Source organism: Emys orbicularis, chromosome 10 (genome assembly GCF_028017835.1).
Source record: "Emys orbicularis isolate rEmyOrb1 chromosome 10, rEmyOrb1.hap1, whole genome shotgun sequence".
Classification (NCBI taxonomy): domain Eukaryota; kingdom Metazoa; phylum Chordata; order Testudines; family Emydidae; genus Emys; species Emys orbicularis.
In genome coordinates, this window is record NC_088692.1 from 23,963,597 (window position 1) to 24,018,986 (window position 55,390).

At 41.8% G+C, this 55,390-nt stretch overlaps 2 protein-coding genes across 2 annotated transcripts; one reads left to right on the forward strand and one right to left on the reverse strand.

Annotated features, from left to right (window-relative positions):
- The first annotated feature begins 1,542 nt into the window (after positions 1-1,542).
- Positions 1,543-23,834, forward strand: TVP23A (trans-golgi network vesicle protein 23 homolog A). Its single transcript, XM_065412167.1, has 7 exons — positions 1,543-1,623; positions 1,840-1,919; positions 13,389-13,533; positions 15,296-15,385; positions 20,545-20,673; positions 22,717-22,845; positions 23,733-23,834. Exons 1-7 carry the CDS (start codon positions 1,543-1,545, stop codon positions 23,793-23,795), a joined length of 717 nt encoding a protein of 238 aa, XP_065268239.1. The 3' UTR covers positions 23,796-23,834.
- A 5,191-nt stretch (positions 23,835-29,025) lies between these two features.
- Positions 29,026-53,805, reverse strand: NUBP1 (NUBP iron-sulfur cluster assembly factor 1, cytosolic). The gene is given in 8 exon segments (XM_065412003.1): positions 29,026-29,090; positions 29,687-29,772; positions 30,628-30,735; positions 32,296-32,405; positions 36,309-36,361; positions 36,364-36,462; positions 39,634-39,724; positions 53,671-53,805. Coding segments are annotated over 8 exon segments (747 nt in total).
- Positions 53,806-55,390: the final 1,585 nt, after the last annotated feature.

A 55,390-nucleotide genomic window follows, 5' to 3' on the forward strand; every position in this document is an offset into this window, starting at 1 on the left:
GCACAGTGATAAATTACGCTTTAGCGTGATTGTCTAGTGACTGTAATTAATCATATCTAATATGCTATAGATATTAACCCTTTTTTGATCCTTCATCCAACCATTATCAAATTAAAATATTTTACCCACTGGTCTCAGAAAGCCCCTAAATTTCTGTCACATTTCCCTCCTTATCTTTTTCTCATAACAATAAGTTATTAAAGTTGCTAAAATGTTAAGTGTAGCTTAGCTGTGTCATTTCATACTTTCATTATGTAGTGTAGCTGAGCTACACTACATAAACTGTAGTTAGGCATATCAAACAAAAAAGCAGGTGATTATTAAAATAACCCTCAGATAAATCCTGCTTCAGTTATACAAGTATTTAGCCAATAATAGAATTACACAAGTAATTCATTGTTTTCAATGGGACTATTCACATATTCACATGGGAAAAGAGAGCAAGATTTAAATAAAACAAAAACACACTGTGTACTTTCCCCTAGTATGTTGGAAATCTCATTTTAGTAGTCTGAACAGCACTTTTGATCACCTCATTGCCATGAAAAAGTGTATTTTTAAATTGTAAAAAAAAAAAAAAACAATTGTTTTACAATGCTTATAAGTGTGTATATACACCCCCACACACATATATAATTCTATAGGATATACAATGTTTATAAGCTGCCAGCTACCAGTAATAAGGAAACAGAATGCACTCAGTACAAAAGTAATAAATTAAAATCAGTTTAATGGGCTTTCAGGCTTGGATTACAAGGGTTTTTTTTTTTATATAGAAGCTTCATTCTATTCTATTAAATCTTTTGCCATTTTCTCCCCACTTGTGGGTTTTGTCTTCAACAACAGAACCTAAGAGCTACTTCCTAGACTGGATGTGTTTTCAAAACCAATGTTTGTTGTCACTGAGACTCAAACAAAGGTTCTTTTCTTGAAAAACCTATACAAAAAGTGAGAGAATAAAGGAGCTCACTAAAATAAAAAGGTATTTGAACTGGTTTTTGTTTTAATCAACTTAACTTTTTTGTATTTTGGTTTAATAAAGGCAGAAGAGGTTCTGGTTTGCCAGCAAACAGAAACAAATTTGAGAGCAAGAGGCTGTATCTGAATTAGGTTGCTTTGTTTCTTAATTAAAAAAAATACTGAAGGTAAATGGAAAGCAAACAAGTAGGTGAGTGGTGAAGGGGAGAACAGTCTCTGCTATGGGATTGGATTTTGTACAGCCCCGTGCTCAATGCACCACCAGTAGGGCCCCCCTGCAATATAACTAATCATCTAAAAAGCCCATCCACCCTTCCCAGCACCTTCTCCACCAACTAGCCCAGACCCCTACCCACACCTCTAATAGCCTAATCCCCTATTATTTCCCCTCTCCCCCCGCCTCGGGCCGGACTCTTTTCACTGTGACACCCGCTTCTCTCCCCGCCTCCCGCTCCTTAGCAACCGGTCGCGCCTGGCCCGCGAGGCCGAGCCCGCTGCCGCCCGGGCCGGACTAGGTCCGGGGGGACTGCGGAGCATCCGGCTCGGCTCGGCGCGGACGGCAGGATGAAACAGGTGGGCCCTGGCGCCCAGTCCTTGCGCCTCAGCCAACGGAAGGCGAGCGGGGAGGGCAGGGCCTGGGTGGAGGTGCGGTGTCAGTAGGTGAATGGGAAGTGGTCGTAGGGTGGGGGCGGTGGCTGAGGGCAGAGGGAAAGGGGAGATAGGCTGGGGGGAATTGGGGTGTTGGGGGAGGTGTTGGGGGGCAGAGGGAAGGTGGTGATAGGCTGGGGGAAGTTGGAGTGTCAGTGAGCAATTGTCTCCTTCTCCATTGATGTCTGGATGTTGGGGGGTTTCTCTCTCCAGCCGTTAGTGGATGACACTGAGGATGTGTCTCTTGACTTTGGGAATGAAGAGGAACTGGCGTTAAGGAAAGCAAAAATCAGGTAAGTACTTTAGAAATTTAGTGTAAATTACATGATTATTCCCTTAAATGCCATATCTTAAAAGCAGGAATCTGTGGGAAAGGCACTGGTTATACTGATAGACAAGCAGAACAGGAAAATACTCCTCAATGTGCATGAAAACCAGCTGTCTGTCTTTCCTCCTTGACAAACTGCCGCCCAGGAATTGTTCATGCCTTGAGTCAGGATCCAAGCATCGCTTTGCCAGTTCTTAAGCCTCTTCAAAATTGCATGTATCACCCAGAAAATATGCATCCTCTCTTTGCTGTGGACAGCATGTTAGCCTTTAAAAATCCAGCTCAAAAGAACATTTTCTTCTTCCATAAATTTTTTTTGTATGAAATGATCTTGTTGAAAACAAAAGGTTCCTATTCAGGACACTGTTCCAGCCCAGAGGGAAGGCAGACATCATTTACTGGCACCTTCTCTTCATCTAGTTGTAAAATGCCATTTGCAGTACAACTGTCACCTAGTGGGGGAGAACAGCTTGTCATGCCAGATGACCAGACTTTCCTTTGTCATGTAATTTGAGCTGGTCTTGTAAATTTAGCTGTTAGGTCAATAGGTCTTTTCCAAATCTATCTGATCCATCCTTTTGGAGCAAAGTAGGTTTGTTTTCCCACGGTATCCTAGTGCTGTGTCCATTCTTTATTTAGATGTCACAATACATGGAGATTTCATTACTTTAGTTAGGAGACTGTTCCACAGTCTATTAGAGCAATGCCAAGGTTTTTATTATGCCAACAGGATTAGAAGTATACACAGTACTGATGAACTGATAATCTTGTGCTTTGATTTGTATTACCTTCCCCTCACACAGCAGGTGTTGCTATTGCTTATTTGCATCAATGGGAGAAGCAAAGTGATCAATGTGTCCTAATCCATCTACTTTCTTTAGTATTATTTCAATAGGGATCAACCTCTCTTCTCAATATGGCAATAAAAATTTGTCTCATTTGCAAAAAAATCTGTTTTAAATTACAGAAATGTGATTCCTTAAGCTATTCCCATGGAAGCTTATTTTTATATTTCTGAAAATGTGTGTGTAAAGGAAAGAGGATGGAAAACATCAAGGATCTAGTCAAACTTCAGTTGTTGTGATTCAGAGTATCAGAATAATATGCACGCCTCCTCCTTGATTTAACTTCCCCTTTACTACTGCTTCACGTAGTTTGAACTCAAAATGGTGCTTATACAAACAGTTACCCGTAGTAGCCTGTGCATTTCTGGTTCACTGATGGTGTATCAGGCAGTGTTGGGCAGTGAGATAGAATGCCTTTAAATACTGAAGGGCACTGGTGTCCCAAAGAATGAAAGAGTAGCCAGTGCACTAAGGCTATGTCTGTACTAGAGATCTTACAGCGGCACAGCTGTACCAATGCAGCTGTGCTGCTATAAGATTTCCCGTGTAGCTGCTCTGTGCCAATAGGCGTGAGCTCTCCCGCCGGCATAATTAAACCACCCCCAACGATCATGGTAGCTATGTTGGTGGGAGAGTGTTGCCTGCCGACATAGCGTTGGCTACACTGGCGCTTCTGTTGGTGAAACTTATGTCACTCAGAGGGGTGTTTTTTCCCCACACCCCTGAGTGACATAAGTTATACCTACAAAAGTGCTAGGGTAGACAGCCTCTTTGCTGTCTCTTTAGTTTCTTTCTCTTACTTATACCCCCAAAGTTAACTGCCCTATCCCCAGTCGTTTAGAAATATAGGCTGGAAGGGATCTTGAGAAGTCATCAAGTCCAGCCTATTGCCATAGGGCAGGACCCAATCCAGTGGTTCTCAATCTATTTACCATTGTGAGCCGCAATGCAGCTCTGTGTGTGTTATGTGGGCCGCCTCCACACAATATATATACACTATCTGTATGGCCCTGAGGATGTCACATGGGCCGCAGCCATGTGCTGATCAGGCTGCGGGTCGAGAACCACTGCAATAAACCTAGACCAACCCTGTTTTTAAAAACCTCCAATGATGGTGATTTCACAACCTCCCTTGGAAGAGTATGCCAGAGTTTCTTATAGTTAGAAAGATTTTCCTAATCTCTAACCTAAATCTCCCTTGCTGCAGATTAAGCCCTCTACTTCTTGTCCTACCTTCAGTGGACATGGAGAACAGTTGAGCACCATCCTCTTTATAACAGCCCTTAACATGCTTGAGGAAAGTTAGCAGGCCCTCCTCCCCCCCCAGTCTTTTTTCCTCAAGACTAAACATACCCAGTTCTTTTAACCTTTCCTCATAGGTTTTCTAAACCTTTTATCATTTTTGTTGCTCTCCTCTGAACTCCAATTTGTCCACATCTTTCCTCAAGATTGTTGACCAGAATGGAACGCAACTGAGGGAGGCCTCACTAGTGCTGAATAGAGCAGGGCAATTATCTCCAGTGTCTGACATATACAACACTGCTGTTAATACATCCCAGAATATTAGCCTTTTTTGCAGCTGTATCACATTGTTGATTCATATTCAATTAGTGATCCAGTATAACCCTCAGATAAGTTTCAGCAAGACTACCACCTAACTAGTTAGTCTCCATTTTCTAGCTGTGCATTTGATTTTTCCTTCCTAAATGAAGAACTTTACACTTGTCTTTATTGAAATTCATTTTGTTGAAATCAGACTAATTCTCCAGTTTGTCAAGGTCATTTTGAATGCGAATCCTCTCTTCCAGAGTGCTTACAACCCCTCCCAGTTTGGTGTAATTTGTTAATATAAGCATTCTCATTTGTAACGTATAGGCACACTCTCCACTCCATTATCCAATCATTAATGAAAATATTGATTAGTACTGGATCCAGGACTGACCTCTGCAGGACTCCACTAGATATACCCTTCTGGTTTGACAGAGAACCATTGATGATTACTCGTAGAGTATGGTCTTTCATCCAGTTGTGCACCCACCTTATAATCATTTCATTTATAGTCCAGCAGCTACTTTCAAAAACTAAATGTGGAGTGTTAAACAGGTCACATTTAAGTTTTGAAGGGAGAGAATTGAAAGGGCAGACTAGCGGACAGGGAAAGTGTCCGTTTGCTTTATTTTTTGTTTTTGTTTTTCTGTTTAGCAATTTTTTTTTTTCTTTTCAGATGAGCAAGTAATGGTGGCTCAAGTTTGCTTACTTGATGGCATCAGATACAACCACAGCTCTAGGAATAGTCCAATTGTTAGCATGTATTTCCTCTGCTGGGTGCACAGCCGCAGAGTACCTCAGCAGTAGATATGAGATAGCGGAGTGGAGACTGAGGAAAAACTCTTTTCGTATAATCCTGAGATTTGAAATTTTCATTAATAGGCAAAAGATAATTACTTTGACAATACCTCACAGCTCCCCTAAAGGATACTTTCATGCTTGAGATTTTTTTTTTTGCTATACCACATTTACTACTCACTCCAGCATTTTTGTTCTGATGAAAATGTACCAGACACAAAATCAGCTTTGCCTGCTCTTACCTTGATGGAACGGACTGAATTTATTCAATAAAAAAAAAAAAAAAAAGCAGCCTATCCACTACAGACAAAATCAATTGTGCAAGACTTTGCTATAATTAACTTTAAAAAGTGCATTTGTAGGATGAGTAAGTGGCTACTCTGAATGTTGCAAAGTTTTAGGAAGGTATTTTTCTCAAAATATTCTTACAAACAATTGTGGCAAATTGATTAAGAACAGATTAAACACATCATACTTGTAAATAAAGAAGTAAAGTCCAGATCCAATGCATATTGAAGTCAGTGGAACAACTTCTACTGGCTTCAAAATGGGTGTTGGATGGGATCTCAAGGTAATACAAAATCTAAAAGAATTGGCTCTTAGATTGTATTTTCTAACCTATCATTTTTTCCAGAGGTTTTTAAATAATTCCTTGAAAGCTGAAAATGAAATTTTCATGGGAACAAATTATTTAACTCCATTTAAAGTGAGGTGGAGTTGCTCATAAGTGCTTTAAATGCTTACAAAATGTTCCTTAAGAGAAGGGCTCCTTTATTTAAAGAAAAGGGGCAGAGGAGTAGATCAGTCGGTTAGGTTTTTAGTACAATTCTAAGACTAGGGTCAGATAAAAATAGAGCAAGATTTGAGCCTTTCAACCTTGACATTGTTTTTAATTAAATGATTTCACTTCCTCCTTTAAACATCTGTAGCATTTTTTTACTGTTAATCTCAAATTAGACTCTTTACAGACACACTAATTCTAGTAACATTGTCTCCATTTCAATTTGATAAATAAAACTCATTTTGCATGACTTATTCAGTCATGTCTTTGACCACTGCTTGTAGGTTATACCCTTCTCCCCCAATTTCTGTTTGTCTAGTCCTAGGGCTAGTCTACACTACCCGCCCGGATCGGCGGGTAGAAATCGATCTCTCGGGGATCGATTTATCGCGTCTCATCTAGACGGATAAATCGATCCCCGAATCGACGCGCGTACTCCCACCTCGTCAGGAGGAGTAAGCGCTGTCGACTGGGGAGCCGCGGCGGTCGATTTGTTGCCGTCCTCACAGCGGGGTAAGTCGAATAGGATACGTCGAATTCAGCTACGCTATTCGCGTAGCTGAATTTGCATATCTTAAATCGATCCCTCCCCCTAGTGTAGACCTAGCCCTAGATTGAACTCCTCAGGCAGGGACTATGCAGGGACTTTTGTTCAAAAAGCACATAGCATAGGAGTTACACCAAATAAAAAAAAATAAAAATCTATCTATCTTGTCTCGCCATTGTATCCACGCTTCTCAGTGTTGATGGAGGTAATTACTTCCCTTTACTAGTTCCTTCTCCTCTTCACATTTACTCCTGGTTTTCTCCTCTACATTCTCTTGTGCTCACTTACATTCCGCCCCCCTCATCCCAGTTCCAGACACCAGAGAGCTGTGCATGAATTACACAACTTCAGTTTAGAAACAGGAAACAGAATTACTTAAAACAAGCAGAACCATCATATGCATAAACCAAAGCAAGTCCATGATTTTATCCTCCTTTCTACTTACTCCCACATTTGTCATGCCGGGTTTTAAATTTATGTCCCAATCTTATGCTCTAATCTATGTGAGCAGACCACCATCAGTGGAGCTCTGTGTAGATACAAGGGTCTGCCTGCCTAGACCGAAACACAGGATTGGGGCCTTAGACTGTAAGCTATTTGAGCTAGGAAATGTATTGTCTGCAAAGAGCAATGCATACCTAACACATAGCAATGATGCTATATAATAGTTTTCTGAAAATGAAGTCTTTTATTCATAAATCAAGTACAGCAGCAGGCAATGTAAGTTTCCCCATGCCATCCAATCAATGCATCCTAGCCTCAAGATACCATCTTTGAAGTGACCTGCAAAGGAACATTTTGCTTCTTTGTAATTTGTAAAGAATGCCTGTGATTTGAGGTTATTTTCTGCTGGTTTCATCTTAGCAATAAAAGGAATGTGAGGTCTGTCTTGTTCTGCTGTAGTTCTTAGTTAGCAGACCAAGAACATTTGGTAGGCCATTAAATTAAGAGGTAGTTCTGTTAATCCTTAACAAGAGCTTTCAACTTTAAGGTATTTGAATTTGATCTTTAACAAGAGAAAATTTAACATTCTGAAGAGAAAATATTTCCCTTTTCAATCTGATTTCATTTCCTAGATAGGCGTCAACCTACTTTTAGTTTAGTTTTTCATTTCACTACAGTCTTTCCTGTTTTTCTTGGAAGACTGAATCTGAACTTCTAAATAAAAAGTAAAAAACAAATCACCAAAAACCTTTTGAGCCCTGCCTTAAATAAAAAAAGTAAATACCCATTTTTTCCTTTTACAGGCCACTATCAAAGAGCGCAAGAATTAAGTATCCCTGCTTACTGTTTACTAAGGGCTTGTCTATTCACTTTTTACATCTATTTAACTAGATTGGTGCAGTTGCCTAGTGTGGATGCAATTATACCATATCAAGGTGTAAAACACAAGCATATAATTTTTCAGTAAAGCTAATCCAATAAACGCCTTTATATCAGTATAACTATATTCACACTAGGGAAATGCACCAAATGTAACTAAATTGATTTTTCTACCAGTTTAGTAAAATGGTTCAAAAATTGAGTGTAGACAAGCCCTAAGACTGCCTTCTTTGATGGCCACTGTCCACTGAGAATTGAACTGAAATTGCCAACTTAACTTATAAGCAATCATTCAGCTATAAGTCCCCGATTCTGCATGGTGTAGTTCACAGGCAGACTGTAGTGCCCATGTGGAGCCCAATGTATGCATACAAATGCAGGATCAGAGGGTGAGATGGTAAGTTTTGGTTACTTTTGCTCAGTACTGGCTTTGAATGCGTGAACTAGAGCTAAAGGGTCATTACATTTTAAATGTCTCCTGAACCATCCTAGGTCACTTAGTTCTCTGCCTCTAATACCAAACTATAGCAATCATCTTAGAAAAAAATCATGATGCTGTTTCTTTGAACTGCATGTTAGTTAATATGAATTGGCTTTTTTGTTTACTAATTACATTGGCCTCTTCTGACTGTCCTTGTATATCTAGAGAGTTTTTAGGAAGGGCTGTTTCCAGTTGCAGAAATAATATTGAATTAAGTATAGATAAATACCATTTACCTGTGAATGGATTTTGGAAGGTATACATTTCGCTTTGTTCAAAAGGGACACAGGTGTTCTGGCTTAATGTTTTACCTGCTTTATAACACAGTTCTGCTTGGGAATATTCTGTCAAAAATCTTATTTAGACAGTAGGAACTAGAAACTGTCAATTGCAGCTCTGAAGCAGAGAGTGAACAAGTCAACAAATCTATTCCCAGAGTTTTTTTTCTGGTGCATAAATGAGGAAGTAAATTACTGTACCAGATTAATTTAAAGGTCCTTTGGCATAAACAGAAATGGACTACATTGAAATACAACAACATGGAATTCTTTAAGCTTCTGAGAGGTTATTCTAAACAATGGGGTGCAAGTTATTACATACATACATATGCACAAAACAGAAGAGCCTGGAACCCTAGCTCTGTGAGTAGGTTCTTGACTGATTAAATCCTGCAGGCCAACCACTTAGTCAATAGTATTTGCTATCAGCATGACTTATATATCAACTAAGATGCGTAAACACACTTCAATCACTGTTTCCCAAGTAGAAAAGGGTGTCAAAGCCATAAGCTAGTGAAGAATATGCTGAAGTCATTGAATAAAATATTACACTTTTGCTCAGCATTGTCTGAGATGGCAGTACAAGATTGACAGGGATACCATGGTGGGAGCTTCAGAAAAAGCAGAAGGCCATCAGTCAGCCAAACATGCAGTTTGTTTTGGTTTATCGTAATCCTACCTTCCTATTTTTTTAACCACAGGTTTCCATGGTGAAAACTAAACCTAATTGCCCTTTCAACTAATTATGCCACTTATCTTTATGATTTACATTCTGAACTTCCCACAAAGAGGAAGCCAAGTGTAGGTGTCGGATATAAAAAAACCACCCAATATTTAGAGAGAGAGACAGGACACATTAATTTGCGAATAAGTTAGAAAGCTGTAGAGCACGTCTCATAGTCTGTAGAGAGGCAGCATTTCATGGCATCAATTCCTCCTCAAAGTCCACTGCCTTCTTGCCAAAACTCCTGCAAATATGGTGCAAAAATAAAAAAAATCCCCAATTTTAACAATTGTAATGGGACCTATACTCTGGGGAAGTGAGGCCACGATTAACTTGTGTGACAAAGTTCCTCCTCTGCCTTGGTGGGTTCTGCATTTTTTGGCGGAATTGTTCACCTCACAGGTTCACTGCAGCCCTCAGTTTGGCCGCTTCTGATAGAGGCTCAAACCTGCCGTTCGCTCAGCTAACCTCATCACGGGCCAGCATTGGGGAAATGGAGAACAATCCCTGCAGTCTCTGTGTCCCACCTTGTGGGTCAGGGACAGGCCAGATCCCTTTCCAAATTAGACCTTCCCTTCTGGTGTTTCTCACAGACCAGGTCAACTCCTCCTGTGTCCGATCAGGAGTTTGGGGGAACCCAGGCCCACCCTCTACACCGGGTTCCAGCCCAGGGCCCTGAGGATAGCAGCTGTCTACAATGTCCCCTGTATCAGCTGCGTGACAGCTACAACTCCTTAGCCTACTTCCCCATGGCCTTCCCCCAGCACCTTCTTTATCCTGACTGCAGGATCTTCCTCCGGAAGCCTGATCACGCTTGTACTCTTCAGTCCTCCAGCAGCACATCTTCTCACTCCCTTCACCTCGCATGTCCCCTTACTAACTGATGGGAGGTCCTTTTTAAACCAGGTGTCCTGATTAGCCATAATTGATTCTAGTAAGTTCTTAATTGGCTCCAGGTGTCTTAATTAGCTTGCCTGTCTTAACTGGTTCTAGCAGGTTCCTGATTGCTCTAGGGCAGCCCCTGCTCTGGTCACTCAGGGAACAGAAAACTATTCATCCAGTAGCCAGTATATTTGCCAGTCTGACCTGCGGGAAAATTCCTTCCCAATCTCACACAGGGTGATCAGTTAGACTCTAAGCATGTGAGCAAGAACCAGCCAGCCAAGCACCTGAGAGAGAGAATGCCTGATGTCACCTTAGAGCCCTGTCCCATCTCCAGCCGTGGTCATCCTTGCTGCTTCAAAGGATGCTTCTTCCAGTGAACACCTATCCAAGTCTGGGATCAGAACATTTCTAAGTCCTGGTAGCACTATTAACACCTTAATGTCCCTCAACATTAGTACAGCTAATACATTTCAGCAACTGGTCTATTCTGGCAGCCGTTACCCACCACTTGTCTGCCTGGTTTTGCTCCATCACTAACGTTTATCAGCACAGTGCACCTTTTATGTGAAGCTTTGCCTTGTGTAACCTCTCCTTGCTACTTACCACAGCAGAGTAATAGTCACTTGCCTTTCTGGTCCATTTCATTAATGTCATAGGTCTTCCCAGACATCCTGGCAATGACTATATAGCTCAAACGCCCTACATTTCCCCATATTGATTTGCTGTTAAAATCAGAAAGTGTGAAACATACATTCCTCATTATCCCTACTGGAGTGAAGTTGACACACATTACAGATCTGCAGTAGCAATTCAGTACTCCCAGTTTTGACAATTTCCAATATAATCATGTCTTTTTACACAGAAACTGCTCAGAGGAAGTAAAAAAAAAAAAAAAAAAAGCTTTCATCTAAAATTTCATATGCTTAGTTGTAAACCAGAGAATGGTTTTTGGAAAGTTTGAAGTTAGTGTGGGTACGAACAGAAGAATGATTAAATATCAACTCATCTGTTTACCTGGATTTGTTCCCTGTGTCATTATTGCTTTTTTAATAAAGTGAGTTTCTCTCTTTTGTGAACACTGCATTGCCAGTTGGTTCTGGAGGAATGAAGTATTCTATTCTGCCAGGGGTCGGCAACGTTCGGCACGCGGCTCGCCAGGGTAAGCACCCTGGCGGGCCGGGCCACTTTTATTTACCTGCTGACGCGGCAGGTTCGGCCGATCGTGGCCCCCACTGGCCGCGGTTCGCCGTCCCGGGCCAATGGGGGCGGCGAGAAGCCGCGGCCAGCACATCGCTTGCCTGCGCCGCTTCTCGCCGCCCCCATTGGCCCGGGACGGCGAACCGCGGCTAGTGGGGGCCGCGATCGGCCGAACCTGCCGCGTCAGCAGGTAAATAAAACTGGCCCGGCCCGCCAGGGTGCTTACCCTGGCGAGCCGCGTGCCGAACGTTGCCGACCCCTGCATTAGGCTTTACACTTACTTTTTTGCAGTCTTTTACTTTAGTCAGAGTTAATTCATTTAAATGTTAACATCTACAAAACTTCTAGCATGTCAGCTCATTTCTGGAAGTAATCATTTTGGATAGGACCCATTCCATAAGTTTCACCTTCACCTCTGGATAATATATCACCAGCGAGGTATTTTGATCTGTTAATATTACTGTATCTTGCTGCTTAAGTCTTGTAAAAACTTGGCTATACTAATTAATGGCAGCTTTATAGGGACAATTCCAACATTTTATATGCAGGCAACATTGTGAATTTTATGTTGGAGACCCAACACTGGGTCTACTGCTCACGCTTCCTGCTACCTGTCACATTTAAGCGTCGGCTATGTCTTATTCATTTTAAAAAATAACTTTCTTTAGAGGATCAATAAAGATATACAGCAGGGGTACTCAAGCTGAGGGTCAGGAGGTTATTACATGGTGGGGTCGTGAGCTATCAGCCTCCACCCCAAACCCCGCTTTGCCTCCAGTATTTATAATGGTGTTAATATATATAAAAACGTGCTTATAATTTATAAGGGGGGGGGGTCACACTCAGAGGCTTGCTATATGAAAGGGTCACCAGTACAAAAGTTTGAGAACCAGTGCTATACAGTATTTTTGCTATACCTTGCATAATAGCATTAATGATTAAAATGGGAAAATGGACTAATTATTGATTAACAAATTAACTGCCTTATTCAGAAGGTGAATTGTGTTTTTCCATCACAGGGGGTGATAGTTGAATTCCTAAAATGGAAGTGCCTCCAAAATTAATTGGCAAGCTAACACTGAAATCTGTATATGTGCTAATTAAGTATTAGTCTGCTACCTTGCAGATGGACGCTGCAAGATAAAACATTCCTCAATAAAACAGCTTTCCTGCTGAACGGGACAGATGCAAGTTCACCTTCTTTCCGAAGGGACAAGATTAGTTTAAGTGGCTGGGCCTTTGCTTGTATCAGCTGAACAGGTCCAACTAACCATTGGAACTGTAAATTGGGCTCAAGGTCACATACTTCATAGCTTGTGTAGGCCAAGCTTATTGTATACACCAGGGGCTCCTTGCATTCCTTCATTCTCTCCCACAAGCGCCTTCTGTGCCACACTCCTATCCCCTTCTGTTTCAGGGTTCCCCTGAAACTCTTCCCTGCCACCCCCATTTCCACCTTTCCCCCATGCCAGGGGCTATGTATCTCCATCCCCCACCCCACCAGGGGTTTCGTGTGCCCACCCCCCCTATTCCTGGGTACAATCCTCTTTCCCAGGTCCTCCAATCTCCCCCGCCACCAGGGGTTCAGTTCCCAATTAACCCCCCACCTGTACCAGGGTGCCCCATTCTCCCCCTTCTGCCAGGGGCTAAGTGCACCCTCTTTCCCATACCAAGGTCCCCCTAGTCCCTCCCAGGGTTGTGTGTGCCCCTATTCTCACCAATATGCCAGGGGACTGCCTACAACAAATGATGAAGAAACTAGATTTTTTTTGTTCTAAATTGGGGGAAGAAGGAGTGTTTATAGGTAATAGGCAGCACAATCTTCTTTTTAGTCTTATGCTGAAACTTAGCTAATGGGAAAACCATGATTGCTTTGTTGAATAAGGGATCTACATCCTACCACACACATTTAAGTAGATATCAAATGTTTTTCAACAACATTTCATAAACATTAAATTGCAACATTGGTAAATATTGTAATATGTTTTGTCTCTTAAGTTAGTAAGTGTTCTGGATTGTTTCTCTAGGCATCCCCTGGCTACCTTTTTTCACCTGTTTTTCCGAGTGAGTGCTATTGTTACCTACTTGCTCTGTGACTGGTTCAGCAAAAGCTTTGTTGCCTGTTTTGTCACTATTCTTCTCCTTCTGTCCTTTGACTTTTGGTCTGTTAAGGTAAGAACATTCTGAACGAGTAATGAAGTTTAGAAATATTCTGTTTATTTCTTTATTTTGATTTTTCTTAATGACAAATACAGTGAAAAATAACCATCAGATAATTCTGTACTGCTCTTCCTTTATTAAACTTGCTGAGCAGCTTTGTTTTAACTAGATGGAAGCAGCATTTACATATTTTAGTACAAATATTAAGGAAGTTACCTCACCTATGGTAGTCTTGTTTATGCTTTGCCTTTGGAATCAGGTAAGGTAGTGTTCTATGCCTTAGTGATCTTTACATTCAATTTAAAGAGCAGTATTCATCGATGAACTCCAAAAAGGATGATAGCTATAATACCAGGGCCTTTGAGATTGAGAAGCTTTTGATGTAAGAGGGGAAAATCATTAACATAATTTTTCATTTATACATCTTTTAAAAAGCCTGGAGTCTAGGCACCCTGAAAGTGTAAAGAGATACCATAAATTTGTAATAACTTCAGAATATAACCCCATAGCTTTAATGCAGTTCTAAACCACTTAATAATGGAGAAAATGCAAAGGATCAGAGAGGAGGACTAAGGCACTGATTTTACAATCAAATCCGTGTGGGTAGACTCTTGTGCCTGCGTGGAACCCTCACAGAAACCAGTGGGGCTCTTCATAGATACCAAGGATCACTGAAGTCCTGATCCTACAGTTTGAACTGCAGAAGACAGCAATATTGCCACTAATGTGGTGGGCCTTCTGAATTTGACCCCATCTTGTAGAAAAGTCTAGTGATACTGACAGGAAAATCTGTCACTACTCACTAGTTATTTGAAAAGCAATTTTAAAATGAAGACAAACTGGAAAAAACAAACTTTTAATCTTGTTCTGCCTGGTCATGATGTCTTAGAAAGCTTTGGACTACTTAAAGAAAACAAAGAGTTTATTTAAATTTTTTGTCAAACCGATAAAAATTGATCTATGTTAAATCTAGGATTTTTTTGGGGCAGGGCTGGGTGTGTGTGTGTCTGGGCAAGAAAAGAAGCCTAGAAGTGAGAAAAAGTTACCTGAGCTATAAAGCCTTTGGATGTCCCTACCTACATATGTGGCTTTCCATTTTACTTCAAAAGTGACTGAATAAACATTGTTCCTGTATTATACTAAATTTAGATTATTTTGAGATTTTGGGGAGGGCCTTTGGATGCATTAAAATGGGCAGTTGAATATATATGTTAACCTTGCATTCAAAAAAAGTCTTAGAATGAAGGGAAAAGGGAGAGAAATGGAACAAGGACTGTGTGTTAGTTTATAGATGTATGTTGATATAATGAAAAATTTGTACAGTAATCATTCATATGTAAAGATTAGTGTCTTACTTGTTTGTTTGTGAATCTTTGTTACTTGCTTGTTTATAATGAATGTTCCTCTTTTCTGTCTGTTCTATACCCTTTTGGATTTCCCCTCTTACATTCACAGTGTGACTGAGTGTTCCCCAGATGAACTTCACTATCTGAATAACTCCTCTTGTAATCGACTTGGGAGAGACATTTTCCCATTGAAATAAAATTGCATTGTATTAATGCTTATATTAGAACAGTATTATAAGGCTCTATAGTTTATTGGCCTGTCACCATACACCCCTAAAAAATTTGGCATAACTCTCAAAACTTTAAACAGTTGACAAAAAGGATCTAGTCTTTCAGAGTCGTGTTTGTGAATTAAAAAAAAATAAATCTTGGTCTAATGTGAATTACCTAGTTGATTTATGGAAATAACTGACTACCTCTATCTCTAGAATGTAACTGGAAGACTCTTAGTTGGCTTACGTTGGTGGAACCAGATTGATGAAGATGGAAAAAGCCACTGGGTTTTTGAAGCAAAAAAGGTACTTTTAAAGTAAGAACTGTAGTAAAACATTATCCATGTTACAATATATAATGATAAACAGCTGATAAGTAGCGCTGATACACTATTAAGTGCAGTTAATTCTGGAATTTTAGTGTTGTGTAAAGGATATTTTTATCCAGATTTTACAGCTCTTGGGATAAATTTACAGAGCAATATTAAAGGAATTGAGAGCACATTTGAGAGTTTTTTCATAGCACTAAACTTTTGTCATGCTACAGTTTCAACACTTTGACCTTGGCGACAACAACAGGTCCTGGCTTTATGACAAATTTATATAATTTTATTGCTTGTAGAGTTACAATTTTTATTTCCTGGAGAGAGAACATTATGTGTTAGCTTGGTGTTCTATTTGCCCACTCCTGTTACTGATGGCAGTTCTGCTCTGATACTCAAGAATTGTGCTGGAAATGAAGGTTATCTATCTATAACCAGAGTTCTTTGAGATGGACTCTGTATATTAACATTCCTGGGTGCAGCTCAGACAGTGGAATCTTTTCATAGCAGTGCCCATTAGAGTGCTCATGTATCCCTCCTACCTCTTCCCCTTGCATTCCTGAATATTCTGAGGGCAAGGTTATAAAAAGGCATATGGTACCTTTTGCTACTTCAGTTCCTTTCACCACTTTCTCAGACTCAAGATTCTATTAAGATTCCAAGGAAGAGGAGAAAGTGGGTGGGGAGTGTCCATCTCGGAGGACAGGTAAGTAAGAGGATACTCAAAGAAATAAAGGTTACTATTCCATTTATGGAGTACTGCTTGCCAAACTATCATATAAGTGGGAAGGTAGGACTTTGAGTGCTAACTGAAGCCAAAGCCAGGTAGCAGTGTTTTGTAAATGTACGTATAGAACTCCAAGTAGCAGCCTTTTAGAAATGCAATTGTAACATGGCTAAGGTATGTTATGGAAGTGGTGTGTGACCTATTGCCAACAAGAGATAGAATGGATGCTTTCCTCAGTTTGACAAATGTGAAAGTTGGATACCACCTTGGGAACGAATCTAGGGCTATGGCTACACTGGCGCTTTACAGCGCTGCAACTTTCTGAAAAAACACCCCCCTGAGCGCAGCAAGTTACAGCGCTGTAAAGCGCCAGTGTAAACAGTGCCCCAGCGCTGTAAGCTAATCCCCTCTTGCAGGTGGAGTACCTGTAGCGCTGGAAGAGCTCTCTCCCAGCGCTGGCGCGTGACCACACTCGCACTTCAAAGCGCTGCTGCGGGAGCGCTCCCTCGGCAGCGCTTTGAAGTTTTGAGTGTAGCCACGGCCTAGGATTAGAACAGAGCATCATCTTATTCTTGTGAGAGAGAGTGAATGGAAGATTAGCCAGAAAGAGCATGTAGTTCATTCATTTGCCTAGCTGATGTTATGGCTACTGTGAAAGCCATTTTAATATATAGAAGGAACAGAACAGGCTGCTGTAGGTTGAAAGGGAGGCTTCATTAGCTGCATAAAGACTAAATTGAGATGTCGTGCTGGTACTGGATTTTTTTTTTATTGGTGGATACATATGGGCAAGTCTCTTCATAATTATCTTTCTGGGCCTGATGGGTAGCTTTAGCTGCTAGGTGAACTTTCAAGGATACAGAAAGACCTGAAAGCTTTAATTGAAGCAATTATTCAAGAATAGACTAAAGTGGTGCCAGTGGTAGTGTTTAGCTGTTTTGATGTGGCGGGGGGGACAGAGTGGGGAAAAGAAGTGTCTGGGGATATCTGCAATGACTCATCCAACCTTTTCTTCTTTGGTGGACAGATCTGAGGATAACTAGCAGGAGCCTTCCTCTTATTCCAACCTTAGAGGCAGAAACCATTTTTGTCCCTTGTGGAGCCGGCACTGGATCTGTGCGGTGCATTTGGGCTTCCACAGTAAAGGTTGGTGCAGTGCAGATGGACAATGTAGAAACAACTGCCAGTTCTGGAATAATCTTCAGATTTGAAGTGATCTTCAGAACTGGGGGATGACTCTTAGGCAGGGATTTACCCTGACCTGACATCTTAGTCTGATTTAAGAACTGATGTTTTGATCCAGATCCGACAGATCGGAGGAGTCTCCTGAATAGGATTTGGCCCTGCTAACAGGAGTTGCCTTGTCTTGCACTGTGTTTCTCGGAACCAAAGTAGACCAATATCAAGATTTTTCAGAGTTCAGCATCGACTGTCTGAGCACTTAAAGTTTAGAACAGGTGATCTGGGCACTGGCTGCATTGAGGTCTTAGATCCATATCCTGGGGCAGAGATCAGAACTTTATGTATAGTGTTTTTCATCTTCTCACTCTCCAAGGTGTCAGAAGCTGACACTGGCCTTTTCACCTTAGATGCAGGACCCGTTGGATGAGTATGATCCAGGAGGTTTTGCAGTCAGAGCTGCTTGAAGCAATAAGGTTTGCAGCCTCTTCTGGTGCTCCTTGTGTAGTTTTGGAGAGTGACCCTCTCTGCAGGCCAAGCATAAATTCTCTACGATAGGCATCATATTCCAGGAACACTGCTGGACAAAAGCACACCTTATAAAGTCACATCTCTTAGTTTTCAGATCTGCCATGGAACTGGAATTGAAGTCTCAACTAAGAACAAAGAATAAAAAACTAAGTTTAACACTATACTAAGCTAAGGCACTGCATTTTTAGAGAATGATTTGGGTGTGATGGATCCAGAGAGGTTCATGTCAGGCTACTGCCTAGTTGGAAGAAACTGAAGTGGTAGAGGGCACCCTGCCCCCTTTATAATAGCCTTGCCTTCAAACATTCTGGAATGCCAAGGAGTGCATGAGTGCTCTAACAGACACGGCTATGAGAAAGCTCCAGTCTGCCGCACCCACTGGCGTTTCCCCAGAGTGGGAATATGCTGAGGACATGCTATAACCTTTCCTAACAAGCTCTTGGGGTAAAGATTCATCAGTGTTTCCAACTTGGATGCTATAACTTTTCTGACCATACTGGATTTAAGTTCTATAAAAAACCCAAACTCTTTGTTTATAAGACCTGTGCACTGAATCTTTACTTTGCAACACGTGGAAGGCTTGCTCTACTTAAACCATTGCTTCCCTTTTTGTGCTTCACTCTAGCTCTTCATACATTTTGGATGTTTCCTCTTTCACTCAAGACAACTCAGCATTTTTGTAGATTGAAAACAGTCCTGTTTGTGCATAAGAGAACATGTTAAAGTCAAATCAGTACTTTAACTTGCTTTAGTGTCTGAGTTACCTCTTCAGGAGTCAGCTCAGATATATCTGGCTTCTGCTGGAGCAGGAGTCATGCCTATTATGTAGTTGTTGTGACTTCAAAATAGACTGGGCATGCTCTGCAGTTACCAACTTAAACAGTAATCTTGAAGGATTCCCTTTGTATTTAACAGAGAATGAAGTTTGCGTGGTGCTAGGCATGACCTTCACTGTAAAATATATCAAACATTTAATAGTAAGTTATACAAATAAAGTGAAATCTGTCATTGTACACAGATTAATAATAGAAGATCTGGCTTGCATTTCATGATTTCTAAATTGTAGAATGTTGCAAGCTTGAAACATATAGGGTGCCAATTTATTCTAAATGGCTTTCCAGATAGTTATGTCATTGCTCATTTGCAGTGGAGCATTTTACACAGCATAGGGTATGTCTAGAGTAGACCAGTGGTCTCCAACCTTTTTACACACAAGATCACTTTTTGAATTTAAGGGCAACCCAGGATCTACCCCCACCCCTTCCCCGAAGCCCCACCCTGCTCACTCCATCCCCCCACCCCCGTCCATTGCTTGCTTTCCCCCACCCTCACTCACTTTCACTGGGCTGGGGCAGGGGGTTGGGGTTGTGGGGGATGCAGACTTTGGGCTGGGGACAAGGGGTTTGCAGTGTGGGAGGGGGCTCCGGGCTGAGCCTGGGGCAGGGGGTTGTGGTGAGGGGTGCAAGCTCTGGGAGGGAGTTTGAGTGCAAGAGGGGACTCTGGGCTGGGGCAGAGTGTTGGGTGCAGGAGCGGGTATGGGGTGCAGGCTCTAGGAGGGGGGTCAGGACTGGGGCAGAGGGGTTGGGGTGTAGGAGGGGGTATGGGGTGCTGGCTCCGGGAGGGGGCTCAGGGCTGCGATGCGGCCTCCCGCTGGGTAGCACTTACCTCGGGCGGCTCCCGGTCGGTGGCACAGTGAGGCTAAGGTAGGCTCCCTGCCTGCCCCGACCCCACACTGCTCCTGGAAGGGGCCAATGCGCCCCTGTGACCCCTGGGATGAGCGGGGGGCATGTGGCTCCGCACGCTGCCACTCTCTGCAGGCACCGCCCCCACAGCTCCCATTGGCCAGGAACGGGGAACTGTGGCCAATGGAAGCTGCGGCGGCAGTGCTTGCATGCAGGAGCAGCGTGCAGAGACCCCTGCCCCCCACGGGGCCATGCTGGCAGCTTCCAGGAATGGTGTGGGGACAGGGCAGGCAGGGAGCCTGCCTTAGCGGCAACCCCACTGCCCCCCCGGAGATCCCGATTGACTGGGAGAGACTCTAGGATCAACCGGTTGGTGACCACTGGAGTAGACTGATCTGTGCCCCTAGTTTTTCCAAAATCCAAGGTGAGATTAAATATGAGCCAAAATGACACATTGATTTTTGAGAATTAAGTGGCGGTTTGGTTCACAATTTGCTCCTAAAACATTATTATCCTGCCTGTTAAACAGTGTAGTGTGCTGGACATACTCATTCTAGGGTACTTCATAATTTTGTAGCATTTAAATAAAATCAACTGAGTTCTACCACTTAGTATGCTTCTTTTCATATTGTTGAAGATAAATTTGAATTTTAATGGCTGTTTCATGCAGAATATAAATGTCTAAAATGCTTGGTGGTTCAACTAGTTACCCAGCATACCTATGGTACTAAGTAGAGTTCAGGGCATGACCAATTTTTGTCTGTGTAAATAAAATTAATACAGTATTTAGAAGCTGTATTTTGTTCTCCCATGCTGCAATGATTTCAGTTAACTGAATGCCAATCTAAGGAAGCATACAGCCAGGCAATAGGAAATAATTTATTTCAAGTAGCTACAGCTGATATTATATAAAACACAACAGGAACATATAAATGCATATACATTATCTGTGAAAGGAATGCCTCAGTCCTTAACTATTATCAGGGTGTTTTGGTAACTAAAACTAAATGTTTTTCTTTCTAGGTATCTACAAGCATAGCTGCCTCAACCGAAGTTGAAGCTCGAATCTTTTGGCTTGGATTGATTATCTGTCCAGTTATTTGGACAGTGTTCTTTTTTAGCACTTTGTTTTCCTTGAAGTTGAAATGGCTGGTAAGCATGGGATAACTCCATATGAGCTGTGGGTGATAAGTGCAGTGAAGGGGAAAGGAGCAGAAAAACAAGTATATTAAAAATATAGTTTTAAGTTAGATTCCATAGGAAGTAAGAATTTAAGTTAGAAGATTAAAATGATAGCTTCAAGAAGTTGTAGAGCAGGCTTCTGTTTCCAAACCGTGAGACATTTTGCTGACATTGACCGTCTGCAGTAATGGCCTCCCGCAGCTCCCAGTGGCCGCGGTTCGCTGTTCCCGGCCAATGGGAGCTGCGGGAAGCGGCGGTTCGCTGTTCCCGGCCAATGGGAGCTGCGGGAAGCGGCGGGCCGCAGGGGCTGGGAATGGCGAACTGCGGCCACTGGGAGCTGCGGGATACTGTGCCTGCGGACAGTCAATGTCAGCAAAATGTCTCATGGCCCGCAGATTACCCTGATGGGCCGCATGCGGTCCGCAGGTTGCCCACCACTGGTGTATAGCATATGCTTGAAATGAGGCCTTTTAAACTTCAGTTACAATTACTGGTTCCAAAATAAGATACTGTTTTCTAGAAAATGTCTGGTACTTTCTTTGGAAGAGAGTAGTACCAATAATATTAATTTTCTTAAGTTCATTAGACAACTAGATGGAGAAGTGCAAAGTACTATACTTAGGAAGGAAAAATCAAATTCACAGCTACAGAATGGGGAATAACTGGCTAGGCTGTAGTACTGGTGAGAAGGATCTGGGTGTTATAGTGGATCACATGTTGAATATGAATTGACAGTGTAATGCAGTTGCGAAAAAGATTAATATTCTGGGGTGCATTAACAAGAGTGTCATATATAAGACACAGGAGGCAATTGCCCCACTCTATTTGGCACTGGTGAGGCCTCAGCCAGTACTGGGCGCCGCATTTTAGGAAAGGCTTGGACAAACTGGAGAGAATCCAGAGGAGAGGTTTTATCATTTTTGTGGCTATCACCGTTTAATCACCAAATAAGCACCATTTTTTCCATGCGTTGTGGAAAAAGTAACCATGTAACTTTTCTAAATTGTTTAGAAAACCTGACCACTGAGGAATGGTTAAAAAAATGGGCACGTTTAGTCTTGAGAGAAGACAACAGAGGGGGGAACCTGTTATGTCTTCAGATTTGTTAAGGGCTGTTATAAAGAGGACAGTGATCAATTGTTCTCCATGGCCACTGAAGGTAGGACAAGAAATAATGGGCTTAATCTGCAGCAAGAGAGATTTAGGTTAGATATTAGGAAAAAAAACTTTGATTATAGGGATAGTTAAGCTCTGGACAAGGCTTCCAAGAGGTTGGGAATCCCCATCATTGAAGGTTTTTAAGAACAGGTTAGACAAGCATCTGTCAGGGATTGTCTAGATATAGTTGGTTGTGTCTTATCGCAGGGGGCTGGATTTGATAAACTCTCGAGGTCCCTCCAGCAGTCCTACATTTCTATGATTCTGAAAGCTGCTGAAGCTGACCTATTAGAAAATGTTTACCAAATTGTTTTGTGGTACTAAAATTATGCTTTCTGCAAATGTTGGCATATCTTCTAAACTGTACTCTTAAGTCTTTCATAAATTTGCAAATTATTATAGAACCTCCTTTGTAGGTAAAGGGGTAGTGGCATTCAAGGTTAAATTAAATTAAAGGTCTTGTAAATAGCTGGTAGTGAGAATTTGGCTATGAATGTCTTAAAATGAAGGGAACATGACTATGTAGATTTAAAGCACTGACAAAATGGGTCAAGCTGGAAGGAGTGAGACCAGAGCTGGGGAGCGGGGAAATGATTTCCATCTTTCAAATGTAAAGTGAGACTTCCCAAAAAAAAAAAAAAGGCTAATCTGTCAGTGGCTAGGGAGAGGTGTTACTGGTTATTTAAGCTTCCTAAAATGCAAGCTTTAATTTATTATTTGAAGGTAAATTCCTTTTGATATTACTTACATTAATCAGCATTATCATTTTGTCCATACTAAGTTGTTGATTGTCTATAGCCTCTTAGAGAGACAAGTTGGGTGAGGTAATACCTTTTATTGGGCCAACTTCTGCAGGCTCTTGTGATAGCTGGAATCTCCCTTCAAGCTGCTAACTTATATGGATACATCCACTGTAAATTAGGAGGGGAAAAAAGCATCAGCAAAGTAACTTCGAGGTTTTTGTCACAGCAGATGTTTCAGAGGGTAAGTATTAAGCTTAGTTATTATTCTCAATAGTCTCATCGTGTATGTGTTTTCCACAGCAGCTTTTAAGGAATGAGGCATTATGCTGATTTACACTTTGATAGACATGATTGAGGAATGCCAGGTTGTGCTTTATAGTGAGTTGTGTTCATCACATATACATCTAAGTGGACCTACAGATTTTCTGTGCATGAATAATATCAGCGCAAAAGTCTGTCAACACTTTTAAAGTCTCAAACTAGTGGTCCCTCTTTCTGAAATGCAAAATTAATGTTTAATCTGAAAAACCAGTTTGGGAATTGTACGGTCTAACTGCTGCATTGTAAAAGAGTAAGTGTGACCTGAGAAGCCAAAAGGACCCATTGACAAGGACTGCTTTGCAATAAATGAAGGATTTCCTTGAAAAGTGGCCTGTAAAAAGGGCCTATAAAATTGTCCTGGTATTTGTTCGAGTTCTGTTCATGGTTTGGGGTATGGTACAAGAAAATATTTTGCTTCTGCTACTACACTCTTTTCTTTTATGGATGTGGATGGCAAAGACCAACAAATCAATTTCTAGTTTCCCAAAAGATGCAGAATTGAGTGGCTTAAGAAAATAAGCATCATTTCCCCCCTACATTGTGGAAAAAGTGACCATGTAACTTTACTAAATTGTCTTGTTTGCATGCCTGAGGTATAAGAATTAGACAATGTGTTTTATAAAAGACCCATTCTGTGCTCTTGTATTACCTCCTTGGAATAGTTAAGATTAAGATTTTGTAAAGTACATTAGAGGTGGCAGCAAAAATGATTGAGAAATTATTGCAGTAGATGTTCTAGATACTAATGCTGGAGCAGTGTTAGGTTAGTAGAACATCATCTTTGGATTTCATGTGTTCATTCTACAGGAGAGACAAGAAGAAATTCAGGGTATGGATGTCCTGAAGGATATGGAAATACATAACCACTAGGTGACTGTAAGTTGAGGACTGATATTGGAAAAATGGATAAGCAATAAGGCAACATCTATTAAGTAACACTATTCTAGAGCATGAACCCTGTCTGAACAAGAATAAAGAATTGCTTGATCAAAACATGTCAAACTCAGATTTTTAGTGACAGAGTTCCTTTGTTGCAGTTATAAGCTAACACCTTAAGATAAAAAGGCAATGTATTCAGGAAGGAAAATTTCAATTTTTACTTAAAACAGGGCAAAGTATCCTACCATGCAAATAATTTCTTGCTTCTGTTTGAGAAGTTAATACAGAGTTTGTTTGTTAATGATTGGGGTCATTTAAACATTAAGGAATCCTCCAGAGGATTTCTGATCTCTGGGTGTTTCTAATACTCAGTTCTGTGATATTCATACTATATAGATCAGGCAGCATAATTTCAGAAGTGTAATAAAAAAAGACAACTGCAATTTTCCTACAGTATGTGCTACTCATTTCTCAGAGTTTGGGCTAATTTCTGGCATAAAGGAGGGAGGTCTGGAATCAGAGATTGGGATCATAGAATCATAGAATATCAGGGTTGGAAGGGACCTCAGGAGGTCATCTAGTCCAATCCCCTGCTCAAAGCAGAACCCATTCCCAACTAAATCATCCCAGCCAGGGCTTTGTCAAGCCTGACCTTAAAAACCTCTAAGGAAGGAGATTCCACCACCTCCCTAGGTAACACATTCCAGTGCTTCACCACCCTCCTAGTGAAAAAGTTTTTCCTAATATCCAACCTAAACCTCTCCCACTGCAACTTGAGACCATTACTCCTTGTTCGGTCATCTGGTACCACTGAGAACAGTCTAGATCCATCCTCTTTGGAACCCCCTTTCAGGTAGTTGAAAGTAGCTATCAAATCCCCCCTCATTCTTCTCTTCTGCAGACTAAACAATCCCAGTTCCCTTAGCCTCTCCTCATAACTCATGTGCTCCAGCCCCCTAATCATTTTTGTTGCCCTCCGCTGGACTCTTTCCAATTTCTCCACATCCTTCTTGTAGTGTGGGGCCCAAAACTGGACACAGTACTCCAGGTGAGGCCTCACCAATGTCGAATAGAGGGGAATGATCACGTCCCTCGATCTGCTGGCAATGCCCCTACTTATACAGCCCAAAATGCCGTTAGCCTTCTTGGCAACAAGGGCACACTGTTGACTCATATCCAGCTTCTCGTCCACTGTAACCCCAGGTCCTTTTCTGCAGAACTGCTGCCTAGCCACTCGGTCCCTAGTTTGTAACAGTGAATGGGATTCTTCCGTCCTAAGTGCAGGACTCTGCACTTGTCCTTGTTGAACCTCATCAGGTTTCTTTTGGCCCAATCCTCTAATTTGTCTAGGTCCCTCTGTATCCTATCCCTACCCTCCAGCGTATCTACCACTCCTCCCAGTTTAGTGTCATCTGCAAACTTGCTGAGAGTGCAGTCCACGCCCTCCTCCAGATCATTAATGAAGATATTGAACAAAGCCAGCCCCAGGACCGATCCTTGGGGCACTCCGCTTGAAACCAGCTGCCAACTAGACATGGAGCCATTGAACACTACCCGATAATCTAGCCAGCTTTCTAGCCACCTTATAGTCTATTCATCCAGCCCATACTTCTTTAACTTGCTGGCAAGAATACTGTGGGAAACCGTATCAAAAGCTTTGCTAAAGTCAAGGAATAACACATCCACTGCTTTCCCCTCATCCACAGACCCAGTTATCTCCTCATAGAAGGCAATTAGGTTAGTCAGGCATGACTTGCCCTTGGTGAATCCATGCTGACTGTTCCTAATAACTTTCCTCTCCTCTAAGTGCTTCAGAATTGATTCCTTGAGGACCTGCTCCATGATTTTTCCAGGGACTGAGGTGAGGCTGACTGACCTGTAGTTCCCCGGATCCTCCTTCTTCCCTTTTTTAAAGATGGGCACTACATTAGCCTTTTTCCAGTCATCCGGGACCTCCCCCGATCGCCATGAGTTTTCAAAGATAATGGCCAATGGCTCTGCAATCACATCTGCCAACTCCTTTAGCAGCCTCGGTTGCAGCGCATCCAGCCCCATGGACTTGTGCTCGTCCAGTTTTTCTAAATAGTCCCGAACCACTTCTTTCTCCACAGAGGGCTGGTCACCTCCTCCCCATACTGTGCGGCCCAGTGCAGCAGTCTGGGAGCTGACTTTGTTTGTGAAGACAGAGGCAAAAAAATCATTGAGTACATTAGCTTTTTCCACATCCTCTGTCACTAGGTTGCCTCCCTCATTCAGTAAGGGGCCCACACTTTCCTTGACTTTCTTCTTGTTGCTAACATACCTGAAGAAACCCTTCTTGTTACTCTTAACATCTCTTGCTAGCTGCAACTCCAAGTGTGATTTGGCCTTCCTGATTTCACTCCTGCCTGAGCAATATTTTTATACTCCTCCCTGGTCATTTGTCCAATCTTCCACTTCTTGTAAGCTTCTTTTTTGCGTTTAAGATCAGCAAGGATTTCACTGTTTAGACAAGCTGGTCACCTGCCATATTTACTATTCTTTCTACACATCGGGATGGTTTTTTCCTGCAACCTCAATAAGGATTCTTTAAAATACAGCCAGCTCTCCTGGACTCCTTTCCCCCTCATGTTATTCTCTCAGGGGATCCTGCCCATCAGTTCCCTGAGGGAGTCAAAGTCTGCTTTTCTGAAGTCCAGGGTCCGTATTCTGCTGTTCTCCTTTCTTCCTTGTGTCAGAATCCTGAACTCGACCATCTCATGGTCACTGCCTCCCAGGTTCCCATCCACTTTTGCTTCCCTACTAATTCTTCCCGGTTTGTGAGCAGTAGGTCTAGAAGAGCTCTGCCCCTAGTTGGTTCCTCCAGCACTTGCACCAGGAAATTGTCCCCTACACTTTCCAAAAACTTCCTGGATTGTCTGTGCACCGCTGTATTGCTCTCCCATCAGATATCAGGGTGATTAAAGTCTCCCATGAGAACCAGGGCCTGCAATCTAGTAACTTCTGCTAGTTGCCAGAAGAAAGCCTCGTCCACCTCATCCCCCGGTCTGGTGGTCTATAGCAGACTCCCACCACGACATCACCCTTGTTGCTCACACTTCTAAACTTAATCCAGAGACTCTCAGGTTTTTCTGCAGTTTCATACCAGAGCTCTGAGCAGTCATACTCCTCTCTTACATACAACGCAACTCCCCCACCTTTTCTGCCCTGCCTGTCCTTCCTGAACAGTTTATATCCATCCATGACAGTACTCCAGTCATGTGAGTTATCCCACCAAGTCTCTGTTATTCCAATGACATCATAGTTCCTTGACTGTCTGGGGATTGGTCCTGCTTTGAGGAGGGGGTTGGACTAGATGACCTCCTGAGGTCCCTTCCAACCCTGATATTCTATGATTCTATAACTGTGCCAGGACTTCCAGATCTCCCTGCTTGTTTCCCAGGCTTCTTGCATTTGTGTATAGGCACTTAAGATAACTCGCTGATTGTCCCGCTTTCTCAGTCTGAGACAGGAGTCCTCCCCTCTTGCACTCTCCTGCTCATGCTTCCTCTCAGTATCCCATTTCCCCACTTACCTCAGGGCTTTGGTCTCCTTCCCCCGGTGAACCTAGTTTAAAGCCCTCCTCACTAGGTTAGCCAGCCTGCTTGCGAAGATGTTCTTCCCTCTCTTTGTTAGGTGGAGCCCGTCTCTGCCTAGCACTCCTCCCTCTTGGAACACCATCCCATGGTCGAAGAATGCAAAGCCTTCTCTCCGACACCACCTGCGTAGCCATTCGTTGACTTCCACAATTAGACAGTCTCTACCCAGGCCTTTTCCCTGCACAGGGAGGATGGACGAGAACACCACTTGCGCCTCAAAGTCCTTTATCCTTCTTCCCAGAGCCACGTAGTCTGCAGTGATCTGCTCAAGGTCATTCTTGGCAGTATCATTGGTGCCCACGTGGAGAAGCAGGAAGGGGTAGCGATCCGAGGGCTTGATGAGTCTCGGCAGTCTCTCCGTCATATCGTGAATCCTAGCTCCTGGCAAGTAGCAGACCTCTCGGTTTTCTCGGTCAGGGCGGCAGATAGATGACTCAGTCGCCCTGAGGAGGGAGTCCCACCCTCCTCCTTCTCTTGGGAGCGGTGGTCGTGGAACCCCCATCCCTAGGACAGTGCATCTCATGCCTTCCAATCGATGGAGCCTCCTTCTGCTCCCTTCCCTCAGATGTATCATCTACTCCACTCTCCGCATTAGTACCTGTGGAGAGAACATGAAAACGGTTGCTCAACTGTATCTCCATTGCTGGTACATGGACGCTCCTCTTTCTTCTTCTGGATGAGGAGATCAGAGGAAAGGCACATTTGAGAGAGATTTCTGGCAACACAGCACTTTATTACCTAGTGAATTAAACTCCTACAAATAAATTAAAGCCTGAACACTGACTTATTTCCTTGCTATAAATCAAGTAGGCAGCAAGCTCCCTCAAGTCAACTCATTCTGTTATGCAATCACACAGTCAAGTTTAGATTGATTTAAATTTGAAAACAAATGCAGTTAATTTTCCCTTGACACTTGCCCTCTAATTTCTTGTATTACAAACAAGGAAACTAATGTTAACTTGTCTAAGTTAAAAAAAAAAAAAAAAAAAAGGTAGTAATTTGTTCCTACTAGGCTGAAAGTTATTTTTCTTTTCCCAGACACTCTGATCACAAAAGAGGAGACAATCCTAAATTTAAGTGACTGCACTCTAAATATGGAACTCTACTAATCAAAGAAAAAGATGTCCAAGTGATCTTATCCAATGAAACACAGCATGGAAATGCACACTACAATTAATCCTCAAATGAAGAAGGCTTGAAAGTACTAATATTTAAAAAAAAGAGACTCAGGTAAATGTTCCAATGAAAATATGTATTTAATGTATAAGAGTTTCTGAATAAAGTCTATATGTGAACCTCTTTGGAGATTAATTTCACTAACGACATATGCAAGATTTCAGGTATCACAAAATAGTGCATCAGAGGTGAAATCTACATGCAGTAAGTGACTTATTTCTATAAACTTATAATAAAGCTTTGAGACAGCAGATGGACTAGCTGGTGTTCAAATAATATGGTGACTGCACACAACAAGAACAGGAAATTAAAGCAAGGACATTAACTTAAAAGCTATTTATTTGCAATACAGAAAAGGAGTACAAGTCTTTACATTCTTCTTATCAATTCAGGACACAATAGTTGCTTTCCTATAATTAACTGCACATTTATTCCGTTCCTTGGTTAGATAATTTTTCTTGTGAGTGGTGTAGGCCACAATATTCTTGAATCCCTTCAAAGAGGCAAAAACAAGGTAGTAGTGAACTTATTTTAGGTATTGTTGATCACTGTATGGATCTATTGCCTGCTGTGGGCATAAGTCACAACTTATATTTGGTTTAAAGAATATCTCAACATGCCTTTTAGACCAATTTTTCTTCTGCTATTTGAATACTTTCTGCATTTTGTACATTTGCTCTTCCAGAAGTGTAAGAGTGACATATTCAAAACTTCATTCACTGGTAAGCTACCAAATTCCATTTAAGAAATGCCTGTTCATAGAAAGCAAAACTATTTTATTTTGTCAGTAAGAGTACATGATGTATTTGCTGGAACTCAGTGAAGGTCAAAATAAGCCATAGAAGACACATTTATTTTAGTTACCTGGAGTTAAATAGCTATCATTTTAACAGAATTTAATTGTTGAAAATACAAGTGGCTGAAGTAATTCTCTGAGACAAATAAAGAGATAACAAATGGTGCAATTTCATGATTCTTATACTGTACATTCTGCCAAAATTATGCTGTTGATGCCTTCATAGCATATTTTAGAAATTAATTGCTTAGACAAGTAATTCACAGATCAGTCTTTTAACATGACATACTTACTTTGGATGATATTCCTGTAGGATGAAGTAGCTGGGGACTCAGGTATTTCAGACAAAAAAGATTGGCCTTTATCACAACTTTTCCCTCTAAAAAAGAAAAAAAAAATAAGCTAAAACCCTTGTGATGCAGGAAAACAAACAAACAAACAAAAATTGCCTGAAATTTACCTCCCCAAAATTGCTGTACCAGTCCAGTGAACCAAGGACTTATGTTCTTCCTGTGTCAGTAACATATAAATGAAGCATGGTAGCTATTTTCTTATAGATAGCTATTAGAACTAAGTAGCAGAACAATGTAGTTTTTCAGATTGAGGTCCTAGGTTTTCCTAGATTTAGAAGTCTATGCACATGCCCTGTCTATACCATCCTTCCATCTACATGGGATGCTGTTCCTTAATTTTATGGAAAAGTAGCACCAAGATGGGCTTGCTTTGCACGCGATAGTGTAGATTGGTGTATATTATCTACTAGTAACTTGGTTCTTTACATACTAGCTCTTTTCTTTTAATATATCTAATTATCCACTGAAAAAATCCAACTAAATTCATACAACTAGCATTTTTTCAGTTGTTATAGAAGCTCTAGTTTTAACTATATCAAAACTTGGATGTTACAAGATTTTAGTCTTCCTGTAAATGAGCGGTTTTTCAAAAAAGTTGCACACTCTAAATTAGTCATGTTAATAAGGGTGAAAGGCTGACATGATTACTATTTAAACCTAAGCAGGAAGTTCTCTCATCATTTTACTTATTTCAGACCAAACCATATTATCACAGTTCCACAAACTATATTTACAGGAATTTTCATTCTAAAAGAATCAGCTATTGGACACTGTGTTGTGTTTATCACAGTGAATAAGTCTAACACATAGTTGATATGCCAGAAATAACCCTAAAGTAATGGCAAGCACGTTGCTGCTTATTATTATGTAATTTGCCAAGCTTCCCTATTTGAGGATCTAGGAGCACTTTACCAAGGAGAGAAATATTTAAATTTTGGTCCATCTTCTCTGTTCCTCCAGTTGTTGGCGGAAAGATTTGAGATTCAATCGGTAATATTAAAAAAAAGGACAAGTAATACAAGACAACTCCAGAAAAGATCATTTTGAGAACAACATTTCTTCAGCTTTGTTTAGTGGTATTTTCCAAACATCACTTATTGAAATCCCAATTAAAACAGGACCATATATTGTGGGCTTCTGAAGGCTGTGTATGGTAGTTTGCTGGTATACTATCACTAAGTACATTGGAGGTCTACACAATTAAAACATTTGACCTAAGCTTTCATACAAATCATTTCTGCCCATTAAGAGCATTTTAGGTGCATATATAAATCACAAGTACCATTTCGAATACATTTTTCCTCTTTTTGTCTACTTTAGGTTACTATTCCTCCAAGATATTTATTGTGGTATATACACAATCCTAATTTTAAAATTGTGGGTTAGAATTTAAATTTACAAGAGTGAGGGATTTGAAAGCAGACAGTGTGGCCAGCCAAAAGCTGTCAATATTCTTTAATTCTGACCTGCAAAAACCTAATTCTTTCCAAGACCTGGGACTCCTGAACAGAGACTGACGATTATGTCTGATTTTCAAGCACTCATATTGCTTTGAGGATGTGTTCAAATGGGTAATAGGTTGATGCCAAGGAACTTACCTGAAACCCCTGGACCCACATTCCCAAGACCAAAAACATGCAGACTAATGCACTACCATCCTTCAGTTCTTCTCTAACTGGGTCAGTAACATGTCCTTTGTCATCTTGTTCCCTTCCATGCCCAATCCTCAGACTCTGTATGTGCCAGTCATGATAAACATAATCAGGCATGGGAATGTTTTTAGAAAATGATTAAGGTAACAGTGTAGCTACACCCCATTCCACAATGCTCCCAGTTTGTACTTTCTTGTCATTTGAAAATGACAAGAAAGTTCTGAAGCAAAAGCAAAAGCTCACTTATGTATTAGGGTTATCAGGAGTTCAACATCTAAAGGAAATTGTTAGTAATGCAGAAACATCTAAATGTTTGCGTAAGCTTTTAGAAGCAAAACTAAACAAGAAGGGAGGATGCAGTAGTGCTTGAAAACACAGCACTTCAGAAGTTTCCTACATCACAGAAGCTGCAACATCCCACATCATCGATTCAGAGATGCCAGCCAGTGGCTCCTCTTAATAGGAGAATTTAAGACATAGAGTTGTTAAACACAGATCTTAAAGTAGGTCTATCATTAAAATATAGATGTCTAACATGTAACATCCCGCTGTGTAGCTGAAGCCTCCATTTCAAAATTGCTATTTTTATACAATGTCCTGGCTTCTAAAAGAAGCTACAAAACTAGTCCTTGGCCTCAGGAAAGCACGTTTCGTAACTATCTAAGGACAACAGTACCTGTATAAAGGAGCTTGATACTGTTTCCACCAACAGAAACAGGATTTTTTCCGGTACTACTCCAAAAAGGATTTTTTAATTAATGGCTTTACTCAAGAGATCAAGCAAGTTTGTGCCATGATAAGTAAATCCTTTCCCTTCCCTGATGGTCACCACAAAACATACATACATTTGGAGTGCATAGATTAAGACGAGTTAAAGTATTTTTAGATAGTCTTACCTTACATTTTGGGCATACAAAGCCACTCATATTTTCAACAACACCTATGATTGGCAGTTTCACCTTATGACAGAAGTTGATCTCCTTTCAAACATCTTGAAGTGATATTTCCTATCAAAGGCAAGTGTTATTTTGTCAGTCCACATGTACTGGACTTTTTTCATCTATGGGTTTCCCCTACAAAGCAAGCTTTCCTCATCCAGAAATCTTTCAAGCTACTGTTACAAGAGTGCTCACTGAATTCTTGCTGACTTCTCTTCACATTCTGAGCATGTTTTCCACCATCAGATTAAACATATAACCTATTGTCTGGTTTACTCAGTTAAGTATCTTCTGTTTTGAGACTGACCAAAGATTATCAAGCTTTTTAGATTCTTATTCTACCAATTTAGCTTCCAGCATCTTTAAATCTGTCGAACAATTCTGGCATGGGATCAACCATCTTTATGCATATCGCCTGCATTCAGGTCCTATCTTCAGTGACAAGTATTTTTTAAATAGAATGGATTATGCAAATATTACTTTTGCATCTACTGTTAGTTTACAGAAAGACATCAACAAACTAATCTGGTGAAGGTGTTGAGGAAGATGTGCGGGAACGGGTTTACTCACTCTTTCCAAAGTAAATTCTAACACCACTCCCTAATCCTCACCCTTCTCATGCACATGCCTGACCTCATTTCCTTCTACTCCCTCCTACCACATAATTTGCATTCTGCTCCCTACTCAGTATTCCACTTGTTTCCTGCCCCTTGTGCCTCTGGACATTTTCTTGTTGCTTCTACTCCTGTAAAACTGCCTCTTCCTGCACAATTGGCCTCTTCTCCCCTCAAATTACCCACCAAGAATGTACCTTTGATTTAGCTAGGCTTCTGCCACTAATCTCAGCTCTGGTGCCTGACTTCAAACAAAAAGCGCCTCCCCCCTCCCCCCCGCCAAAAACACAAAAACAAAACACATTATACACATCCCAAGAAGGAAAAGTATACTAAACCACAGAGGTTCTACTTTCCTTAAAAAATAAAAATAAAAAAAGCTCACTACAATTCTCCCCCACCCCAACATCACTAGTATTGGCCTGCTGTTTAATGTTATCACTCCTTACTTCCCTCCTAACACCACCTGTAAGTCAACAGTATTGCAAGTTCCTGAAGGCAAAGGACTCTGAAGTCTATAACATGCCATAGAGCTGTATACAAGTTCAACATACTGTCATTTAAATGAGAAAATTATTTGATCTCTACCGATCAGCATCCAATAATTTCATGGAATCATAGACTTTAAGGTCAAAAGGGACCATTATCATCATCTAGTCTGACCTCCTGCACAATGCAGGCTACAGAATCTCACCCACCCACTCCTGTATCAAACCTGTGTCTGAGCCATTGAAGTCCTCAAATCATGGTTTAAAGACTTCAAGATGCAGAGACTCTTCCAGCAAGTGACCTGTGCCCCACGCTGCAGCGGAAGGCGAAAACCCCCCAGGGCCTCTGCCAATCTGCCCTGGAGGAAAATTCCTTCCTGACCCCAAATATGGCAATCAGCTAAACTCTGAGCATGTGGGCAAGACTTGCCAGCCAGACACCCAGGAAAGAATTCTCTGTAGTAACTCAAATCCCATCCCATCACAAGCCATTGGGCATATTTACCGCTAATAGTCAAAAACCAATTAATTGCCAAAATTAGGCTACCCCATTATACCTTCCCCTCCATAAACTTATCAACCTTAGTCTTGAAGGCAGATATGTCTTTTGCCCCCACTACTCCCCTTGGAAGACTGTTCCAGAACTTCACTCCTCTGATGGTTAGAAACCTTCGTCTAATTTCAAGTCTAAACTTCCTGATGGCCAGTGTATATCCATTTGTTCTTGTGTCCACATTGGTACTGAGCTTAAATAATTCCTCTCCCTCCCTGGTATGATTGCTCTCTACAAATATATCAGAGGAATAAATATCTCCCCTCAGCCTTCTTTTGGTTAGGCTAAACAAGCCAAGCTCTTTGAGTCTCCTTTCACAAGACAGGTTTTCCATTCCTTGGATCATCCTAGTAGCCCTTCTCTGTACCTGTTCCAGTTTGAATTCATCCTTCTTAAACATGGGTGACCAGAACTGCACACAGTATTCCAGATGAGGTCTCACCAGTGCCTTGTATAATGGTACTAACACCTCCTTATCTCTACTGGAAATACCTCGCCTGATGCATCCCAAGACCGCATTAGCTTTTTTCATGGCAATATCACATTGGCGACTCATAGTCATCCTGTGATCAACCAATACTCCGAGGTCCTTCTCCTTCTCTGTTACTTCCAACTGATGCATCCCCAGTTTATAACAATAATTCTTGGTCTTAATCCCTAAATGCATGACCTTGCACTTTTCACTATTAAATTTCATCCTATTACTATTACTCCAGTTTACAAGGTCATCCACATCTTCCTGTTTGATATCCCGGTCCTTCTCTGTATTGGCAATACCTCTCAGCTTTGTATCATCCACAAACTTTATTAGCACATTCCCACTTTTTGTGCCAAGGTCAGTAATAAAAAGATTAAATAAGATTGGTCCCAAAACCAATCCCTGAGGAACTCCACTAGTAACCTCCCTCCAGCCTGACAGTTCACCTTTCAGTATGACCCATTGTAGTCTCCCCTTTAACCAGTTCCTTATCCACCTTTCAGTTTTCATATTGATCCCCATTTTTTCCAATTTAGCTAATAATTCCCCATGTGGAACCGTATCAAATGCCTTACTGAAATTGAGGTAAATTAGATCCACTGCGCTTCCTTTGTCTATAAAATCTGTTACCTTCTCAAAGAAGGAGATCGGATTGGTTTGGCACAATCTACCTTTTGTAAAACCATGTTGTAATTTGTCCCAATTACCATTGACCTCAATGTCCTTAACTACTTTCTCCTTCAAAATGTTTTCCAAGACCTTGCATACTACAGATGTCAAACTAACAGGCCTGTAATTGCCAGGATCACTTTTTTCCCCTTTCTTAAAGATAGGAACTATGTTAGCAATTCTCCAGTCATACGGTACAACCTCTGAGTTTACAGATTCATTAAAAATTCTTGCTAATGGGCTTGCAATTTCATGTGCCAGTTCCTTTAATATTCTTGGATGAAGATTATCTGGGCCCCCCGATTTAGTCTCATTAAGCTGTTCGAGTTTGGCTTCTACCTTGGATGTGGTAATATCTACCACCATAACCTCATTCCCATTTGTTATCCTACCATTATCCCTAAGCTCCTCATTAAAGACTGAGGCAAAGTATTTGTTTAGATATTGGGTCACGCCTAGATTATCCTCAACCTCCACTCCATCCTCAATGTTTAGCAGTCCCACTTCTTCTTTCTTTGTTTTCTTCTTATTTATATGGCTATAGAACCTTTTACTATTGGTTTTAATTCCCTTTGCAAGGTCCAACTCTACATGGCTTTTGGCCTTTCTCACTTTATCTCTACATGTTCTGACCTCAATAAGGTAGCTTTCCTTGCTGATCACTCCCATCTTCCATCCTTGTAGGCTTTCTGATTTTTCTTAATCGCCTCTCTGAGATGCTTGCTCATCCAGCTTGGTCTACAACTCCTGCCTATGAATTTTTTCCCCTTTCCTGGGATGCAGGCTTCTGATAGTTTCTGCAACTTTGACTTGAAGTAATTCCAGGCCTTCTCCACCTTTAGATCCCCAAGTTCTTCAGTCCAATCCACTTCCCTAACTAATTTCCTTAATTTTTTAAAGTTAGCCCTTTTGAAATAAAAAACCCAGTCACAGATCTATTTTTGTTTATCCTTCCTTTGGTTGTGATGAATGGATCACGCTGCGCATGGGTCCCAAATGGCAGGAAGAAGATTCTGAAGCCAATTGGCTGAGTTAAATCATTTCCTTCCACGGAGAGACATTCCTTTGTGCTACAGTTGATTGACATGGTCATTTCTGTAAAGTTAATAAGTGTTCCAAAGCAAAGATTTGATTTAACTGGTATTACATTTGTAGCAGTACTTCTCTTACCTGAGGGGTAGTGATTATAACTGCTCCATCTATGTATGCGGAACTTAGATATGCACAATAGATAAATGTTCATCTGAAGTACCTGGAGGTGTATCCACAATAAGGTAGTCAATTTCACCCCACTGCACATCACAAAGAAATTGTTTGATCATTCCTAAAAACAGATGCAAGATGAATAACAAATTTGAAATTTAGAAACATACAAGCTAGAAAATAGCAAGTGTGCACAGTTTCCTCACTCTCCACTGTAAACTTAAAGGAGCCAAAAGCTTGAGTGAGACATTCAGAATTTGGTCTGTTATTCAAAAAGTCTGAAAGGCACTTTGAGAATCTATTCTATGCTAAAAGATTAGAATTTGAGAATTTGAAAGTGGAAGGCAGCTTGGGTGAAAGTGATCATGAAATCATAGAGTTTGCAATTCTAAGGAAGGGTAGAAGGGAGTACAGCAAAATAGAGACAATGGATTTCAGGAAGGCAGATTTTGGTAAGCTCAGAGAGCTGATAGGTAAGGTCCCATGGGAATCAAGACTGAGGGGAAAAACAACTGAGGAGAGTTGGCAGTTTTTCAAAGGGACACTATTAAGGGCCCAAAAGCAAGCTATTCCGCTGGGTAGGAAAGATAGAAAATGTGGCAAAAGATCACCTTGGCTTAACCACGAGATCGTGCATGATCTAAAAAATAAAAAGGAGTCATATAAAAAATGGAAACTAGGACAGTTTACAAAGGATGAATATAGGCAAACAACACAGGAATGCAGGGGCAAGATTAGAAAGGCAAAGGCACAAAATGAGCTCTCAAACTAGCTACGGGAATAAAGGGAACAAGAAGACTTTTTATCAATACATTAGAAGCAAGAGGAAGACCAAAGACAGGGTACGCCCACTGCTCAGTGAGGAGGGAGAAACAGTAACAGGAAATTTGGAAATGGCAGAGATGCTTAATGACTTCTTTGTTTTGGTCTTCACCGAGAAGTCTGAAGGAATGCCTAACATAGTGAATGCTAATGGGAAGGGGGTAGGTTTAGCAGATAAAATAAAAAAAGAACAAGTTAAAAATCACTTAGAAAAGTTAGATGCCTGCAAGTCACCAGAGCCTGATGAAATGCATCCTAGAATACTCAAGGAGCTAATAGAGGAGGTATCTGAGCCTCTAGCTATTATCTTTGGAAAATCATGGGAGACGGGAGAGATTCCAGAAGACTGGAAAAGGGCAAATATAGTGCCCATCTATAAAAAGGGAAATAAAAACAACCCAGGAAACTACAGACCAGTTAGTTTAACTTCTGTGCCAGGGAAGATAATGGAGCAAGTAATTAAGGAAATCATCTGCAAACACTTGGAAGGTGGTAAGGTGATAGGGAATAGCCAGCATGGATTTGTAAAGAACAAATCATGTCAAACCAATCTGATAGCTTTCTTTGATAGGATAACGAGTCTTGTGGATAAGGGAGAAGCGGTGGATGTGGTATACCTAGACTTTAGTAAGGCATTTGATATGGTCTCGCATGATATTCTTATCGATAAACTAGGCAAATACAATTTAGATGGGGCTACTATAAGGTGGGTGCATAACTGGCTGGATAACCATACTCACAGAGACTTGTTATTAATGCTTCCCAATCCTGCTGGAAAGGCATAACAAGTGGGGTTCTGCAGGGGTCTGTTTTGGGACCGGCTCTGTTCAATATCTTCATTAACGACTTAGATATTGGCATAGAAAGTACGCTTATTAAGTTTGCAGATGATACCAAACTGGGAGGGATTGCAACTGCTTTGGAGGACAGGGTCATAATTCAAAATGATCTGGACAAATTGGAGAAATGGTCTGAGGTAAACAGGATGAAGTTTAACAAAGACAAATGCAAAGTGCTCCACTTAGGAAGGAACAATCAGTTTCACACATACAGAATGGGAAGAGACTGTCTAGGAAGGAGTACGGCAGAAAGGGATCTAGGGGTTATAGTGGACCACAAGCTAAATAGGAGTCAACAGTGTGATGCTGTTGCAAAAAAAGCAAACATGATTCTGGGATGCATTAACAGGTGTGTTGTGAGCAAGACACGAGAAGTCATTCTTCCGCTCTACTCTGCGCTGGTTAGGCCTCAACTGGAGTATTGCGTCCAGTTCTGGGCACCACATTTCAAGAAAGATGTGGAGAAATTGGAGAGGGTCCAGAGAAGAGCAACAAGAATGATTAAAGGTCTTGAGGACATGACCTATGAAGGAAGGCTGAAAGAATTGGGTTTGTTTAGTTTGGAAAAGAGAAGACTGAGAGGGGACATGATAGCAGTTTTCAGGTATCTAAAAGGGTGTCATAAGGAGGAGGGAGAAAACTTGTTTATCTTAGCCTCTAAGGATAGGACAAGAAGCAATGGGCTTAAACTGCAGCAAGGGAGGTTTAGGTTGGACATTAGGAAAAAGTTCCTAACTGTCAGGGTGGTTAAACATTGGAATAAATTGCATAGAGAGGTTGTGGAATCTCCATCTCTGGAGATATTTAACAGTAGGTTAGACAAATGTCTATCAGGGATGGTCTAGACAGTATTCGGTCCTGCCATGAGGGCAGGGGACTGGACTCAGTGACCTCTCGAGGTCCCTTCCAGTCCTAGAATCTATGAATCTATGAATTACCCGAAATATGACTGCAGCCACACTCAACCTCAAAGCATGGGTCTATTCCGCAAGGAGAGTATGTAAAATGGCACCGTCTCACTCAAAATAGCTGCTCTGTGTCTGACTTCAGCAAATATATATTTTTACTCCTGTTAAAAGTGCTGAGCCAACACAGATGAGTGAGGTGGATTCTATTGCTTCACGTGTATCGGAATTATTTAGCAAGTTCCAATCAGTTACATCTGTAAAACTCCATCTATGGCAAGTGATAAAAGATACCACTGAAGCCATAATTTTGCCTGCAGAAGTTTCATTACTGGTAGTGATGCTATAAAGTAAAGAATTCAGTTTTACTCTAAGATCCCATCATTTGCAAGGCTAGTACTTAGAAATCACCATCTTTTCAGCTGACCATTTTAAATATAGAAGGTTTTGGATACAACAATCCTGGACTCTCACAATATCAGTACAGAGTCACTGTTCAGAAAGATCTGCACCTTAAGTTATACTTCCAACAGAGCATTCTACTCAAATTTCTCTATATTTTAACTCAATATAAGAACCATCTTATAGTGAAAGGAAATGCTAAGAATAACTGCTTTTCCAACAAACCAAGTTTTATATGGAAAAAAGGAAGCCCTGTCTACATTGCAATAGTTTATGCTCCCCGATGCAACAATCAACAACAATGAAAATACTTGAGCTACAGACCATTTTTTTGGGGTCCTCTCCAGATAACAGCATCATCAGGACCATTGAGCAAGAACCCCACTGACATGACACTTAAGTTTTCTTGAACATACTAGAAAAGAGGAAGCATACTATTAAAATAGCCCAGAAAGAAATTTACTTGACAAAATAACATCCTTACCAGTTCTTAAATGGAGCAAAACAAAGTTTAAGAAAACGGATGTTGGAGGAAAAGTAAGGACACTTCATTTTTTCAGTCAGTCAAAGGCTGCATGATTTCTGTACAACAGTCGGTAATCTGACTATATTTACATTTTAAAGAGCCTTTTACAAACTAATGATGCCAATTAGTGCAATAATCTTCACAGAATCACTATTGAGAAGGCATGTGGCTAAAATTACTTCCCTTTCTCTCTCAAATTCAGAAAAGTATTTCTGTGGTGGCATGTACAAAAGTTTGAACAAAATCTGAAATAGTTCCATGCATTTTGTTAAGAACATCACTTCTGTTATTCCTTGGGATTTTATTATCTGCAATGTTATTATAACTGAAAGTGAAGTATTGTGCATAAGTGCATGAGAACCAGAAATAATGAAACCGAATAGTCTATTTTCACTGCCCAAACCAAAACAAGTGCAAAGGGAAACAGTTGAAAAAGCGAAACTTTACTTTATTTTAAAATATTTGGTTATAATAACCCACTGTGATGCTAGTAACAGAAGGAATTTTTGTAAAGCTATGATTTTTAGCCTGTAGTGTGTCTTTAAGAAGCAGGACGTCTGTATATGGAAAAGACTGGGTGGTAGGGAGAAAATAGTTCTAGTTTCTCTCTGGAATAGGCCCCCGAAACTGTATTCTTTTTTTAAAAAAGAAAAAAAAACCCCTCAGTTCTAATGGGCAATCATTCACCATCTCAATGGAAGTTAATTTGTATCTTCCTTGGTAGTTGCAGCAGGAATTGCCTAAGCATGGAAACTGAATTGTCCCCTCATACTCAGGCACATCCATGCTACAAGAACAAGACCCAGCTGCATATTTTCCATGGTTAGATGGCATTCCATTGTAACAGTTTTATTGCTAGCATGGTTAGAAAGTCTGTAAAGAAACAAGTTTTCCTATGCACCACATTGGCAATAAAACACATTGTAGGAATATAGATGTGCTTAATTGTGTAGCATAGACAGACCCCTTGGGATGGTCTGTGCAGGTCAGGATCGGCACAAATCAGCCAGTGCAATCCTGGGCAGCTTTGTGCTACTGCTGCGTATCCACTGATCTATGAAAAAATACTTCAGGCTCAGACATTTTTAACAAAGGCTAAATTCCCTTAAAGTTACTTGAGAGATTAGGAGTTTATTACTCTTCAACCAGCAGTATTTGAATTGAGATCTTAAACACCTCAGTATTTACAATCCATTGTGAGGTACAACTTTTTAAACAGTCTAAAACAAAAAACAAAAACAGTCTTAAGCACATGTGCAACTCTCAGCAATTAGCCATTTGTGTACCATTCTGAGCAGCAGGGGGAATTGCTTGAAAATAAATTGCTTTTGCGGGAGTCCTTTCTGTGAATTTAACATGTAGCAAAGCTTCTGAAATGCAATTTGAACTCATCTGTGCTACATTCTTCACCACACTCAGAGCAAAAAAGGTTATTCTAAAATACGTGGGGCGTACGGGGCCCATCAGGGTAATCCGCTGGTGGGCTGCCAGACAGTTTGTTTACATTTGCATGGCCGCCTGCAGCTCCCAGTGGCTGCGGTTTGCCATTCCCAGCCAATGGGAGCTGCGGGAAGTGAGCGCAGGCTGCAGGATTGCCCACCACTGATCTAGAGACATGTTCAGCACACTCAGATACAAAGACAAGCATTCCTCTATCTAGCTAATTTCTCACAGCCCCATAATTTAAAAGAACATATGACAACAACCTCGAAGCAGATGAAATTATAGCAAAAAATAGAATTGACAGCGATTAAAAAGCCTGAAGAATAGTGCAAAAGTTTAGTCTCTTGGTTAGGGCAATGGGATTCTTGTCTTCTCAGCTCTGCCACCTACTCATGCAAAGCTGTATCAAGCTGGAAATGAATAAATAGCACAGAGATTGCACTGTTATACTATGCTTTGTTTTTGAAACATCTGCTATTTTAGTAAGAAAAATGAGCAAAAGAAGTTTGATGTTTAATAACAACTTAAATATTTTTAAAGTACAGTGTACACATTAGAAACTAATTCAATCTACACATTATAAACCAAGATAGGTTTCTTTGGGAAAAGATCAGGGGGTAGCCATATTCGTCTGTAGCCACAAAAACAACAAGGAGTCTGCTGGCATCTTAAAGACTAACAGATTTACTTGGGCATAAGCTTTCGTGGGTAAGCGTGGCGGAGGTTTTTTACCCATGAAAGCTTATGCCCAAATAAATCTGTCTTTAAGATGCCACCGGACTCCTTGTTGTTTTTTTTGGCAAAAGAATTATTACAGCTTGTTTAAAGTGTCATAGAACAATCCTGGATTGTCCAATCCTTGAGTTGTTATAACTAAAGCAGGTAAATGTTCCCTGAGCAGCCAAGCAGGAATTGGTAGAGCCCTGTGCGGATACAAAATTTATATCTGCGGATATAAAATGGATATCCGCAGCATTGCAGGGCTCTAGCAACAACGAGAAAGACCAGCAGGGCCATGGCCAGCGACTACGCCAGGCGAAAGCAGCAGCATGTTGGGCCGGCGCTTGCAGGAGTCAGTGCCCAGCCTGGGCAGCTCCTCTGGTGTGACTGTACCGCACTCTGCCCACTGGGGGTGGCACCAGGCTCACTGGCAGCTGTCCCTGGTCACACTAGTAAGTGCAAGTGGCTCACACATTCCCGGGAAGGAGTCCCTTCCAGGCAGCGGTGTGTATCACCAAGATGGGAGGGGTTGCAAGCACCTTGGAGCACAGTATTAGAATAAAAAAAGACTGATAAATTGGAGAATTGGTCTGAAATCAACAAGATGAAATTCAAAAGAGACAAGTGCAAAATACTTAGCTAAAAAAATCAAATGCACAAATACAAAATGGGAAATCACTGGCAAGGCAATAGTACTGCTGCACAGCATCTGGAATAGCGTGTCACAAAGTGAATGAGGCAATAATAGAATGCAGTTGTGAAAAAGATTAATATTCTGGGGTGCATTTAACAGATTGTAGGTAATTGTCTCACTATACTTGGCACTGGAGTACTGTACACTTTAGGAAAGATGTGGACAAAATGGAGAGCGTCCAGAGGAGAGCCACAAAAGTGATAAAAGGTTTAGAAAACCTGACCTCTGAGGAAAGGTTAAAAAAACTGGGCATGTTTAGTCTTGAGAAAAGAAGACTGAGGGGGACCGTAAAACAGTGTTCCAATATGTTAAGGCTGTTAAATAAAGGACGGTGATCAGTTGTTCTCCATGTCCACAGAAGGGAGAACAAGAAGGAATGGGCTTAATCTCCAGCAAAGGAGATTAATGTCACATTAGAAAAAACTTTCTAACTATAAAGGTTGATAAACTCTGGGCGAGGCTTCCAAGGGGAAGGTTGTAGAATCCCCATCATTTGAGTTCTTTAAGAACAGGTTAGATAAGCACCTGCCGGGGGTGGCCTAGATATACTTGGTCTTACCTCAGCACAGGGGGCTGTATTATAGGACTTCTAAAGGGCCCTTCCAGCCCTACATTTCTATGATATTAATATAACTTGAGTGCAACAGTGAAAGGAGTGCAGATTTATCTTATTTTGGGATATTTAGAAGCTTAGCAACTGTATTAAAAAGGACTGTGAAACAATTGCTTCCATTAGAAATACACATCTCTGTAATAGCAACACATGATACTATCAGGTAAATTGTCCAGATCTTTAAAAAACCCTCTAATGCCACTTAGTTTCCAAGCATTATTCTTCCATATCTCTTAAGTGTTAGGAGAAAAAGCCATGAGCTGCAGAGGCATAATGATCTCTCTCTCAAATATTATATCGTACCTTTCATCAGCCTTACAGCAAACTACATAGGCAAAGGTATCAGGGGGTAGCCGTATTAGTCTGTATCCACAAAAACAACAAGGAGTCTGGTGGTACTTTAACGACTAACAGATTTATTTGGGCAGAAGAAGTGGGTTTTTTACCCACGAAAGCTTATGCCCAAATAAATCTGTTAGTCTTTAAGGTGCCACCAGACTCCTTGTTGTTTACATAGGCAAAATCACCAGGACATATAGGACATACAGCCCTCTGCCTACCAAAAAAAAGCACACTGTACAAACAAGAGAAATACCAGACAAGGACATAGAGCAAACTCCAACACTTACAAAATGTCAAGGTCTCATCCCAAAGTCCTGATTTCTTTGTATTCTTGTGACATCAGAAGGAGGAAGACCTGAGTTGACTGCTCAACGGTTTGAATCTGCAGTCCCTGGGAGACTAGGTATCCTTTCTCACTTTTAACTTTCATCTGTTGAAACTAAATCTAGTGGTCTTTCAGATTTACAGAGCATCATTGTACAATGTGAAGAAGACAGCTGAATTAAAGATAGAATAAAAAAAAACACTTGGGAAATATAGTTTGTCCGCTGAATGGTACTGAGGAAGAACTGAATCAGTGATCAAGTCCAACATTTGACCTTTTATTTGCATTGGGGGAAGAAACAGATTTTAATTAAATAACCACAAGAATTGTTGAAACTCTCTTACAATCGTCAGGTATACAAAGGTTCCCCCCACTTGAAAGTCTCTGAAAATGTGGATGCTATTTTTGCCAACAGGTCTGGGAAAGAAAAAAAAATCCAGCCAAAGACTAAGGCCAGGTCTACACTAACCCCCCAATTCGAACTAAGGTACGCAACTTCAGCTACGTGAATAACGTAGCTGAAGTTCGAAGTACCTTAGTTCGAACTTACCTCAGTCCACACGCGGCAGGCAGGCTCCCCCGTCGACTCCGCGGTACTCCTCTCACCAAGCAGGAGTACCGCAGTCGACGGCGAGCACTTCCGGGTTCAACTTATCGTGTCCAGACAAGACGCGATAAGTCGAACCCAGAAGTTCGATCGCCAGCCGCCGAACTACCGGGTAAGTGTAGACCTACCCTAACAGGGCAGTACATGATAACCAACAGGAGGGAAAAAAGAATCAGAGTGGAAAAGGCCCATTGCATCATTCCAATGCAAGAAAGTTCTCTGTGGTACATTTCTAGTGGCTTTTTCCAGAGTGAATAATAAAAAAAATTATTTGATTTTAAAGATAGTTCTAAGGGGAATGCCGCATTAATCTTTCTACTCTTGGATAAGCACATGTCCCTCTAAGAGTACACAAGGCAAGGGCTAAATTACCTTTAGATTAAGTTCAAATTCCCCTCTGTTATCTGGTGATTTTGAACCAGCCACATACACCAACACAAGATAAAGAGGTCTGTAGAATACATTGATTAATATTTCCAACTAGGGAGGCAATTCCACTTACGCAGCAGAGAAAAATATAAGTCTTATGATAAAAACCTCTTGAAAGAAAACAAGCCTAACTTCCAGATGTTCGTGGTCAGAGTGGTCAGCCATTCAGACCTGGTTCCTCAAGTTTAGTGATGAGTTTTTTCAGTGGCTGCAACCAGACTTCTGTGTCCCCAGTGCAGCAATATCAAATGTCTGCTGGGTTTTTTCCGCCCCCCGCCCCCTTTTTTTTTTTTAAATCATGAGGTTTTTTTTACAGTTTCACTCAAGTGCCCTTTGACTTTCTGTGGAGGATACTCTGCATTTTGCTATTCAAAAGGGCTTGTTTTCATTACCATATGTCCTTACAAAATATTTAATAGGAGTACTTGTGGCACCTTCGAGACTAACAAATTTATTAGAGCATAAGCTTTCGTGGGCTACAGCCCACTTCTTCGGATGCATATAGAATGGAACATATATTGAGGAGATATATATACACACATACAGAGAGCATGAACAGGTGGGAGTTGTCTTACCAACTCTGAGAGGCCAATTAAGTAAGAGAAAAAAAACTTTTGAAGTGATAATCAAGATAGCCCAGTACAGACAGTTTGATAAGAAGTGTGAGAATACTTACAAGGGGAGATAGATTCAATGTTTGTAATGGCTCAGCCATTCCCAGTCCTTATTCAATCCTAAATTGATTGTATCTAGTTTGCATATCAATTCCAGCTCAGCAGTCTCTTGTTGGAGTCTGTTTTTGAAGCTTTTCTGTTGTAAAATAGCCACCCGCAGGTCTGTCATTGAATGACCAGACAGGTTAAAGTGTTCTCCCACTGGTTTTTGAGTATTATGATTCCTGATGTCAGATTTGTGTCCATTAATTCTTTTGCGTAGAGACTGTCCGGTTTGGCCAATGTACATGGCAGAGGGGCATTGCTGGCACATAATGGCATATATCACATTGGTAGATGTGCAGGTGAATGAGCCCCTGATGGTATGGCTGATATGATTAGGTCCTATGATGATGTCACTTGAATAGATATGTGGACGGAGTTGGCATCGGGCTTTGTTACAAGGATAGGTTCCTGGGTCAGTGTTTTTGTTCAGTGATGTGTGGTTGCTGGTGAGTATTTGCTTCAGGTTGGGGGGTTGTCCGTAAGCGAGGATCCCAAGATCTGTGAGAGTGAGGGATCATCTTTCAGGATAGGTTGTAGATCTTTGATGATGCGCTGGAGAGGTTTTAGTTGGGGGCTGAAGGTGACAGCTAGTGGTGTTCTGTTATTTTCTTTGTTGGGCTTGTCTTGTAGGAGGTGACTTCTGGGTACTTGTCTGGCTCTGTCAATCTGTTTTTTCACTTCAGCAGGTGGGTATTGTAGTTTTAAGAATGCTTGATACAGATCTTGTAGGTGCTTGTCTCTGTCTGAGGGATTGGAGCAAATGCGGTTATATCTTAGAGCTTGGCTGTAGACAATGGATCGTGTGGTGTGTCCTGGATGGAAGCTGGAGGCATGTAGGTAAGTATAGCGGTCAGTAGGTTTCCGGTATAGGGTGGTATTTATGTGACCATCGCTAATTAGCACAGTAGTGTCCAGGAAATGGACCGCTTGTGTGGATTGATCTCGGCTGAGGTTGATGGTGGGATGGAAATTATTGAAATCATGGTGGAATTCCTCAAGGGCTTCTTTTCCATGGGTCCAGACGATGAAGATGTCATCAATGTAGCGCAAGTAGAGTAGGGGCGTTAGGGGACGAGAGCTAAGGAAGATCAGCAGTCAATGTATTCCAGTATTTCACCTCCACTATTGGCCAGTAAGTACCAGCTGCTTCCGAGAAAGGCACAAGAAATCCCATAATTGCCTGCTGCAGGGTAACCTGGCCCCAGGGAAAGTTTCCTCCTAACCTCCAGTGATTAAAGATTTGTTTGTGTCCCGAAGGGTTTATATCCCTTCCCAGACAGATGCACTTTATTTTGGATGGAATATAACAACTATGAATATTCTTGTTATCCCATGTAAGTGCCCTGCTCTTTTTTGAACCTTGTTCAGCTCTTGGCCTGAATGTCTTGTGCCAATGAGCTTCAAAATGAGTGTTGCATGAGAAAGTGTTTCCTTTTACCAGCTTGGCATTTTTCACCTTTCAGTTTCACTGAATGCAAGGTTATTCCTGTAATATGAGACAGGGTGAAATACAAGTTTGATCTACCTTCTCTGTGCCACTCATTGTTTGTATTTCCATTTGATTAGTCACCTTTAAAGTAAATATTCTAAGTAGGTTCTATTACTAGTGGCAATAAGATTAAAACTTGATTTTGAATAAACACTTTTTTTTAGGAACAGCTGATTGCAGACAACATGTCAGTTGTGAAACAGTCCTAATTATTGGGAGGAGGAATTGTTAGGGATTTGGGAAACCACCCCCAAGCAGGCCCTGGTTGACCCCTAGCTTCTCCCATTCATTCAGGCACATCTGCCCTGGCCCCCTCCTCCTCCACATCCCTCTGCCCCCCTGTACCCCAACTCTCCCCTGCCCTCCCACTCCCATTCAGCCCCAGCTCAGTGCTGTCAGCCCACTAGCCCCTGTGCCCCTACCCCACTCTGTCCACCTCCAGCCCTTCTGAACCCTAGTCTAGGTGACCCCCCCAGCAGCCCCATGTGCCCCACTTTGTCCGTCCCCCCTCACCTGTCCTTGCAGGCAGGGCGCTGTGAGAAGGCAGCCACTGCTGCCTTCCTCTCCACAGCTGGTTGCTCCTGCCTGGAGCCAGCTGCCCTCTCTACTGGCACCACAGCAGCTGCTAGTGGGCAAAAGGTGTAATTGCAGCACCTCCAACAGAATCTATTTCCTGCAGGGGGGTGGGGGGAATGATTTTTGCACGTGCACAGTCGTGCAGAATTCCACAAGGGGTAATTTCTAGTTTTTTTTAAATGTTCTCAACTGTTATCTTGAACCATTTTAAGTCACATAATTTTAAAATTGCTGAGCCATTAAGTCTCAAGATTTAATTAGTTAATTGCAAGTACTACTAGCAATCATACTATATGTCTTGCTGTCTTCTCACCACGCCTGACAAGTCAATCTTGTCTCCCGTCTTCCCCCAGTATCGTAGTTTTTCTTCAAACATAGATGCCACCAACCCACCTTTACTTCAAAGAGAACATTTCTACATATTTAAGAATTGATTCTAGTCTCAGAAACATAGCATGCATTGTCTTGTGTTTTAGAAATAACTGCAACTCCACTTGGTGACATGCAGCCCCCCCCACACGGCATATCTGGCAATGTGAATGATTGTCTTTGACTGATTTATTCAGCCTGGACTTTGGAAGCACTCTAATAATACCATCTACCAGAAGGTGAGTGCGCAATTCATGGGTCAGGATGCCAATATCATGACTTTCTATCTGCCCCCAAACCAACTGTATGCTGGCTTATTTGGAACTGTTCCATACCCATAGGAAAAAGAATAAAACTCCGAGGAGGATTTGGATTAAACAAGTTAAGACCTGAAGAAAGTGCGCTGTGTAGCTCAAAAGCTTGTCTCTTTCACAAAGAGTTGGTGCAACTTTGTGGCCTTGTGGCTTATTTATTACAGGATTTGGAAAACACATTTGGCAATACCAAGTGGGAAGCATGATCTTACGACTGCTGCAAGAGCAGAGCTTCAGGGACTCCCACCTACCTGAAAGTTCTAATGGTTTCATCATACAAACTGAATACCCTGTGTTTTATACATACTCTACCGAGGCAATCTGAGATCCTTTGGAATGAAGGTTCTACACAGGATAAACGCAAACTGATTATGTACACAATTAAGTACATCAAATAAAGTGACATTAGTATGATGGATTTACATGAATTATAAATAAGGCTCCATGTTTGTCACAGAGGTCACGGATTCAGTGACTTTCTGTGACCTCCGTGACTTCTGCAGAGGCTGGTGTGCCTGGCCTAGGTGCTGCCTGAGCAGCTCAGGCAGCCCCATGGCCCGTCACACTGGCTGCTATGGGGGCAGTCTCGCCCCACCCCCCCAGCAGCAGTTTGGGGGGGGGTGCACTCAGGCTGGGGCGGTGCTTACCGGGGGGTGGGGGGACTCCACGGAAGGGCGACAGGAACTCCCCTCCCTCAGCTCTTAGCTCCACGTGCTCCCCTGAAGCTCCCATTGGCTGCAGTTCCCAGCTAATGGGAGCTGCAGAACCAGGGCTTGGGGCGAAGCGGAGACAGCATGTGGAGCTCAGGAACCGAGTAGGGAGCCTGCCCCAGCCCCCCCAAGCCCTCTCCCCCAGAGACCCCCACCCAGTTTTAGTCAGGGGTATATAGTAAAAGTCATGGACGGGTCACTGGCTGTGAATTTTTGTTTACTGCCTGTGACCTGTCCGTGACTTTTACTAAAAATACCTGTGACTAAAACATAGCCTTAATTATAAATCCTATCCAGTAGAAAGGCAATCTCCATGTTGTTAGACTATTGCAACACCGCCAGCCTCACCGCTCTGGAATCACAAGAATGGAATCTCCATTTGGCAACCACTACATAATACTGTTTCACACACATTTTGCAATTACATGTGAGCACTGACCTCTCTCCTAGTCACAGAATCTCAGACTCTGCTATAGCAACACAATAAGGGGATCAAAGGGAGCTCCAGGGAATGAAGTCAGGGAGACAAATTGTGGCAGTTGTGTAACCTCAGAGAATTTTTTGATATCTTTTACAGTTCAGAGACCAAACTAATCAAATTCAGATTTTTTTGCAATGTTATAGTCAACTCTGACTTCCTATAAAGTGGGAACTTTTGACAACAGCCATTCTCACTGTTTAGTCTATTGCCATAGTTCCCTCCAAAAAGACACGCCCCCTGCAATCCAGTGGAAAACTCTCAAACCAACCAGAAAGACATTCTAAGCACATGTATTTTGAGTTTCTAAACTCCTTTCTTTAAAGGGACACTGAGTTGCATTTGGGCACGGAGCTAGCATCCACCAGCTCTCAGAGCTTTTTAGCTGTTGAGCACACTCAGTTCTTGCGCCAAATGCCACCATTATATCTGCCTTTTAACCAAGTGATGGAAGTTACAAACTCCATACCCCAGATGAATGTAGAGCTGTAGAATAGCTGATAACAAATGTTCTATAACAGGTTGGCCAGCTTATGAGCCAAAACAGGTTGCATATGCAATTACGTTTAACTTTCACCATCCAAGAATTTCACTAAGAGCCTCTCTCTAGATTGAGCATTAATCCTTCAGTTTTATTCTTTGTTTGCCTACAAAGATTATATTGTTTAGCCAATAGGGCTATATATCCACCTTAAAAGAGGCACTGAATAACAAAATTATTTGTAGTATCCTCTCAGAAGTTTGAAACCCTGTCTTTTTCTGTTTTAATCGTCTACAACTAACAAATCCCTCCCCCCTCCCCCCCCCCCGCTCCACCCATATCTCTTAAGAGGCACAAGTGTAACATGATCTTCACACAATCCTGTTGCTCTTCTTTATGTTTGGTAACACAGCTCTGGGACCTGGGTGTAACTCATGCTCCCTCTGGTGACTGGTATATAAATTATATAGAAACAGTTTCTATATTTGTGTATGTATTTAATGTCTCAGTAACAGAGTGGTGGATTTATAAAAAGCTTTAGAACCTAGATGGCATTGCCCAAGCATGTAATCTTGAGTATCAGAAATTATTGCACAGACTACCTTCAAACTGATGTAATTAGAATGCAACTGTCAATGGCTGATAGTGAAAGCATATGAATCAAATAAAATGTTAAGCAACTGCATTGTATGGTTGAAAAGAAGATCTAATAACTTTTAGTGTATTTTCTTGGGGGGAAATTACCAATGTTCCAAATTTATACTGTTGCTTATGAAGATTCACCTTGTCAGGCCTCAGCAACCCTAGTTCTACTTGCATGGAGGCAATGTCAGACTCAGGTAATTTAATTTACATTGGGAAAGTGCAGACTGAACTAACTTATGCAGTAGTACGAAGACCAAACTGTCACATAGTTACAGATTTCACTTGCCAACAGGCAAGCAGCATAAGAAAATATTTCACTTAGTTGTTACATATTATACATTAGACAAATCACCATGTGTGTCACAAAATAAAGTCACTTATTTCTAGTTTTTTTATTTCTTTAACATGTCTGAAACATTGATTATTGAATATGTTAAACAATATTCTGTAGAAACCTGTTTCATAGAGGTATTGGTTTTGCCACATCAGGGTAAGGGGAAATGAGAATTGATCCAGTATGAAGTGTTTGTGAAAGATTTGTCTTTCTGAATGAAGTAATACTGCATGTGGAAACTCACAAGCATGGGAAAGGATTTAAAAGCTATTAATTAAAGGAACGTTCTTTCCTGAAAAACAGAAGCTGGTTTCATAGCATTAACTGCAAACCTATTGAGACAGATTTTAGAAAAAAAGTTCATAAACATAAAATTCTATCAGTACTAAGCACATAGCACACATGTTCAAGGTGTTGTTACTGAACCTATTTAGTCTATGTGTGCCCAAAATTTCTCTTTTTGTGCATACTGACAAAGACAACTTTTTACTGTTATCAGTATTGAAGAATCCAGACAGCATTAGAAGAGTCAGCTACATTCTAGACTACCTCACGTATCAGCAACACAAATAGCTAAGCTCATATTTAAAAAAAATATATTGTTTATGGTGACTGAGGAAGTAGGAAGCCAAGAAGAGCCGCACACCACATAACTTGAAACCAGGCTTCACATTGAGGGTGTTGACAGTTAAGCTTACAAGTCAGCACACGACTCTTAACCGGTTTGATAATGGAAGCTACTGGGGAAGCAGGGCTGGCTCTACCATTTTTGCCGCCCCAAGCAAAACAAAAACAAAACAAAAACGCCTGGACTGTGCCGCCCCAAGAATGGATGGAATGCCGCCCCTTAGCATGTGCCGCCCCAGGCACATGCTTCCTCCGCTGGTGCCTGGAGCCGGCCCTGTGGGGAAGAATGGCACATGCCATTTTTATAGTTATTTTTCTGATCTTAATTGCACTGGAAACAACCAATGAAATGTTAAGGTTTTTTATTGTGTATGTCAGATTTTTTTTTAAAGATGCATTTTAGTAGCTTTCACTTCTCTGGGGTGGGAAGGGAGATATAGGAGTAAAATAAAGCCCCCTTCTTACTCCCAGAACCCCTTAGAACCGACTAACAGGCACATGGGAAGACAACCACATGCCTGAGCTACTTTTACCTGCTCCTCACAGTGCCCAGGTTTGTGCAGGATAATGCGTTTTATGGCAGCTTCTCTCACCACCTACGTATCCTCCTGCCCAGTGGCAAGTCTAGCTAGATTGTGCCCTTTCAGAGATGCAAGCAGCTTCCTTTTCACCTCCAAGTTCCCTAGTCAGTGATGTATCTGTGTGGGAGGGGCGAAGAGGATGGGACACCAAAGACAGAACAGACAGAGTTAGCAGGTGGACTGTAGTTATTTGTATTTATTTCAACAAGATACCTAGATACGGACTGTGCTGTCTTACAGATTGTGTGTGCCTACGCCCAAAAATACTGAATCTGTAAGAGACTCGTGTGGGGCAGTCATTTGATCTTTTGGGGATTTCAGGGGTGTTTTCCTTCAACCTAACACCAGTTCCAACAGTTTAAATGCTTGCAGTTTTTGAGGGAATGACAAATATCTTATTTACAAAAGAATTTTAAACACACCAGCAATTCCTCTTATACTAGGAGTAACGATAAACAGGAATTCCTCATACAAAAAGGGAAGTCAGTTATGCAGCATTTTCCTTCTTCAGAATTAGGCATTAAAAAGGTGAGGGACAGTTTTTACATCTTCTGGCATAATCACAGTACATCTGTCAGGGGGCAGGGAGCTACATGTAACCTCATTAACCCCCACACTGGCATTGCCCTATTGCCCCTTCTTACCTCCCCCACTAGCACTTCCCAAATGGCCTGTTTTGCCAAATAAATAAATAAATAAATAAATAAAAAGTCAGGATGTCCAAGACAGAACTTAAAAAGAGGACTGTCTCGGGCAAAACGGGACATATGGTCACCACCAACTTAAAAAAAACCTATTTGTTATCCAGTTAATCTCCTCCAAATTAGAGATTCCCCCTGAGTATCAATATCTCTTTGATGGGGCAGGATGAAACCTTCATTCTTGGTAAGACTCTCTAAGACTGGGATGGGCAAACTTTTTGGCCTGAGGGCCACATCGGGGTATGGAAATTGTATGGTGGATCATGAATGCTCACAAAATTGGGGGTAGGGGTGAGGGAGGGGGTGATGGCTCTGGCTGGGGGTGCGGGCTCTGGGGTGGGGCCAGAAATGAGGAGTTCAGGGTGCGGGAAGGAGCTCCGGGCTGGGGTGTGGGCAGGGGGGAGGGGGTGAAGGCTCTGGGGTGAGGCTGGGGATGAAGGGTTTGGGGTGCAGGAGGGTGCTCTGGGCTTGGACCGAGGAGTTCAGAGGGTGGAAGGGGGATCAGGGCTGAGGCAGGGGGTTGGGGCATGGGGGGGGGCTCAGGGATGCAGGCTCTGGGTGGCGCTTACCACAAGCAGCTCCCAGAAGCATGTCCCCTCTCCGTCTCTGAGGCGTGGCCAGGTGGCTCTGCACAGTACCTTGTCTGCAGGTGCCACCTCTGCAGCTCCCGTTGGCCGGGAATCGCGGCCAATGGGAGCTGCGGAGGCGCCACCTGTGGATGGGGCAGCGTGCAGAGTTGCCTGGACGCGCCTCAGAGACAGAGCGGGGGACATGTCGGCTGCTTCCTGGGAGCCGCGTGGAGCAGGGCAAGCCCCTGACCCTGCTCCGAGGGTGGAGCGGGGCAAACCCGATTCCACTCCCCAGAGGGCTCGGTTAAATGATTGGCCGGATGTGGCCCATGAGCCGTAGTTCACCCTCCCTTGCTCTAAGAAATCAGAAAGTCAAAGATAGGACATTGATGGAAACATTACTAACAGGCTTTTCCTCTCCTTCCTGGTCAGTTCGTTTCTGGGGCCAGGGCTGGCTTGAGGCTCAGACAGGCAACGGGGCCAAATTGAAGGTGACACTGTTGACAGAAGGCACAGCCTCCCTTTTTCAATCTCATGCTTGGGTTAGGGATCTAAGCCCAGATTCAGAGGAGAGTCTTACCTACCAACAGTCATATGCTCAAGGGGCTAATAAAGATGTGAGGGCTAGTAGATGTATACATGTGTCACCTATGAATTTATGTATCAGAGGGGTAGCCGTGTTAGTCTGGATCTGTAAAAAGCAACAGCGACTCCTGTGGCACCTTTAAGACTAACAGATGTTGTCATAACTATAAAGGGAAGGGTAACAAGCTCTCCTGTGTACAGTACTATAAAATCCCTCCTGGCCAGAGACTCCAAAATCCTTTTACCTGTAAAGGGTTAAGAAGCTCGGGTAACCTGGCTGACACCTGACCCAAAGGACCAATAAGGGGACAAGATACTGTCAAATCTTGGGGGGGGGGGGGGGAGAAAGGGTTTTGTTTGTGCTCTTTGTTTAGGGGGTTGTTCGCTCTTGGGACTGAGAGGGACCAGACATCAATCCAGGTTCTCCCCATCTTTCTAAACAAGTCTCTCATATTTCAAACTTGTAAGTAAAAAGCCAGGCAAGGCGTCTTAGTTTTACTTTGTTTTCTCAACTTGTAAATGTACCTTTTACTAGAGTGTTTATCTTTGTTTGCTGTACTTTGAACCTAAGACTAGAGGGGAGTCCTCTGAGCTCTTTAAGTTTGATTACCCTGTAAAGTTATTTTCCATACTGATTTTACAGAGATGATTTTTACCTTTTTCTTTAATTAAAAGCCTTCTTTTTAAGAACCTGATTGATTTTTCCTTGTTTTAGATCCAAGGGGTTTGGATCTGTATTCACCAGGAGTTGGTGGGAGAAAGGAGGGGGATGGTTAATTTCTCCTTGTCTTAAGATCCAAGGGGTTTGGATCTGTATTCACCAGGGAATTGGTGAAAGGTTTCTCAAGGCTTCCCAGGGAAGGGAATTAGCTTTGGGAATGGTGGCAGCGGACCAGATCTAAGCTGGTAGTTAAGCTTAGAAGTCTTCATGCAGGCCCCCACAGTTGTACCCTAAAGTTCAAAGTGGGGATACAGCCTTGACAGATGTATTGGAGCATAAGCTTTCGTGGGTGAATGCCCACTTCGTCAGATGCATGAATTTAGACTCCAGTGTAGGCGCTCTTCTAAACTGGCTGTGGTTGGTCAGGGAAACCACACACCATTCTTTGCTTTGAAGTACCGCTATGGCAAGAGCTAGTCCTGCTATACGTACACATTATCATTCCTCCACTTTTGACTACTTTATTTTTATATTACATTAGTA

What these genes read in the sequence shown, in the direction of transcription:
- TVP23A (XM_065412167.1), top strand. Translation starts at nt 1,543, where the DNA reads ATGAAACAGGTGGGCCCTGGCGCCCAGTCCTTGCGCCTCAGCCAACGG. An exon ending in GGGTTTTTGAAGCAAAAAAG is followed by an intron (nt 15,386 to 20,544) that starts GTACTTTTAAAG and finishes TTTTCTTTCTAG; the next exon opens with GTATCTACAAGCATAGCTGC. An exon ending in CACAGCAGATGTTTCAGAGG is followed by an intron (nt 22,846 to 23,732) that starts GTAAGTATTAAG and finishes TTCATTCTACAG; the next exon opens with GAGAGACAAGAAGAAATTCA.